We start from the raw sequence: 71,526 nt of genomic DNA on the forward strand, positions 1-71,526 counted from the left end.
TCCCGTCGATGGTCATCCAGAAGGATGACTACCAGCCTTGTGGTGGGGAGAAGCAAGCCGGGCTGCAGCCTCCCTCCTGCCCTCAGCTTCAAGGATGTTCATCATCCGTGCTGGGGAGGAGGGTGTGCTAAGTTGGGGCCCCACCTCCGCGTGGGTAGCGGCTCGCTTCTTCCCTCAATGTTCGGGGGAGAAGGGCGTTCGCTATTCATGCGGAGGAGGCGAACTTCGGGTACACGGGGCTGGCTGACTGCGGGTGTCGCCAGCCACCGCGTGCCCGATGCCTCGGCATGGATGGCTTCGGTGCTGCCTCCGACGCTGCCTTCTGCTGCTGGGTTGGGGCACGGCTGCCCGTTCACCGCACGGGCGATGGTCGCGCCATGTGCAGGTCCGCCACACCCACGGCTTCTCTCGCGTCGTCGGTCGTACTTGTGGGTCACACATGGCATCGTACGTTGAGGGAGCGGCGGCCGTGTTCTTGGATGTCCTCACTCCCTTAGCAAAGACGGGAGTGAGGACCTATAAGCACGCTGAGGCAGCCATCGCCCACCGGTACAGGGGTGGTTGTCGTCGCTGGTGAGGCCATCAGTGCTGCCTGTCGCTGGGCCTCCAACTCTTTGGCTTTAATGGCCTGTTGTCGCCCCCCGTAGGAAGATGGGGGCGAGGTCCTACCCGCAGTGGCGTACATGCTGAGATGATCGTCGTTGCTGGTGAGTCGTCGGTGCAGAGGCGGTCGTCACCGTCGGTGCTGATGCGGTCGCCTCCCCTGGCGAGCCGCTCGGGGCTTGTTATCCCGCGGCCCTTACTGGTGTGGAGGTAGTTCATTCATTCCTGCAGAAATGGAGCTAGGGTCCCGCTTGTAAGGTCATGTAATGACATTTGCTTGAGAGCAAAATGTAATAACATATGTACGCAGGATTTTAGCCTGGGAAGCCAAGTTGTGTGTCCGAACCCCCTAGATGGTGGCTTCAGGTACTAAAACACCTGCCGCAGGGCAGTGGAGTATGTAGGCTCACGGTACGGGACCAGGCTGAACGGCTACATGGTTTCCGGACCCCCCAGGAGACAAGTGCCCGTTCTTCAGAGCCGGACTTCCAGGTTGTTGGGCGCACAGGACTTTAGTTTTAAATACTAGGACACCCGCCATAGAGTGGTGGAGTGTGCAGGATTTTGGGTACGGAACCAGGCTAACCGGCCACACAGGCTCCGGACCACCCTATGGAACGGGCATCCGTTCTTTAGAACCGGCCCCCAGGCATTTCCCTGTTTTTGTAAAGAAATAAATATTGTCTTCTAAGCAGCATTTAACACTTATCTGTGTAACGCCAATTCCTGCTGTGTGCGATGTTGTTGACTCCTCCCTAGTACCTGGCCCCCCGCCTGGGATGCAGGCTTGATGTGTTGAGGTTGGATACCAGCGTTTCTGCAAAAGGTTGTCAACAATCCTCGGGAGGCAAACTCGCTGGGATCTAGATCTATACACAACTTTTAGCTAGAAAGCATTAGTAGTACACCTCATAGGGTTCTCCGTCTGACATTAGTCGCCCTTTGATACATGCTCCGGACCTACAGGTTCTAGTCCGGGTGGCCAAGTTGCGTGTCCGAACCCCCTTGGGTCGCGGTTCTAGATACTAGGACACTTGTCGCAGGGCGGTGGTGCGTGCAGGCCCACGGGACCAGGCTGAGCGGCTGCACGGGCTCCAGACCACCCCAGGAGACTAATGCCCGTTCTCTAGCTCCGGTTCTGAGGTTGTCGGGCTCGCAGGACTTATAACTCCAGATACTAAGTTCCCGTCACGGGGTGGAGGAGCATGCAGGCCCACGGTACAGGACCTGGCTGAGCGGCTACACGGGCTCCGGATCACCCTATGGAACGGGGTCCCATTCTCTAGAGCCGGCCCCCAGGCTGTCGGACCTCCCTACTTTCGTATCAGGGGCGCTAAACTGCAAGCCTGGCTGTTCAATTCAGATGTCGCCATGTCAGACAGATGGAAACCGTACGGGTGGGTTAGCTAAAAAGTATTATCTGAAAGACTGCAAGGTAGGACCATGGAGCAGTAAGGTGGAACTATCGCAAGAGCACAACTGAGAGGGGGTAGTTCCTTTTTATAACTTGTCGTGCATGTGTGCAGACCAATAGGCCGGGTTCATGGGGGCAGACCCCACCGGATTGTTGTACACGAATGCGTCTTCTAGTTACAAAAAAGGGAAACAGACTCGACCCCTTAGTCTTGCTCTATGGATAGAACTTACAGAGATGTTTGGCATCGGGGTAAGGTACTCCTCCAGTCGTAGCTAGATGGTTGCCCCTGGGTCGGTGCACTCCCGTTACTTCGAAGGGTCCTTCCCAGCTGGGGGAGAGTTGTGGAGCCCTCCTTGGTATGGTACTTGCCGTGGGGTTAGGTCCCGACCCAGGGTTCCCGTCTACATTTGACACGGGGAGCCCTCGTCTCTGGTTGTGGTCACTTCTGCACGTACCTGTCTGCAGCCCGGACCCGTGGAGGGTCCGGAAGGGCCTCCGGAGGAAGGCGTGCTTCAGCTTCGTAGACCGGGGAACACGGGGTCCCTCCGAGGTCCGTCTAGTTGTCTTCACTGGAGTAGGAGCCTCCGGCAAAGATATCCTTCAGGTCCCCCTCGGGCGACTGATAGCCGAGGTCCCGCTCAGCCGCAGCCACCTCGCCGTCGTCCACCTTTTCCTTGTCGGGGCGGCGGCGAGGCGGGGAGCCGTCTTTGGAAGACTGCTCGTGCCGCTCACTGACGCGTTTTGCGAGGTCAATGATCTTGCGGCACTCCGCGGTGCTGTGGCGACCGTTTGGGTGCACAGGGCATGAACCGCTGCTAACCCTCTGTGGCCGCGGGCATTTGTTGCAGTCGCCCTAGCCTCCGGTCGCGGCTGCGAACACTAGAGCGGTGGACCACGACTTTTGGTAGTCGCGGTCCTTCTTTTTCTTCTTCTTTCCGTCCCAGGGGACGGCCCCCAAGCCACCCGTCTGGGCAGCTCCAGTTTGTGGGGCCGAGTGCCATGCACGACCCTCGGCGGCTCTGGCACACTTGTCGGCCAGAGCGAAGAGCGTGGGGACAGTTTCCACGTCATATGTGGCCAACTTCTCCAACATTTTTTCATCACGTACTCCCTGTCTGAAGGCCGTGATGATAAAAGCATAAGAAATACGAGGTATCGTACCTCGCACCTTGGAGAAGCGGGAGATGAACTTCCGGAGGGTCTCCCCAGGCTCCTGCCTCACTACATGGAGGTGGGCCTCCACACCGTGTTGCTGGTAAGCACTAGCGAAGTTTTCCACGAACTGCGCACAGAGTTCTTCCTAGGAGTAGACTGATCCCGGGGTGAGGTTCATGAGCCAGGTCCGGATAGGCCCAGGCAAGGCCACATGAAAATATGTTGCCATCACAACGGTGTTTCCACCTGCTGCCGTGATGGCGGTAATGTACACCTGCAGGAACTCCAACGGGTTCGTCGTTCCGTCATATTTTTCCGGTAGGTGCGGCCGGAACTTGGGTGGCCAGGACGCCACACGGAGATGATCCGCAAGAGCGGCGCAGCCCACACTGGCCAAGGGGACACCAGTTTGGGACCGGGTGCCCATTGGTGTCTGTGGTGCAACCGCAGCGAAGTCTTGATCGAGGTCGCGACCATCGATGTTTTGGCGGCGCTCGCGCGCCCTTTCCAAGGATACCCGAGCGTCCTCTCCCGCACGCCTGTGGTTGAGCTCTGCCCAGAGGTCGTTGGTCTGTGCGCCCCTCACTGAGGGCGAGCGCACAGATGCTGATGCCTCGTGTTGGCACCGGGATGACCGCGTCTTCGACCTGGTCGAGGTAGAATGCGCCATACCGAGCAGTCGGTCGACGTCGACCCGCCATTGCTTCATGGCTCCTGGTGAGCCGTGGAGCTTGGAGGATGTCGCAACAACTCCCTGGCTGCTGACAATGCCCCCGGAGACGCCCTTGATGGAGTCCGGGACGTTTGCGCTACCGTGTGCTGTCGTGCGGCGTGCACAGCAGGAGTGACTTGTGCTGGGCGACTGGGAACCTGTGGTGTGGAGGAAGCAGCTTCTCCTTCCACCGCAAAGTCAACCGAAGTCTCGGTGCGGTGCTTAATGATCTACACCATCATGCTTGGCCAAGGGATCAAGCAAAAACCTAATGCCTAGGCCCCTACCTAGCGCGCCAAATGTCGGAGAGTAAATCTCCGGCCGGGTGGTGGAGTGCACCCGCCCTAAATCCTGAGATGAGGAGGGGCTTAGGCGTTTTGCTCGATTGTTGGAATGAACGGGAAGAACTCAAGAACACACAAGGATTTAGAGTGGTTCGGGCCACCGGAGCGTAATACCCAACTCCACTATGAGATGTATTGCTTGTGAGCTTGTATGAGTTCGCGAGTCTAAGGTATGACCTAAGATTGCGTGTGTGTGTGTGTAACGTCGCATGCCTCCCCTTTTATAGCTGAAGGGGGGCATGCACAAAGGGACTGGGCCCCGACATGTGGGCCTAGGGACATAAAGAATATAGTGCTTGGAGCCTAGTAATGTATGTTGCCGAGACAATCTTCTCGTGCCCTGACACCCGAGATCTGTGTATCCTCGGCATGCCGGGGAAGCTTCTTGTAGAAGGGAGGATGAGTATAGCGCGCCGCTCGGCACGGGCGCACTGTTTGCCAGCAGACCCAGCAGGCGTGCCGCCTGCTGGATGACCTTGACGCCGCCTGCCAGCGGATGGGACGAGACACATTAAATGCTAAGAGGGCACGTCACCCGTCAGCGTAGTGGCAGGCGACGCGTCCTTTCCTCAATAAATGCAGGGGCTGCATGGCTTCACGTCAGGTTCGGCCCGATAGCTTATGTCATGGGCCACAAGCAGCGGGTCTCCGCCTAGGCAGGACGTGAAGGGCAAGGCCTAGACACGTGTCAGCACCGGACCCCGGCTCATACCAGGGTCGTCCTCGTTTCGGGATCCTGCTGAGGTTCAGACCTGCCCGGAGGCCCCAGACTTATATGTATAGGGGTCCGGACTTACCGGGATGTGTTGTCTTTCCTTGCCACGTGGCGCCCTTTGGCCTGCCCATGCGGGGGGGAGGGTCAGGCGTTGTCCCCCGCGTGGCTATGAGACGTCGCATGGGTGCCGCGTCTTCATGCTGTAGAAGAGGGTACCCCTGATTTAGGGTACCGACAGTGTCGGTGGATTCTTTTGGGCCAATTGTGTAACCTTGGCATTTGGGAATAGAGATAAGAGAAGCAGTAGCATGAATGTATGCTCAATCAGGTGTTGTTTTGATCTTTTCTTATTATGGCCTCCCCCGATGCCTCTATGGAGAGGATGCATAAGTGTAACACCCTGATTTTGGGGGTATAAAATTTCTTTCTAATTACCACCCAAAATCATGTGTTACTCTTCCTTTTCTCACTCTAGGCTTTCTCTCTCTAAATTCTTTCTCTCTTTTTCCTTTTAATTAGAAATAGATTAAGCTAGTAGAGATTAATTATTTATTTTTGCCAAAACCTTATGAGTCATGACATGTTGCATCATGATAAGTTTAAATATTCTTTGAAGTGTTGCACAAGTTTGAATTTATTTGAATGTGAAACCTAGTTTGATTTTGAATTGAAAACCCTAAAAAAAATAAATAGAGAAGGCATTAGAAATTCCAGGAAAATAGGAAAAGCTAATTCGGCCCAAGGCAGCCCATTAAGCCTAGCCCGCGTGTGTCCGCGCCCACGCGCCCTCTCTTTCTGACAGGCAAACCCAACCTGTCGGCGCAACCCCGAGCGCCCACTCTCCCTCGCTCTCGCTGCCTAGTGGACCCAACCTGTCGACGCCAGTTACTTCGCCCGCTCGCTCTCCCTCTCTCTATCTCGCGGGCTCGGTTCACCAGCGCCGAGCCATTGCCCCCGCGCGTCCCCTTTTTTCTCTCTGCGCCGTGGACCCTCCCTGTCAGATCCGCCTTCCTCACGCCCGTCGTGGACCAGCGCGTGCGCACTCGCGCACGTCACTGGGTTTCTCGGCCACGACGCCCGCCCACATGCCCAACTCTCTTTTTAGAGCCCCGCGCACACCCCTCACCTCATTTCGCTCGGCTTCACCCTCTCTCGCGCTCTGCCCACGCCGCCAACCGCCGCCGGAGACCTGCGCCCGTGTTCCCGGCCATCCAGCTCGCCGGAGACCGCTCCAAGCCTCCTCGAGCTCCGCCCCGAGGTGAGACACTCGTCTCCGCGCCCAATTTCCCTTATTGTGCCCTGTGTTCGTCCAGTTTCGCCTTCGCCGGTGCTCGACCGCGGCGGTCCGCCGTGCTCGCGCGGTGGCCGGCTGATTTAGCCCAGTCTAGTTCACCGGAGTAGGTTCCTGTGTCGCCCCTGCCTCTGCTGAAGTTAGCCAAGGCCTTAGCGCGCCTTAAGTCCCCTCCATGTGGCCGGAATCGCTCATCAGAGTTTCTCCAACCCGCCCGAGACTGTCTCATCGTCGTTCTCCCCTCTTTGCCCGTGGATTCAAGGCCTCTTCCCTGCCATTGAGTTCGCCGTGGCGCCCTCTTCCTCTCTGCCCAACTCCAGCGACCCCGGAGCCACCCTAACCCGCGCCAGCCTCAACGCTGGCGACTTCACCGTCGCGGAGAGGAGCGGCGCCGCCCGCAACCGCCTGTTTCCTCTAGCTGTCGCCTAGTGCTCCAGCCGCCCTTGCCCTTGCCCCATAGTTCTCCAGTCGCCGGCATTGCCCCCTCAGTGCTCCAGTCGCCGCCAAGCAACCAGTGCTCCAGCCGAGCCGACGCTGCCCAGTGTGGTTGCAACAGTATAATGTATAATACCATTCTACTATGTGTGTTGCAGGAAGCCATGCATTGTCTGCCATTCTACTGATTTTGGGAGCATTTAGCTAAAGTGTGGCAGTGAATTTCAGTTTCAATGGCAACAAATAGTGAGGCATTGTCTGTCGATCAAAGTAATGACTCCTATGACCCACTCAAAGATCAGTCACGAAGGGCAAAGTCAAATGATCCAGGATGGAAATATGCATACTATGTTGAGGCGGGAAAGCGAGAGCTGATTCAATGTGCTTTGTGCCCCAAACAAATAAAAGGAGGTATCAAGAGGTTGAAACATCTAGCTGGTGGCTATGGAGATATTGTCACGTGTCCTAACACTACTAGAGAGATTTCTAAAGAGATGAATGAAGCTTTGAATAATGGGAAGCAGGCTAGGCCGTTGTACCTAGATGACGATGTAATGAAAGATGAAGCGGGACAAGAAGATGATGTCCAAGTTATGGGAAGCAGGTCAATGTCAGCATCATCCAAGGCTTCCTCGTGTACTGTGCCAAGTTCTGGAACAGCTGCCAAAAGAAACAAAGCAATTTTCCAATTGAAGCCCCACCCAATTGCAGCTCCAAAGAAGTCCATTGTATCTATGAATCGACGAACACCTCAAGAGGTTGTAGCAGAGAGACATGCAAAGGGACATGCTCAAACTACCATAAGTGCTACCATGAAGACTAAGGAAGAAAGAAATTATGTTTGTTTGGGGATAGCCAAGTCTTTATGAGAACCGAAGAGAGGCATTTGAAAATCCAATTGCTATAAAAAATGCACAAACAAGGAATCCACGTAAGTATTCTAAAATTGATAGCCTTCCATCCATTTTCAGCATGTAACATATAATCTTTGTCCTTGCCATTTTAGTTGATTGGTGGCTTGCATATGGTGGTCGTACTATTGAATTATATAAGTTTGCAAGACGGATTGTTAGTCTTTGTGCTTCATCATCCGGTTGTGAGCGGAATTGGAGTACATTTGAATTTGTAAGTGAGCTAGTCAAATTACTCAATTTCTATTCGCCACTACTTTTTATCCTCAGTTCTTCATTGGTTAAATGGTTACTTTTATTTGCACTTGTAGATGCATACCAAAAATAGGAATAGGTTAGAGCACAAAAGGTTGAATGACTTGGTATATGTTTCATACAACAAAATGGCTGATAGGTTTCAAAAAATACGTGAGGAAGGAAACAACTTTGATCCTTTGATTTTACAAGACTTTGATTGGGACAATGAATGGGTTGATCCATTAGCTAATTCTTCTCATGTTAGCAATGCTCTTGGAGATGATTTCAATTTATCATGCGACCAAGTTGATGAAGCTATTGATGCATCTGCACATCTCAGAGGTCGTAATTTTCCTAGGAGAGCTGCTGGTGGGTGTGTGAGAAGGAATGAAGACCTTGAGGAAGAGGTGACTAATTTAGCAAATGAAGATGACGAGGATGAGGAATATATTCTTGATGATCTTGATGTGGAAGATGAAATTGAAGGAAGCAATAGTGGAAACGATGGTGATGATCAAGGCGTGGATGCTCATGGTCTTAATATTGATGAGTTCGACGATGGTTACTAATCATGCATGAAAGTTGTAACTTGTGTTGTTGAACTTTATATGTTTCTTTTTGTGCTAATGCTATTTGGTTTGTGAACTCAACTTATGTATGAACTTATTCTATATTTGAAATTATATGTCAAGTTTGAAAAGACGTTTCAACGTTGGTTTAAACGTTTAAACGTTGAAAAGTTGGTTCATAACGTTTTAACGTTTTATCGCTTTAATAACCATGCCTCATAATGTGTCGAGCTAATAAAGCATGTCAGATTGAACTACCCTAACCTTGTGTTCTCTGGTTTGGTGACAATTGGGATCCTTGTATACTCCTCAACTCTAATAAGACATCGACATCTGCAACACGCTCTTTGTGCTAGCCAGCACCAGCTTCCTTGGGATGATCATGACGCTACTGCTACTAGAATCCAAGGGATTGTACTCACCCGTCATCGGCATCGCGCTGGACCCGCACAAGTCAGAGGTCGAGTACTCGCCCGCCATCAGCATTTGCAACACGCTCTTCGTGCTAGCCGGCGCCAACTTCCTTGGGACGGTCATTATTTTGCTATGTAAAATCTACCCTTTTCCATGGTTTGTTTTTATATTGCCTAAATAGTTTCATTGCATCTAGATTTTAGATTAATTAAGCATGACTGGTACATTTGTTTAAACTGAAATATTTATTTGCTATCCATATTTTTGGACAGGTCATTAAATGGCGATTTTTTGTTCTTGTAGTTGCAATACTCTGAAATAAGTGGCAGGCACATTACAAAATTGGTTTCCTACTGTGATTTTCACATGTACCATTTTCTTTCCAAGCATAGTATTTATTTTGTTGTTCTCAAATCATTTTAGTTCACGTGGTGCTTCTTTTTGTTGAGAAGATCTTGGAACGAAGTGCAGTTCTGTTATGTTGATTAGTCATTTGTAGAAATGGCGATATTACCCTGAAGTAGTCAAATATATATGGCTACCAACTGATATGCAATTGTGTGCTCATCTGTAGTACTTATGACCCAGACAAGGTGTTTTCTCTACCAATTTTTTTGCAAGCCATATTTCTTGGTCGATAACATGGTTCCTCGGATTACACGGTGGACAACACTTTGATAATTGAGCCCATGCTAACTTGATTATAATATCAATATTCCATATATATTTTTATCTTGTACTTCAAATTAGATCATCCTAATTTTTTTCTATCCGTATTTCTTGGTTGCCATACATATTATTGAAAATGTTTTAAACATGTTTCAACAACTATCTCATTTGAACAAAGTCTACCTATATAATATATAGGCACCGTAGCAAGGCACGAGAAAAAAAGAAACAAGATTGAAATAAATTTGTGGAGGGTACTCTTGGGATGGTAGGTGCCACTATGACTGTTATTGAGATTTGAAACTTATTGGCTTTAACAATGCAGGAAAACAATAAGGTTGAAATAAAAATATTGACAAGGAAAGATGCCACGATTTCATCGAGATGCTGAAAGTTTTTGTGGTAACGTAGGTAAGAGTTTTACGTGAGAAGCAAATAAAGCCCATTCAATATTGCATTGTACATTTGCTAACAAAAGGGAGAGGATCATGGCACCACTTTAGATTAATCATGGAATCGACGGTGATGTCCCTGATGCGTACTATGGCATTGGTTTTTCGGCTCAGTTCGATGATGTGTACGATAACCAAATGCAATTGTATACTATCGTAGCTAGATGTTTAGCTGGGTGTTAGCAAGCATGGGGAACTCATACAAAAAAATGTTCACTTATATACTGATACAAGCTTTGATTTGGGGTAAATAGCTTATTTAAGTTGAGATGATACAGATGGGAAATGGTTATATATTGATCTTCTCTTTTGTTTGTAGTACACTATTTTGTTCTGAGCTAGAGGTTTTCCCCTCCTCGTGTCCGGTTAAGGCATGAGAGCCCAGAACCACTTAGAGCAAATGATGACGATGAGGAAACAGAAACAACAAGTAGAATAGACAAAGACAAGTAAAACAAACTACAACACAAAAATGAAAATTTGTAGCACTGCTTATGGAGATAAGGTGCCACCAAAGGAGCATGGAAAGCTACGCCAAGCCTTGAAAACTGAAAGTCGCCTAGAGGGGGGTGAATAGGGCGAATCTGAAATTTACAAACTTAATCACAACTACAAGCCGGGTTAGCGTTAGAAATATAAACGAGTCCGAGAGAGAGGGCGCAAAACAAATCGTGAGCGAATAAAGAGTGAGACACGATGATTTGTTTTATCGAGGTTCGGTTCTTGCAAACCTACTCCCCGTTGAGGTGGTCACAAAGACCGGGTCTCTTTCAACCCTTTCCCTCTCTCAAACGGTCCCTCGGACCGAGTAAGCTTCTCTTCTCAATCAAACAGAACACGAAGTTACCGCAAGGACCACCACACAATTAGTGTCTCTTGCCTTGGTTACAATTGAGTTTTGATCACAAGAACGAATGAGAAAAAGAAGCAATCTAAGCGCAAGAGCTCAAATGAACACAACAAATCACTCTCACTAATCACTAAAGCTTTGTGTAGAGTTGGGAGATGATTTGATCTATTTGGTTGTGTCTAGAATTGAATGCTAGAGCTCTTGTAAGTAGTTGGAAGGTGGAAAACTTGGATGCCAATGAATGTGGGGTGGTTGGGGTATTTATAGCCCCAACCACCACAAAATGGCCGTTGGAAGTGTGTTGTCGCATGGCGCACCGGACAGTCCGGTGCGCCAGCCACGTCAGCAGACCGTTGGGGTTCGACCGTTGGAGCTCTGTCTTGTGGGCCCGCCTGGCTGTCCAGTGGTGCACCGGACAGGCCCTGTAGGCTGTCCGGTGTGCCACCCGCACGTGCACTGCTCCTCTGCGCGCGCTGGCGCGCATTTAATGCGTTGCAGTCGACCGTTGAGCGCGAAGTAGCCGTTGCTCCGCTGTCACACCGGACAGTCAGGTGTGCACCGGACAGTCCGGTGAATTATAGCGGAGCGGATTCCCGAAGCTGGCGAGTTCAGGGTCGCTCTCCCTTGGGGCACCGGACACTGTCCGGTGGTGCACCGGACAGTCCGGTGAATTATAGCGAAGCGCCTCTGAAAATTCCCGAAGGCGTTGAGTTCAGCTTGAACTCCCCTGGTGTACCGGACACTGTCCGATGGCACACCGGACAGTCCGGTGCGCCAGACCAGGGCACACTTCGGTTGTCCCTTGCTCTCTTTGTTTGAACCCTTTTTCTTGGTCTTTTTATTGGCTTATTGTGAACCTTTGGCACCTGTATAACTTATAGACTAGAGCAAATTAGTTAGTCCAATTATTTGTGTTGGACAATTCAACCACCAAAATCAATTAGGAAATAGGTGTAAGCCTAATTCCCTTTCAAAAACACTCTGAAAAATAGTTGAGGGTCTCTAATGACAAGATGACATGGCTTGCAGCTGCTCTTCTTTAGCTTGCACCTAATATTACCATAGCTCCAAGCAAGGTGTGGATCTTGATGTTACCTGTGGTGTGCACAACTAGTTGTTTACATATGATTCTATGATTTTTGCTTCAAAGTGTTTCCGAGTCTGACCAGCCAATATATGCAACTTCATGAATTGTGTTGTAACTGCGATGCGCTTACTGGTTTAATGGTCCATTTCCTACAGTTAACATGCTTGCTGAAGAGATTGTTAGCATCCAAGCAACCTCTCACTGATCACTTTTTCGATGTCCCTGTTCCACAAGATGATGCAAGCCGAGACACGCTTGATCAGAACTTACATCCTAAACAAGAAAACAGGGACCATGAAATGCTAGGAAACCTGATCAGAGTTCTTCAGACCAAAGACAACTCTGCACCGCTGTATGCTGAAGTTGGTGGCGATTTTGTGGACTCTTTCTTCGGCTTTTTGAGCATTCCACTAGGATCCACTATGAAGTCATTTGGCCAGTGCTCATCAAAAGGCTGCCTCGATAATCACTAATGACCTATGTGTTCTTCCACTATCCTTAGCATCCACTATTCATATTGTTAATGAGGTCAAAATTAAGATGTCTAATCTTACGGAGAAAGAAATCACACTAACAAAGTCCTAGGTATCTAGAGCTACGTAGTGTATTAGTAGTACAACATAACTCACATCCTTTGCTTTTTGCTAGACTATTCACTTGGCCTTATGTAACTGAATCTTGGAACAGGTTATGGAGCTACAATGGGCTGTCTTGCTGAGTCGCAACACACTTAGCTGCTTCGTGCTTAGTAAGAAGAACAAGAAGCTAGACTATTACCATCACATGCGTCGTAAGAAGAACAAGAGGCTGGTCCTTACCATTGCATGTATTAGTAGTCTGCTTTACTTAATACTTAGTTACACTGATAACTATATCTATCTATATGTGTATCCCCTGCTGAATTTTTAACTTATCGTGATTAAATAAATATCTTATTTAGGTCTATCATGGTATACAAATACCGTCGCAACACACGAGCACTTAACTATATATATAAAGCACCAGTTTTCACGATTCAATGGTTCCATGGTGGTAAGGTGTGTCGTCACAAAGCATAGGCACATACGTATATATTTTTAAGATATGCAAACCTCTTTAATATTTAAAAGATGGTAATAAAAGTATAGAATGAAAATTATTCATGTATATCTCAATATATCTTAATATAACATGTTGATCGAGATAATATTAATGAGTAGTGAATTTAATTTTAATGACAAGTTTGTAATAGGTGGGATAATAAGGGATATGTTACAGGTTGTTGGTTTCTTGGATGAAGCTGGTGTTGCATACGGTTTAGGCCTGAAAGGAGAAACAGAACAGGATTGATGTTTGTAGCTCTCCTCCCCTCGTCTCTCCATGGGATTGAAATATATATAATTTTGTGAGTTTACATGGAAAGCAGTAGTTATTTGTTTATTTCATCTCTTCTCTCCTCTCCTCTCCTCTCGATGTCATATTACTGCTTTTAAACTAAGGCAACACTACTAGAGGCACTTTTAGATGATAAGTTCATGTATTAAGAATCTGAGCTCTAGCCCATTGAAGATGATAATTGTTCGTTGTCTGAAATTCCTCTATTTGTCCTCTATATATGTCTGAAATTCCTAAACAACATTATGTCCATGTTTGTATGTTAATATTTTTTGGTCATTATGTCATGAGTTTCTGTTAATAGTCTGAGACTGTCTCCAGCAGCGTCCCCTAAATTCCATCCTCTAAAGGAATATTCTCTGTCCTTTACAGAACACTCTAAAAAATTTCACCCTCTAAATTTTCTTCATCTCCAGCAATGTTCTCTAAATTTCGTCCTCTATATCTACAGTATTAACAGAATCCATAAACTACAATATTTATTCAATGTTTTTTCTTTTATTTCACTAGGATTAATCGTACAAAGACATAATTAATTTTATTTTCTCAGTATCTACTCGAACCCACTAGAACGAGTGAGGACCATCATCTAACATCGTGCCAGAGAAGAAAAGGCGGATGAAAAAAGAACAGAGTAGTGCTACGCCGGCTTGAGCATATCGTCGAGCACCATCTGCGTGTCATCCTCGGCATCGCCTGCATTGCCTGCTACACGAGAGCTGATTCAAACTTCGGCTGCCACACGAGTTCGAGGATGGAGCAGGGGATGGAAGGTCCAGCATGACCTCAATGGCGAGCGGTGGTGCCTGCATGGCCTTGGCCATCCCCGGCGGCGCTGCGCCTGCGAGCAGGGAAGAGCAGCATGACGAGCGCGTTCCATACCGCCTTGAGCTCGTGTTCGGCAACTCGGCGAAGTGCACGGTCGCAGAGGAGACGGCCGACGAATGACAGTCGGTCGTCTTTCCTCCTCCACGACACGCAGCCACGTGCTCCTTCTCCCAGGCATCGGTCGTCTTTCCTCCTCCATGGCGCGAGCTGACTTGCTAGATGGCTGTCGCGATGTGTGTGGGCGCCAGATGACTTGCGACGACGCTGGCCTGCACGGTGATGGGGGATAGCATGGTCGAGGTGCTCTGTGCTGCCGCAGTCTCCAACGAAAGCTCCGAAGGCCATGGCGTGGTGGTGGCTGGCTGTGCGTCACAGTGTGTTGCAACTCCTCCTTGGACGATGCGAAGGACAGATAGCGGATGAACAACGATTCTCCACCTTTAGCGGCTGTCAGGGGGCTCCTCTAAATTAGCGAACCTCTTAGCGGACGTTGTTGGAGCGGATAGCGCATGTACCGAACGCTAAATTTAGCGTACAGATCGGTTTACCGGATATTGTTGGAGTCAGCCTGAATACTAAAGCAGGTGATAGGCATCATTATGTCTAAAATTCATATACACATTGCTTATGATTGTTTGAGTATTATACCTGTCATGAGTTTTTATATTAATAGTCTGTCATGAGTTTTTATATTAAAAGTCTGAATAGTAAGGCCCGTTGTACATTGTAACACCTGAGTTTAGTTGTTGACTCTAAACTTTGAACACATTTTTTTACCAAATACAATATCAAATGTAATTTTACTACTGTGATTAAGTTGCATCACATATTCACATCAGTATTATTGTGTTCTTCAAGAAAGTCAATCTCAGTGATCTTTTAGTCATAAATTTGCAGTAGTTTGGTTGATCTATTCTTTGGCTATGCGCCTTCAGGGATATTTTCTCCGTATTCTATCCAAATGTTCCTTTCTAATTTAATTTTATATGTCTATGCAACCAAAGTTGTCTTAAATTTATTGTATTTTAGTTTGTTAGGAATTTTTATATAGTTACAAAGCTGTTAATATTGTTTCCTCATGCTACCCGGTGTCTCGGAAACATTTGTCGTGGAAAACATAACTTTGAACATGTACGGAGGTTTTCTCTCTATGATGATGTACTAGCTATATATGTTGTTTAATGACTGATGGTTTGGTTGGTTTTGTGATCGAGCATGTCTGCAACCCAATATTTTAATTATGCTAGCTTTTCCTTTGCCGCTTCTTTCTGTCTTCATTACTTAATGGCCTCCAATCAGCTACTATCGAGATTAACACATCAAGCTTCAGCCCACGGTCCATTCATTCTTCGATAAAATGTACCTTAAGAAATGCTATAATGCATTAGTTAGATTGCTGCTAAAATAGACGTAAATTATATTGCTTAAACAAGATCTAACTATGTGATATATAAAAACCATAACAGTACAAGAGCAACTCACCTAGAAATGGATTACAACATCTTTTCTCGTAACATTATAACACGTACTGGTGTATTGTGTCAGCGGTGTAACGTACATGTATAAGGCTAGCTAAAGAGATTTAAGGTTTGTTTGGTTCGTGGCTAACCGTGTCACACTTTGTCTAAGGTTAGTCGTCCGAATTGAAGAACTAATCTTAGGCATAAAAGTTAAAATGTGACAATTTAGGCAGCAAATCAAACATGACACTGTGCGCACCAGGTACGTTTCCCTCTAACTTTTAAGAAAGAAACTACCAATATGAATGGAGTTTTTCTCCAACTTCTCGTCGGTCCGCTTCTTCTCATGGATCCGTCCGCCCAGGCCTCCGCCGCCTAGCCGCAGTCGGGCTCCTCCTCTGTTCCACCGCAAGCTCCTCGTCCACGCGCTCCATTCGTCCCGCCGTTTCTCCTCCCTGCGCCGACGCCGGGCCCACCTTCGCACGCGGCTGTGGGGCCCGCCTCCTCCAGCCACCGCCGTCGGGGTCGTCTTCCTCGCCATCAACTGCGCCGCGCCGGTCATCTCGTCTTGTTGCGTCTGGGTGTCGCGGCAGCTGCTGGACGGCGGCGGCTACCTCATCTTGGTCCTCGTCGTTCTCTTCTTCCTCAACGGGAAGGACAAAGCGGCGGCGGATTTGGGGTCTTGTCTCCCAAATTCAATTCCTCCCCGAATCTAACCGCCGACGTCGCTACCACGGTAAGTCTCCTCTTTTTCGCCGCTGTTTCACGCCCATTCCTGCGATTTAGGGTTCCTGATTGCGCATTTCCCCACCGCATTTGATTGAATATACAAGCTTGCCGTTTTCTCTGCAGGATCACCGTGGAACCCTGAGTCTGTCGCGGGTTTTGGCATGCTATAGCCGCCAGCCTGCAGCAGCGATCGTCTCGGTCTTGGGCCCCCGGGCTAGCCATGTCGTGGGGACGGTTCAGCTTCACTCCTCAGCAGGGGCCCACGCTGACGCGGCGAACGCGGGTGTTCCCTGCGCACAAGCCCGCACCTCGCAACGTGGTGGTCATCGATGAGGACGATGATGGTGATGTTATCATTATGGAGCGCGCAGCTGCGCGAGGTTCACCTTCTGCGGCGGCGGCACCAGGATCTGAAGCGAGGAAAGGGGGCGGCTTCTCTGGTGATGTGATCAACATAGATGATGATGAAGATGAGAAAGATGGTACCAGAGGGGATAAAGCAGGTCCTAGCATGTCCTGTGCCTCTGGGTCTCCAGTAGCGATGACCCCAGGCCGGGGTTCTCCCAGGAACCGATATGGGTTTGATTGCTCGTATGACAGCTCTGAGAGCAATTTGACCAAAGGATGGGACTCTGACACTGATGACGGCTCTGATTGTGAGATTTTGGATGACACGGCTGGTACAGCCCGTGAGATGTGGGAGACGGCTGCTTCCAGAAAAAAGCCACCTCATGGTGTCGACGAGTGTGAGGATGGTGGTGCTACTGCATTCGCGTCATGTGCTGGGTTGGAGACACAACCAGGTAAATACTCTGAGCATCTCTTTGGTGCTGAACGCCATCCAGACGAGAGTATGTCTTGGTTTTACAGTGCTGCAAGCAAGTATGGCTCTCAAAATAGTAGTGACAGTACAAAAGAAAGCCCTGGGCATGCTCAAAGCAGTTCTGGCACTGAAAAGGGTGTCCATGGCCCTTCTGTGCCAAATACTGAAGAATGCTCTAATGGAGATTTTTCCAGTATAAATGGTAGAGAAAGCGCACAAAATCGAAATGGCAGTGGAAAGGATATCCCTACTGAATGCCATCTCAATGATAACATATCTCAAAGTTTTAGCGATGCCCGTAAGGAAGGTCTTCAAAATAATACCGGCAGGTCAAAGGATCACCATGACCAGTTTTCAGCACCAAATGTCAAAGAATGTTCAATGGTTGGTTCTGAAAAAGCTTCAAGAGGGGTTCAATTACCTCGCCCTGATGAAAGCTCTGCCTATAACTTCGCTCCTGCAAATAGGTTTTTTTCTGGAATCTGGTCAGTGGATAGGAACGATGGAAGTCCTCCAATTTTTGTCAGTACTCCTGAAAAGGTTGATGAGACAATACCTGATGATGTATATTCACAAAAGTATCCATCACCACCTGAAGCTTCCTACAACACAATTTTTTATTCTGCTCAAGATAATGGTCTGGCCAAGGGTAAGGATTTGCTTCAGGATCCTGAGGAATTAGGGCGGTTTGCTTCAGTGATCGGTGAACGTGAAAAACACAAAGAATCTGTTGAGTACAAGCGAGCAGCAGAGGAGGAATGGGCTTCAAGACATCGGCAATTACAAATACAGGTACATTATTTTGCTACTTTGAATTGATGTTAAACTTTACTAGAAATGTGTTGCCATGCATGAGTCTGGGAACATAACATTCAACATGCTGTGTTCGATGTGATTTCAGCAGTAGCGGGCTCATGCCTGCCTAATTTTATTTTTTTTTAAAACATACTCCGTCTGTCCCAAACTAAATCAACTTCTAGAGATGTCCTAAGTCAAACTATTTGAAGTTTGACTAGTTTTTTTAGAACACAGCTTCAATATTTATGACACCAAATCAGTATCACTAGATGCATCATGAGGTATATTTTCATATATGACGTATTTGGTGTCAATGACACTGTCAACCTTTCCTATAAAGTTGATCAAATTTAAGGTAATTTGACTTAAGGTGATTCTAGGAAGTGGTTTATTTTGGGACTAAAGGAGTAATAATCAAAATAGCTAGCAGACAGACTACTGACATAAGTTTGGATCTGTCACAACTCAAGATGGTTGTTTGTTGAAAAACATCGTGTAGGCCGAGGAAGCAAAGAAATTGCGAAAGAGAAAGAAAGCTGAAGCTCAACGATTGCTTGACATGGAGAAGAGACAAAAGCAAAGATTGCAAGAAGTCCGTGAATCGCAGAGAAAGGTCTCTTGTTCTACCAGTCTTCAGTGTTATGCTAGCAGAATTCATTGTAAACTTTCATATTTCTTTGGCATTATATGGCTCTTACCTCTTTCTTCCTGTAGAATGAAGAAGCTATACAACTGAAGGAGCGGTATCGGGCAACGGTCGGAAAGGAGCTGGAAGATATAGAAAGGAGACATTGTGATATGACTTCAATACTGCATGCGCTAGGCATCTCAGTTGAAGGTGGTGAGGTATGCGCTGTTCTTATGGATACACTCAACCCGTCACTTGCTGATTGTAAAAAAACTATTTGCTGCTAGCTTTTTTTCATTCATATTGATTTTATATGTTTTGCCTAGTACAAACACTGTTGGCCCTTGTCTCTTTTAATCATAAAAAGTAAAACCCCCAGTGTTTTAGAGTTTTATGAACAGCTATGGGTAGCTTCTGCAATTGCATGCAGATGTGTACTCGAACTAGATTTTTTTGTGCGCCCTACCAGCCAAAATTTCGAGCGTTTTGTAGGATAGTGCCATCACATGTCACTTTTATGACTTTTCCAAATAAAAATTGATACACATTGCTCAAGTGAAATAAGAATTCTATGGTTATGTACACAATTGTCACTGTTTCGTTCAGCTGCAAATCATTTGCACAAAGAGTACAGCAGAGATAGGGGGTGACAATGATACAGCGATGTGAGTATGGAGATAAAAAAGGCTTTTCTACCTTAGATTGTCTGTAAATATGTTGAACCTCAAAACGGTCAAATGAGTCACTGCAAAATTTAGTCTTTGATCATAATTAGATTTTTAATCCCATGTCAAACAGATCAACAAGTTTAGGTACAGGGTGTAAACAGTAAAAAAAGTTATATATCGCTCAAGAAAAGCTTACCCAGTAATGAAAACAACATATGCAGCTTTAGCTCTAGTAATGATCTCCAAGGGTCTCCAAAACTGTAAATATCCAACCAGGCTGCTGTGGATGCGCTCAAAGCAATCTTTGGTATGATACATCCTAAAGTCCAAATGCTATTGCATTAAGATCATCCTCAGTTGGAACAACTCTAGCGGACCTGAAATGTGAGATCATTTGGCTTAAAGTCCCTGATTAACAAAATATTGTGTATCATTATATGATGTCCTCATGGATCTTTGGTCGATTTGCATGATTTGAAGCCCCTGTGGATCCTAGGTCGATTGAATCGGAGGTGGAGTTCCTCCAGATCCTTACACCGTTGCAATTTTCATTCAATATACCACTCTACATTTGGAGCACACTCTTACGACAAAGTTGCTAAACACATCCACCTTTTTCTTTTGATATGCACTACATCCACATGTTCACACAATACATAACACAACATATTTTCAGTTTTATTCGTAGAGCTACATTTTTTCTAAGCAAGCAAACACGGTTCTATTTTAAGGGGCTTGCATTATACTTAGCAGTTAGCACTACAGCTAGAAATCAAAATTGACCTCACAAGCGAACTCTGCACAAGGAAGAACAAAAGGTATATATGATGAGGAATCAAGTGGTTTAAAATTTTGGAATTGTCTCTATATTGCCCATGAGTTTATGAGGCAAACAAAGCAACCAAGAAATGAAGGAACTGATTGCTTACATTAAAGAAGTTAGACAATGGAAGAGACCACCGAGATGCCTAAAATGTCCATTTATCAATATATATGCACTATCTTGTCCCATTTTATTTTCAAAAAAGTTGTGTGTACAAAGACGTTTTTATCTATGTATCGGCACTGTCAAACAAAACATCAGAATAGCTAGATGCTGTTAAATCCTGATTAATCAAATGCAGCATTACTTATTGAACCATAGGTACATGTGTTCTGCTTTGATAAATCTATGTTTATATGTTACAAAGTATAGACACTACTGAATGTAAACTTCTACTTGCCGGCATGCCTTGCTAGAGACGAAGAAGATGATCCCTGGACCACTCAAACACACAGAACTCAACACAAACTAGACTAGGACACCAAACTGCACCCCTGTGATAGGTGTATTCTATTGATATGTTTGTGTACATAATTACAAATGCTTAGAAGAAAACTAGCCAATCTGCTATCAATTAGCTAAGAAAGGGAACTAATCAATCAGCTATCAATTAGCTAAGAAAATAAGCTAACCAATCAGCTAGCAAAATTAGCTAAGAGAGAAAAATAATGAATCAACTAAGAAGGAAACAAATAAACCGAGCTGGATTATGCACACAAAATATATTTTTCTGTCGTAACTGACCTAGTTCAGATGGAAATAGGGTGTGTTTGGTTTGGCTTTTGGCTTTGGCTTTTGCCCCCTAAAAGCCAAAAGCCAAACCAAAGGGCTGAAGCAGCTTTTTCTAAAAGCCGACTTCCTCGCAGTGCAAAATTGAAAGCACCCCTCGACCTGCTTTTAGTGGCTTCCGGATGGAACTGTGAAAACATATATCGAAGAACTTTTAACGACTTTTAGTGGTTTCGACCAAACAGTTTTTAGTTTTTTAACAGCTCACAGCCCACAACAGCTTTTTTCACAGCTCACATCCCACAACAACTTTTTTCACAGCCACAACCTAACCAAACAGACCCATAGTCTATGCATAAAAAATAAGGTGATCTTCAGAAAAATCAAAATATATTAAAACATTGACCAGCCTGTACTCCTGCAGAACATTCATAGCTTATCTCTGAGAGGCAGCATCCTGCTCTGCTAAAATGCAAGCCTCCTATGCAGTTTACAGTTCTTATTCTACATGCATTGACCTTTAAGACTGCAGAAACAGAAACTGTACCAGAAATATTGCTTGTCCCTTCCTGCTTTTATGGCAGAAATATTTTCGGACCAGAAACATTGCATGCATTCTTGGTTCATATTTTTTCCCCAAATGTTCATCCTGAAACAAAGGAACACAAACATTTTCGTAGGTTTTTTTCTCTTGCTTCAAGAGAAACTTCAAGATCTGTAAAGAACATCAAGTCATCAAGCACTAAACCAATAATGCATGCAACCCATGGTTATTAAAGTGGTAAAACGTTATAAACCAACTTTTTAACTTTTAAACGTTTAAACGAATGTTGAAACGTCTTTTCAGACTTGACATAGAAATTCAAATATAGAATAAGTTCACACATAAGTTGAGTTCACACATAAGCCTTCGTGACTGATCTTTGAGCTGGTCTTGCGGAGTGGCCGCAGAGGTGAGCGCAGCGCAGAGGCCGACGGTCTACGACGCAGTGGGAAGTGGCTGGGACCCCTCACTCCCAGTCCCAGCCGCAGAGGTGATTCACTGTGAGGGGCAGCGAGGGCAGCGAATGGATCTGGGCCGCTGAGGGCAGCGGCAGCAAGTGGATGCGGCGGCGCACTGGAGCTTGGCCGGGCAAGTGGATGCAGCGGCAGCAAGTGGGCACTGGAGCATGGCCGGGCAAGTGGATGCAGCGGCAGCAAGTGGGCACTAGGCAGTGGCACGGCGGCGCACTAGCCTGTGGGCGGACTGGCGGAGGGAGGAGGGGGGCCGGCGGCGTACCTGGGGGCAGGAGGGCGGTCGCACTGTCATAGGCGCGGCTGGACGGCCGGTCGGCAGATCTCCAGCGCTGCGCTGGCTGAGGAGTGAGGAGGCGCGGTCTGCAGTCGCAGCCGTGGCTGGGCAGCCTCCAGTGCTGGTTCGAAGAGAAAGCGAGTAGCCGAGTACCTAAAGCCCAGGAAGGCCCACTAGTAACTAGAACGTCCTCAGAACATCTAAAACGACATAAAACGTGTTTCAGACGTTTAAACGACGATTAAACGTCCAAAACGGATGTTCTACGCTGTTTTGTTAGAACGTTTTAATTTCTAATCACGTTTTACCGCTTAAACGACGCTTAAACGTCGTTTAAGCGACGTTTTAATAACCATGATGCAACCACAGTTCACTGCTTGCACATGAGTGTTTTTTTTAAAAAAACTCGATAGGGCAGTCCCCGGGCATTATATTAAGAAAAAGACCTCACGCAGGTCGAGACAACCCCCGAACCCCTGCCCCACCCATACACAGCGGCACCGTAGCCCATGTGAGAACACGATCGCGACCGGGACTGGGCCTTAGACCTGTGCTTTGGCATGAGATAGACAAGGAGATTTTTTTAACCACAGCCTGAAATTCACTCCACGGGAGTCGAACCCAGGACATGAGGAGTGCTACTCAGGCCACCTAACCAACTCGGTTTAGAAACAGCCAATTCTTGGAACACAAGACATGAAGACAGTGTAGCTCAAAATTTTGCCAACGCCATAGGCAGCAGGTATAGTGAGCAATGAAATATCCATGTATAACTCAATATTGAGCAAGCTTACCTGCAAATAAAGCTCGACACTAACACACGAACACATCTGTTCAACTTCTATTATAATTAGCACAAAGCTGAAAACAGTGGCAGTCCAGGAAAGATGGTGAACTCCGCACACCTATGAAGATCTCACCACCACCACCACCACAGCTTGTTAGTACCAAGCAAGTTGGGGTAGGGTATAGTTGAAACCCGACAGAAACCACAAGTTAAGTTTCAGGCACATGGATAGTTGTTCTTCATGCACTCCAATTCAAGGCTAAATCTTTGGGTATATTCTATTCTTTTAAGTCTCCTTTTATTGCATCTTCCCATGTCAAATTCGGTCTTTGCCTGCCTCTCTTTCCATTGCTATCGCTCCTTAGGATCCCACTATGCACAACATTTGGAATTCTCTGTTAGACCTGTCCAAACCATCTCAGCTGGTGTTAGACAAGCTTGGTGCCGCCCTAGCCTATAACATCTATCATAGTTCCTGGCTCGATCCCTTCTTGTATAGCCACAAATCCAACACAACATATACTTGTCTGCCGAACCAACATTCTGTATCATGTAACATAGCGGGTCTAATCGCTGTCCTATAAAACTTGCATTTTAGTTCCGTGGTACCCTTTTGTCACATAGAATGCTAGATACTTGATGCCACTTTATGCACCATGCTTTGATTCTATGGTTAACATCTTCATCAATATTCTCGTTTCTCCGTAGCATTGATCCTAAATACCGAAAGACGTCCTTTTGGATACTACTTGACCTTCCAAACTAACATCTCCTAATTCATCTGTAGTGCTGAAGTCACATCATCTCATATTCGTTTTTAGTTGTATTGAGTCAAAAACCTTTGGACTCTATAGTCTCCCGCCACAACACCATTTTCCTATTTACTCGCACTGCATCGTTCGCAAAAAGCATACACCAAGAGATATCCCCTTTATATGCCCCTTATGACCTCATCTATTACCAATGCAAAAAGGTGAAGGGTTCAATGCTGGCCCTTGATATTCTGATTAGGAAGTCATCACTAGTCACAACATTGTTGTACAGGTCCACAACATTGTTGTACATGTCCTTAATGAGTCTAGCGTACTTCATTGGAGTCTAGCATACTTCGTTGGAACTTTATGATTGTTCAAAGCCACCATATAACATTTCTTGCTATTATGTCATGAGCATGTTAGTGAAAAGTGAAAACCATGTGTAGGTCCTTCTTCCTATACTGCTCCATCACTTGTCTTATTAAGAAAACGACTTCCATGGTTGATCTTTTGAGCATGAAACCAAATTTATTCATAGAGATCCTTGTTATTTCTCTTAGAAGATGTTCGATAACTCGTCCACATAGCTTCATAGTATGGCTCATCAACTTAATTCCCTGGTAATTAGTACAACTTTGAATATATCCCTTATACTTGTCCACTCACCCGACATTTTATTTTGTTCGACCAAAAGATATGGTTGAAACAACTTGGTTAGCCATAGCTATGTTCCCAAGGCTCCATGCCTCAATTGGGATACCATCAGGTCCCATCGTCATACCTATTTTATCAATTCCAATGCCTCTCTAAATGTAGATTCTTGGATACTATGCACAAAATTCATATTGGTCTCATCAAAATTGTCTATGTTTGATCTCATTCTCCTTCACTAAGAGATTTCCCATTTCATATTTAACACACTTAACTTAGCTGAAGTTCCTTGTTTTTCTCTCACGGACCCTACCCATCCTACATATGTCCTCCTCTCTTTCCTTCGTACTCAAACGTTGGTAAAGATCCTCATACACCCTACCCTTTGCCACAAGCTCGCTTTGTGGTCTTCTTTGCTATCTTGTACTTCTCTAAGTTGTCCACACTCATGTCATGGTACAAATGTCTATAGCATTTTTTTCTTCTTAATAGCCCTTTGAACTTCCTCATTCCACCACTAAGTATCTTTAGCTTGGTCCTCGTTTCCCTTGGTTTTGCTATACACATTTGAGGCCAGCTTTCGAATGCAGGATGACATCTTCTCCCACATGCTGCCTGTGTCATCTTCCTTCCAAGTGCCCTCTTTGATGGTTCTTTCCTTGAAGACTTCTGATGTTTTCTCTTTCAGTTTTCACCACTGTTTTTTTCTCGAATGCGAAGGAGAACTGCACTCCATTATATATTAAGCTGAAAAAGGGTAGGTCTTAAGAAGACCAATACAAGAGGTTTCCCTACGAAGGCCAGTAGCAAGCATACATAAAAAAAGTCCATCAAAAAAGGACAGCAACCAAAGGAAAACCAAAAAGTCCTTAATTCTCAGCTAATGGTGCTGCCAAATGGGAAAGACCCTTGGCACCAGCAATCTCCCATTTTTTCCTTTCCTCATCAACAACTCTAAGACTCATGTTAACATTCGTAACGACTCCTATGCAAGCAGTCCTTATGTGCAAGCGTGCAAGCAAACCATCTGATCCATTAGATTACGATCCAACCATAAATACGACCATGGTTTGTTAGAGGTTTTTTTATAAAGATTATTGAGCTGGTGGTGGAAGGATTTAAGTGTTAAATGTGACCTACGGTTGGATCACAATCTAATGGATCAGATTGTTTGCTTGCACGCTTGCACGCTTGCACAGTAGTCGTTGCCGTTAACATTAGGGTTGCAGCCACCAAAGACACATTTATTTCTACGGTTTTCACTACTTTGTTCTCACAATATTGGATTGTTTATCCCTATGGGCACGCACCTGAAAACGAAAGACCGCCAGTCCGCCACCACAAACTTATGTTGAGAGACAACACCCTCCTCGATATCACCTTGCAATTCAAGCATGCTTGGCCACTATTATAATCACTAAATGGGATTCTCTCTTTCTAAAGGAAGTGTTGGCTAAAAGCTATTGCAAAGTCCAAGACTTCCTCTCCCTCCTGATTTCTACACTATACCTAAAACCTCCACAAACAGCCTCAAAACCTGCACTTGTTATATCTACATGTCCATTGAGATCTCTCCCTATAAAGAGTTTCTCACTAAGTATAACTCTAACGGTCTAACCATGTCATCTAAGTCTTTCTAGAAAGTTTCTTACCACTCTCATCGTGGCGACTTTGGGGGCATACACACTAATTACATTCAAGACCAAATCACCCAAGACAAGCTTGACTAAGATAAACCTATCTCCTTGTCTTCTCACCTGCAACATATCGTTTTTAAGTCTTTTATCAATCAAAACTCCTACTCCATTTTTATTTGCAATTGTGGCTATGTACCAAAGTTTGAGGCCATTGTTGTCCTTCGTATTGTGATCCTTTCATTTAGTCTTGTTGTCCACCACCTTTGTCTTTTAACCCTTCTATTTGGTCTCTTTGGTGCATAAGATATTTATATGTCTCCTATTCGTTGTCTCAACTAACACTCTTAACTTACATGTAACGATCCTACATTTTAACTATCTAAACGAATCTTAGTTGGTTCAACTAGCTTTTTACCCTTCACACCTTTGATGATGGGAAGATCCTTGCATATTTTTTCACTACACCCGGATGCCGCCGCAACGTTACTAAGAAAGCAGCAATCCAGCCTCGCTCGCTTGATATCATGCCCAGATCACGACACGGCACATCATCGAGGGGTGCCGATCTGGCCCTTTCCCATTTAACAACATACTCAAGTTCTGATATTGTGCATCCCTAAAAGGGTTAGGCTATCTCAAGCAGCCTTACCTATCCCACCTATTTCAAACCGCAGTTTATGCCGCCTACAATGCAAAACGGCCATATACACAGTCTGCTGGACACAACCGTACACACCTCAACGGATTTTTTTCCGGGTTTTGTCTCCATTAGAATTGTTAGGTTTAATGTTGGCTCATCAAACCTATCACCGGCATAGGTGGAGTTAGCTATGGATCTCTCACCATGAAGAACAAATTGGGTAGTGCAACAGATTGTTGGGCTAAATTTATTCAATGAACTCAACTTTTGGGTAGTGAAGATCAGTGGCTACCTGTACCTTATAAACCCGTGTTCTGGTTCAATGAACTCAATTTTTTTTCCAGAGACTAATTTATAAGCTTTCTGCTCGGCACATAGAAGAGATTTAGGAATGCCTGTAACATAATACTCCTCTGTCCCAAATTAAAATTCGTTTTAGGAGTTTTGTATGTGTCTAGATTCATCTTCATCCATATGAATATAGACATAAAACCAAGAGTTAAAACAAATACTAATTTGAGATAGAGGGAGTAGTTAATTTGATGACATTACTTATCTTTTTCAGGTTAAAGCCTTCAAGCAAGCTCTTCTGAAATTCCATCCCGACAGGGTATCAAGGAATGATATTTATCAACAAGTAAAAGCAGAGGAGACATTTAAGTTCATTTCGCGGCTGAAGGAGAAGCTACCTCGGCTATCCTAATAGCCATCCCACTCTTTTTTCCACATGCCTTGGCGCATCCTCCATTCACCTGTAGGGTCAAGGTACAGAATTCAGAGGATGTTTATTGGCGTTATTTACAAGTAACTAGGGCTTTAGCTTGTTAAATGTGTTTTTGTGTGTGTGTGTGTGTGTTGGGGGTTGGGTTGGGTAGGCATTCGTGTCAGCTATGACATGGGATGGTAACCACTTCGATTTGTGATGGCGAAATGGTTGTACATCACCGATGGCAGAAAGATCATTTTTTAAGACCATCTTTATTAGTTTATTCGACAGAATACCACGGTGTCGTCCTCTGGTTTTCATACATCTGCATTTTGTACTAAAAGGTGTCTAGGAGACATCAGAACATCGCAATTAAATCAGATGTAGCCCTTTCTCTATTGATGTTACATATGCAGCTGCATCTTTAATCTGTACGTATTTTTGAACGGCCATGAAGATATAGAAGTTGCTGCATGAAGAAATAGAACTTTGATGTGAAGAACCGAGACCACTGGGATATGAATGTGTACCCATTATGTGAGACATGAAACTACCACAAACCGGCACATGCTATGGTAGTGAAAGTGATTTGATGAAGCACATATATTACATGCGTAAAGTACCGTGCGGCCGCCCCAGCAGGAACGGTGAACAAAATATACACATTGCAGATATGCTACTTATACACAGTGGTAAAAAATACGGCAAACCGCTGCTGCTGCTTCTCGCGATCACGACGATACTGCACCAGGCGGAGAAGCGGGGACAGTCCGGGGTCCGGGGAAGACTTGCTGGATTTTGGGCTATCACATCGCGACGGTGAGGGCAAACCTTCAGCAGCTCAGATGGCTAAGCATCCATGGTGGCAGTCCAACGCGAGCCTGCGGCTGCGCTGCTGCCCCTTCCACCACCCTCCCGCCTGCTGCCACAGGGAAGATGCTGCAAAAACCGGACACAAACGGTCATTTTTCAGCCAGTTGCTTCCTGACATGTCAGCAGTGCGTCTGCAGGAAATTTACCTGGCTGAGCACAGGCGTGCGGCTACTGTTTTGGAAATTTACAAGATAAAAACCGCAAGCTCAAAAAAAAACCCGTACATCTAGAGGGATGACACGAAAATTTGTAGAAAAAAATGACCACATACCTTATGTGAAGAAAAAAACTAACCTATCATTTCCTGAAGATTTTTTTTTCTTTTTCTTTGTGGCTCTTTAACGATCCAAGTTTTTTTGAAGGAACATTGTGGGTCAACTGCCAACATTGCTCATGCTGGTCTACAAGAGTATATTTTGAAAATGCACAAGTGTATTTTTGAAATGGGATTCAGCTAAGCCCAAGCACACTCAAATCTTTACCCGAAAATGAGGTCACATCACTATTTGGGATTGTAGCACGATGTGAATGTAATCTGTTATCTACCTGACATTTGTTGTTGGGGCAGCTTCCCTTAACATGAAGGACGTGGAAGACGAACTGGTCTGCTGTTGAGTTTGGTCCCGTTGCACTTGCTGCCGCTGGTCTTTCTGCTTCTCCGCGAGCTGCATGCAGGAGTAACGCTTTCTGTAAATTTGATTTGGTTCATGAGAAAACAGAGGGCCAGTTGAGCATGGATGAGGCGACGTTGAGTTGCAGCAGCGTCTGCCTACCTCCTTCTGCAGAACCTTGTTCTCCTCCTGCAGTGACTTCTCCTGCGGTAACAATGCATCGCAGCACAGCGCAAGAGCAGAGATATTTTGTGGATGTAACAAGGCAACCAAAGTAGTTAACACTTGCAATAAACCATGCCCATCTAATGGCCAGCTAAAGAAATCATACAATTCTTAAAAGAGGAAGTTCGAACAGCCAACTTTAGCAAGCTCAACAATTTACCTTCCGTTGGAGCGCTGAAATTGACTCGACCATAAGCTGGCTCTGCGCATGCGGTGAATATTTACTTGTTAGTTTTCCAACATGCAGAGCGCATGGCTGTCAGTGGTGTAGTAGGCATCACGTAAGTAATGCACTGCAGTCTAATATATAGATCATACTACCTTCCTTGTTCTGATATGTTTCAGTGAACTCTCCAGCTGCTGCTCTAGTTGCTGAAGCTCTTTGAGATTCAAAGTTTCAAGATCCTCTCCCATGAGGTGCCTGCAGGACACACAAGGCTTGGTCATATTTATCTTCAACAGGGCATATTACATATTTTCAGCAACTAATCACTACAAATTACTTTTGACATTTCTGTATTGTCTCGACCTTCGCCTTTAGTTTTCTATATTCATGGCACCAATTGCCCTACACAAAGCAAAGAACATTTACATTATTTAATATGGGTCAACATCATGAAAAGGAACTCAACATAATAGGATAATTAAGTGAACCATGGACTGCCTTGCAGCACAGTATTCTTTGTACTCCTTCCATTTCATACCGTAAGTCGTTCTAACTTTTCTAGATACATAGTTTTTACAATATATCTAGACATAACATATATCAAGGTGTGTAGCAAAAGCTATCTCTAAAAAAGCTTGAACGACTTACAATTTTGGAATGGAGTACTAATCTGAAACCGAATTTATTACATAACTATTACTAGCGCTATATTTAGTAAAAGAATATGACAAAGCTCCATGGATTATTATAAACGGTTGACAACATATAATACGTTTGGATTTATTAGTGCTTCTAGAAACTGCCCTAAACTCCTTTACACACTGGTATCACATATTATTGGTATTCAGGGTCTATATATGCATGTTCCTCAATAAAAAGAACCGGTGGGACTCGATGACCATACAGATGCACATGAAAACAGTTAATGAATAAACATGTAGGTTAATATAGATATATAATACTTCTTTATAAATGAGAGTACTCTAATATATCAATATCTTGTCTTAGTTTCTGTTTTACACCCATGTTTTCTTTTAACTGTCGACCGTGTATCAGCGCTTATGTCTTGCGATTGCCATTTCTACCAAACATACAAGAGAAGAAATTTTTGAAGTGAATCAAATGGTGGAAATAACCCATGCCATTCCCCCCTTCCATATTTTGGGGTATGCCAATTTACACTGGCCAGAGGTCAATCACAACTATTTGACATGGTCAGTGCATATTAATCCAGGATGCTCAAAGGGGTCTCATGGGGGAAACTCACCTCTGGCGCATGGCTGATGCCAGAGGTCTCACTGGTCTAGGTCTTAGATAAGCTTTTGCATAGGATGTTGTCTTGCTCATGTTTTTCCTTTCCCATCAGTGATTGGTTATTTGTTCTATTTGCATCCTACTCTGGCCTCAACTTTTGAGGTATTGCAGATTCTGTAATCAGATGGTTGTATTCTTTTTTCTCTTAATACCAAGCGCATATCAAACATACAATCCAGTGGCGAAGCTAGAGCAAACATGAAGGGGTGCACCTCTCTTGTGGATGCATAAGGATGAGATGTGAGTGATGCATATATGGTGAAAAATTGAACACTATAACTGACTTTTAAAATTTTAGGGGGTGCATTTGCACCCACTGGCTACATAGTAGCTTCGCCCCTGATACAATCCCTACTTTTACAAACCATTAAATTGCTTTCACCTCAAACATTACAATATGAACAAAATAAAAAACTCGGCCATGGAGAGAAAGACCACCCTCCTGGTATTATATTAATAAGAGACCGAAACATAGTCTCATCCAAGAAAAATCTCCGAACATTGGCCCCCATCACTAGCAGGCTGTCACCGTCCACCCTACAATGGTCCAACCGAAGGGTGGCGTGCAGGACGTAACCTGGGAGCGGGTGGGGCACAATAAGTTTTTTTAACTAAACCCGAAATTCGCATCCGAGGTGATCGAACCCGGGACCTAAAGGTGCTACTCGAAAGCCTTAACCATTACGCTAGAGGCTCTTTCGTAATATGAACAAAATAATACTAGGATATTCTTTGGACTGCCTGATACACCTCATGAATGACATTTTGGGATGTCCAATTGTTGGGCCATGTGTCTAGTGTTGGCCCATTAACGTGTACACATATACTAGAAGTGTGTGTGGTGTAGAGAGAGTGCTGTATGTTTTCCACATTCCAGAAAAATCCACATGGTACCGGAGCCAGGCTCAACGGCGATGGCGTCGCGGTGACGAGTGTCTTCGGCCTCGACGGAGAAGACCACCGAGAAGGAGATCAGCGACGGCCGAAGGAGGCCGCCGAGGCACACGAGCGATCGAGGGAGGCGAGGGACGTGACCAGGCAGAAGACGGGCGAGTACACCGACGCCAGCAGGGAGGCCGCGCAGGAGGCCAGGGACAGGTCCCGAGCCACAGCACAGGAGGGACGCCACCGCCGACAAGGCGAGGGCGGCCAAGGACGTGGACGCGGGCACTCGTCGGCGACAAGGATCTGGAGATAGGGGTGCTTGGGGAGGCTCTCCAGCTGCCGCAGCTCGTCCAACCCTTGAGGAAGCTGCCGGCACACAGGTGCTGCTGCTCCCCCCTGCTGCCCGCGTCCTGTGACTGAGATCCATCCAGCTCGGAGGAGGAGGAAGAGGAGGCGCTCCTGGTCCTGGCTTCTAGACGTTGTGACCCAGATCTTGACGCAGCTGCCCAAGTAGTTTCCTAGTTATTATTACATATATATTATGGGGGAAAATCAAGGAATTGAGCAGGTTCTTGGTAAATTGGTCGAATTACTGTCAGCAAAAAGGGATGAGGCTCCATCATCAATTAAAGACAATGTTGCTCATATAGAACCAGTTCAGAAGATAGACCTAATGCCAAATGAGATTAAGTTAGAAGGGGTGAAAAATTATTTGGCATGGTCTAGAAGAGCATTGCGATTATTGAAGGCAAAGAGACTCGAGGGCTATGTTAAAGGAGATGTCGTTGAGCCCAAGGATAAGTTAAGTGATGAATGGAAAGACTGGGATGCTATAAACTCTTTAGTGGCAGCGTGGATGTTGAGTTCTATGATTCCAGCAATTGCTAGCACTGTTGATACAATCATAAGTGCTGCAGAAATGTGGAAAGCACTTGAAGAAATGTACTCGGGAGCTGGAAATGTTATGTTGATGGTGGAGACTGAAGATCGCCTCCATAATATCAAACAGGGGGAGCGATCTGTGGCGGAGTACGTTCAGGAGTTACAATGTTTATGGGCTGATGTTGATCATTATGATCCTATTGAGCTACCACACTCAGAGTGTGTTGCTTGGGCGAAGAAATGGGTGGAAAAAAGACGTGTACTTCAATTGCTAAGGGGGCTAAACTCAGAGTTCGAGGGAAGACGTGCCTCCATGTTTCATCAATCCACTCTTCCTAGCCTACAAGAAGCCATAGCTGCCATATCCCAGGAGGAGTCAAGACTCAAAGTGATGAGAGAAAGTTCTCAAACGCCGCCTCATCCTGTGTTTTCAGCTATGAGAACCAAAGATACTAGAGAATGTTACAATTGTGGTAATGTTGGACATATTGCACGTAATTGTTCTAAGCCTTCCAAAGTTAATCGTGGGAGAGGAAGAGGGGCTCCTAGAGGCGGCAGAGGTCGTGGAGGCAGGAGTTGGGCAAGGGCGAATGCAGCAACTACACAAGAAGAACTTGAAACATTTATGGAACACGAAGATGAAACAAAGTTGAGGAAGAAAAATCAAATCTCTGGAGATAAAGATCAGGAGTCTCACACAGGGGATTTTGTCCACTTCGCCTACACTGATGAAGGTAATTATGCTCATGCTTTTGTACCCACACAGGTCACACAGTTAAAATGGATTTTAGACTCAGGAGCATCAAAGCATGTCACAGGCACGTCCAGTGAATTTACATCATATATAAGATATCCCCCCACACGTAAAGAAATTATACAAACTGCTGATGGTACACCACAACCCATCAAGGGTGTTGGCACAGTGCAATGCACTCCATCTATTAAGTTGTCATCAGTTTTGTATGTGCCAACCTTTCCTGTCAACTTGATATCACTAAGTGCCTTGGTTGATCAATTGGATTGTCGTATTATTCTTGATCGAGATAATTGTTTAATTCAGGAGAGGGAAACAGGGAAGAGACTTGGGACAGCTACCAGGCGTAATGGATTGTGGTATATGGATCATGAGGGGACTAATGGTACAATATGCACTATGCTGGCAACAAGAATGGAAGAGAAGGAGGTTGCAGTGATGCTCTTGCATTGTAGATTAGGGCATCTTTCTTTTGATAAGATATGCAAAGCTTTTCCTGATGTAATGAGTGGGGTGGATAAAAGCAAGCTATTGTGTGATGCCTGTGAGTTTGCAAAACACACAAGGACATCTTATATTAGTCGAGGTATCAGGAGTATATCTCCTTTTGTGCTAGTTCATTCTGATGTTTGGACATGTCCTGTGACTTCTATTAATGGGATGAAGTACTTTGTTACTTTTATCGATTGTTTTTCTCGGATGACTTGGGTCTATGTGATGAAGCATAAAGATGAAGTATTGAAGTGTTTTCAAAATTTTTGTGCACTAGTTGAGAATCAATTCAATACTCAAGTCAAAATCCTAAGAACAGACAATGGAACCGAGTATGTAAACAAGGGATTTAATGCATTTCTGTCAAGAAATGGTATATTACATCAGACATCCTGTCCTGATACACCTCCACAAAATGGTGTGGCTGAAAGGAAGAATCGTCACATTTTGGAAGTTGCTCGTTCGCTGATGTTTACAATGAATGTTCCGAAGTTCCTATGGAGTGAAGCTGTATTGACTGCCACATATCTTATTAATCGCACTCCTTCAAAAATACTTGCAATGAAGACTCCATGTGAGATTCTTCTCGGTGAGAATAAGTTTGTGGTTCCACCTAAAATTTTTGGATGTACATGTTTTGTCAGAGATCATAGACCTCAGGTGGGGAAGTTGGATCCTCGTGCTGTGAAGTGCATTTTTGTTGGATATCCTGCAGGGCAAAAGGGATACAAGTGTTGGAGTCCTAGTGAACGACGTTTGTTTGTAAGCATGGATGTTACATTTAGAGAGACTGTGCCTTTCTATGGTGAGAAGACAGATCTAAATTTTTTTCTTGATTCTGTCTCTACTAGCACAGATGAAGCTAGTCGAGAGGGGGAGAACAGAATGGTTGATTCAATGGAACAACAACCAAATAAAATGGAAGTGGTGATTGGTGCTTCTCAAAAGATGCAAGTAATGCCAAGTGAATTGGAGACACATCCTAGTCACGAGAATAATAAATCTTGTGGAGACGACTTACGATATAAGGGCGAAGTATATACAAGAAGAAAGTCCCATGTGCAACCTCAGGCTCCTGAAACCAATTCAGCATCAAGTACTGAGCAGTTCTCTCCAAACACATTAGAGGCTATAAATGTACCTTTGACGTCTCATGGAGAAACTGAAGATTATGACACTTATGATTTGCCCATTGCAATACGAAAAGGAGCGCGTGCTAAAGCTGGAGTCCCCCCAACAAGGTATGGATATGAACATGACATTAGCAATTATGTCTCATATGCGTCTTTGTCACCATCATATAGAGCATTTGTTGCATCATTGCATTCCGTAGCAATTCCAAGAGATTGGAAAGAAGCACAATGTAATTCTAACTGGCGTGAGGCAATGTTGGAGGAGCTTAAAGCTCTAGAAAAAAATCAAACTTGGGAATTTGAGAAACTACCTAAAGGAAAGAAGGCAGTTAGTTGTAAATGGGTATTCACTGTGAAGCAAAACCCAGAAGGAAGGGTAGAACGATATAAAGCAAGATTGGTTGCAAGAGGGTATAGTCAAACATATGGAATTGATTATGATGAGACATTTGCACCAGTGGCAAAAATGAGTACTGTAAGGACATTGATCTCTTGTGCTGCAAATTTTGGATGGCCCTTGTATCAACTAGATGTTAAGAATGCTTTCTTACATGGTGATTTGCAAGAGGAGGTCTATATGGAGATCCCTCCTGGATTGTCAAAGCCTGAGACAATTGGGAAAGTTTGTCGATTGAAAAAATCATTGTATGGTCTCAAGCAGTCCCCAAGAGCATGGTTTGACAGATTTAGACGTGCAATATGTAGCATGGGATATAAACAATGCAACGGAGATCACACTGTTTTTTATCAACACTTTGGACGACGAATTGCAATTCTAGCTGTGTATGTGGATGATATTATTATTACAGGTGATGCCGATCTTGAGATTGCATGTCTAAAGAAGAATCTAAGTAAGGAATTTGAGGTTAAAGATCTTGGTCATCTCAAATACTTTCTTGGTATTGAGATTGCTCGATCTCCAAAAGGAATAGTTCTCTCCCAAAGGAAATATGTTTTAGATCTACTTGATGAAACAGGTATGTTGGGGTGTCGGCCTGTAGCAACACCTATCGACTTGAATCATAAATTATGTGCTGAATCTGGTGATCCTGTGAATAAAGAAAGGTATCAAAGACTTGTTGGACGGCTCATCTACTTGTGCCATACAAGACCTGATATCACATATGCAGTCAGTGTGGTGAGTCGATATATGCATGACCCCAGAAGTGGACATCTTGATGCAGTGTATCGTATACTGCGATACTTGAAGACTTGTCCTGGAAAGGGAATAATCTTTAAAGGTCATGGTCATCTAAAGGTGGAAGGTTACTCTGATGCAGACTGGGGTAGTTGCCTTGATGATAGAAGGTCAACTTCAGGATATTGTGTGTTTGTTGGAGGAAATTTAGTATCATGGAGAAGCAAGAAACAATCTGTGGTATCCCGTTCCACCGCCGAAGCAGAATACCGAGCTATGGCCCTTGCGATATGTGAGATGCTATGGATAAAGGGTCTCTTATCAGAGTTGAATGTATTAAGAAAAGACTCCCTGAAGTTATGGTGTGATAATAAGTCAGCCATGAATATAGCTAACAATCCAGTTCAACATGATAGAACAAAACATGTGGAAATTGATCGATTCTTCATCAAAGAGAAGTTAGATAATGGTACTTTAGAGTTGAATCATGTAAACTCAAAAGGTCAAATAGCAGATTGCTTGACTAAGGGTATAGGAGTAAAAGAGTGTGATGTGTTATGTAGCAAGATGGGGATGATTGATATCTATCGCCCATCTTGAGGGGGAGTGTTGGACCATGTGTCTAGTGTTGGCCCATTAACGTGTACACATATACTAGAAGTGTGTGTGGTGTAGAGAGAGTGCTGTATGTTTTCCACATTCCAGAAAAATCCACACCAATATTCTCAATAGAAAAATTCTGTTAATTTATGGGTTATACAGCCTTACCATCTAATGTTGTTAAATCGTCTAATCGATCCTAGCCGTCATGTCACTAATCAGTCCGACTAATTGGCAATCACCATGGCACCCATTATCCCGACTGATCGCTATTAGTTGGATGACTTGATAACACTGTTACCATCATGTATTGATTTTACTAGAAATAGACCTAAAGTCTGTAGTAGAGTTTTTGACCCACAACCTGTATTAATAGTTAATGTCGTTTTCAAAGATAGCTTTAGTTTCTGGCAACCAAGTTAACAACAGTAGTATTGAGGCCAGTTAGTTGATACGACATATGAGTATATGTGGGGAAGATGATTGGGGATGGGAGGAGGAAGAGCAGTGTTCCACAAAATTTTTTTTGGACGCTCAATCAAAATATTCAGGAGGTCTGACAGGCTTAAATGTCAAAAACATATCAAGTTGCTAAATTTATTAATTGTATTAGAAATGTGGCTAGCAGTGAAGTTTATTATCCAAAAATCACATTGTAGGCTTTGTGGTTTCAAAAGTCCAATATACACCATGTATGGCCGGCTAAAATTGCAATTCTTTCTGGTTACTAATAAATGATGATGTTAGAACAAAATTAGTACAAATTTGACTAATTTGGTTGTCTTAACGTTGTACTAATTTTGCCCAAACGTCATGTATTAGACTATTAGAGACAGGAGGGATTTGGTGCACTAAACAATCATAACATATTTTGTGCAACAATGTTTTTTATTGCATACTTCAACCGGTTTACCTTTTTAGTAATTATTCTAAGAATTGAAAGTTGCAAATGAATGGACAATTCCAATACAAGTTAACTAAACTTGATTAATTTAACTTTCAATCTATGCAAATATAGTTATATTCTTGTTGCGCCTTCTATATGTTTCTCTTCACTACAAAACACCTTGCCATCATGTGCTCCGGTTACATATGGCATCTAAAATGCTAATACACATTAGCTGACTTGGCCTTCATCTTGTTTCATCACATTTGAATTTATTGTGTGAATGGTGCATTTATATAAAGGATAGATCCATTGTTAGCGGCTATCGTATGAGCGGGGTCTAGGAAAGAAATAATCGAGACAAACCTTATCCGTGCATTTTATATAGATGCTACGTCGAACACAATATTTTTGGCTCAGTGAAAAGGCTCATTACTGCTCCTTTATGGAGTATATATAATTGTTTGGTAAAAGAAGTAATGAAGCGCTAGGGATAATTTTTTTCTTTCTCTAAAGCTATCTCTAATATCATACCCATCATCTCTTATTTCAAACTCCACTATATAAACAGTGCAGCATATAGTGTAAAACAATGTTTTATACGGCCATATACACGATCTACTGGCCATAGCCTAATACAGAAGAGTTGCGTATCTTTTATATTAAGAAGAGGAGGAGGGTAAAGACTCATATAATACACCCACATCAACACCTGTAGGTGCTGACCGTTAGATTCATGCCCTTTTAACTCAAGAAACAATCTTACCAACAAAAACACTTACTAAAAATCATCCTGTGCAAGACCGCACAAATACGTTTGTTCAGTACAACTTGATCAACACGAAAAATCATACTTCTGATCCAAATCTTTTTTCCTGGAATACGCAGGAGAACTGCGCATCAATAATATTAAGCAGGAGAAAATAGAGGTCCAAAATGGACCAAGTACAAGAAAACCTCCTCACGGAGGCCAGAATTTAGAATACAAAAACACACACACACATCGGAGAAGGATTCTACAGACAACTCAGCACTAGCTAGGCCTAAAACTCTACCACACAGCTAGACTCGGAGCTCATCAATCCGAAGGAAAGACAAAGCTTTGATCTCAGATAGAGTCCAAAGGATAGCCTCCTCCTTAGCAGCCTGAAAGGCCGCAACCAGACTCGAGCTGCAGCCATCGAACACACACCTGTTCCTATGCTTCCAGATAATCCAAGCTCCTAAAATAACCAAAGAGTTGAAGTCTTTCCTTGCCGCCGCCTCAACCACTCTGGAATTGTAACTCATCCACCATGACTCGAAAGAAGACAAAGGCCTTGCCAGCATCCAATCTTCAATAATTCAAACCAAAACTGTTTGGCAAATATGCATCCAACTAGCAAATGATTGATTGATTCAGCTGCTTGATCACACAGCAAGCACCTCTCCGAATGGTCGAGACCTCGCTTGGCAAGTCTATCAGTTATCCAACATTTGTCATGCTGAACTAATTAAATGAAAAATTAACCCTAAACCCCCAGAGGCACCGATGCATAGAGGCGTCATAAGACGGGACAATAATGTGAGGTAGAGGTCGACCAAACTTGACATGGGAGGAGGCAATCAAAAGGGACTTGAAGGAATGGAATATCCCCATGGAGTTGTGTTTGGATAGAAGTGCTTGGAAAGAAGCTATCCACGTGCCTGAACCGTGATTAGGCCTTTTTCCTTTTAGTGCTCTCAAAAGCTTTTCCCCTCCCCTTTCTCTCTCTTTCTCCTTTTGGTGACATCTTGTTGGGTTTCAACTCTAGCCTACCCCCAACTTGCTTGGGACTAAAAAGCTATGTTGATGTTGATGCACTTTCTAGGAGCCCATGACTTCCATACCCTATCAGCCGATCCAAACTCCACAGAACTTGAAAGAGAGCCATATAAGCTGAATTTGAGAAGGAACCTGAAACCGGCAAACTTCCAGATATGTTGGTCTTGAACCCCCGGTTGTAGCACCATACCTTCTAAAGCTTCACAAAGGTCAAGAAACTCAGCAATAACTCTTACAGAAAGTGCACCTCTCAAGCTTGCCATCCACTGAAAACCTGGGAGAGCATCTTGGACCTTCAAGGAATCAACCAGACGTCTAGGAACCAGCCCCAATAACGCAGGTGCAAAGTCTTGGTGTTAGAGTATATGGATTAGGCCCATGAGGCTAAGCCCATGTGGCCCATGTACAAACTCTATATAGCCACCCTCTAGGGTTGGCCCTGATAATCCAATGATTATTACCCTAACATGGTATCAGATTAGGGTTTCGCTCCTCCCTCACCCCACAGCCGCCGCCGGCTAGGGTTTCCTTCCCTGCCCTCCAGGCGCCGCCGCCTCTCTACCGCCCGCCACCACGCCGCCAGGCCCATGAGGCTAAGCCCATGTGGCCCATGTATAAACTCTATATAGCCACCCTCTAGGGTTGGCCCTGATAATCCAATGATTATTACCCTAACATGGTATCAGATTAGGGTTTCGCTCCTCCCTCACCCCACAGCCGCCGCCGGCTAGGGTTTCCTTCCCTGCCCTCCAGGCGCCGCTGCCTCTCTACCGCCCGTCGCCACGCCGCCAGGCGCCCTGCCCGCGACCCTGAGCCGGCTGAGCCGCGTCGCCAACGCCTCCAGCTCGCGCCAACGCCTCCAGCTCGCGCCCGCCGCGCCACCGCGCCGCCAGACGCCCTGCCCGCGACCCCGTCCCCCCATGGCTGACGAGCAACCACCTCCTCCTTCCCCCTCCTACTTCCACGTCTTCCCTCCCCTCTCCTCCTCTTGGGCCCGCGCCGCCGCCGCTGCTCCACCCTGTGACGGTTCTCCCGAACGCGTGGGCACTGGAGCCACCGCCGCCGTTGCCGATGGGAGGGCCGCCCCCTACGTCGCGCGCGCCCCCGCTCTCCCCTGCGCTTGGGCCGGAGTGGGGGGCAGGGCCTAGCGCCACCGGTGGGGCCCTCACCGCCGCGAGCACCACCTCTGCCCTTGCTGCTGTGGCGAATGCAGTTCCCGCGGGGTTGCAGGTCCGGAGGACCCTCCCCCTCCGACCCCCCTCCGCTGGTTGTCGGTCCGCCTCCTGTCATCGATCAGCCGCCTCCTCCACCGGTCTCCCACTAGGGATACACCGTTGCTGCCCTCACCGCTGCCCGCGCGGAGCACGCGGCGCGACAGGCCCGTCTGCGAGAAGCGGTCCTCATGTGGGAGTGCGAGCGCGAGGCCGCTGACGCTATCGCTGCTCAGATTGCCGCGGCGGAACAACTCCTTGCCTCGCCTGTGGCCCACGACGGCGGGCCACCTCCTCTAACACCATGGGCGTCGTGTACGGCGTCCCGATCGTTGGAACCGGGCACCGCACCACCACCACGGTGCTCTGGCATGACCCGGCTGACCCGCTCGTGGCTCAGCTCCACCTTCAGGCTGGGAGTGTCCAAAACATTCGCCTCATGGTCCCTGTCGTCCTGGAGCCCGAGTCGCTGTCCTACGCACGCTGGCGAGACCTACTCCTCCTCACCCTTCGCCGCTACGCCCTGGATGACCACGTCCTCTGCGACCCCACCGGCTTGGCGCCGACTGCCGCGTGGGTGCGCCTCGACAACATCGTGCTCACCTGGATCGTGGGGACGATCTTCGTCGACCTCCACAGCCTCCTTCGAAACCTTCCTCACGCTCGGGCTGCTTGGCTGGCCATCGAGGGCCAGTTCCTGGGCAACGCCGAGGCCCAGGCTCTCCGCCTCGACGCGACCTTCCGCACCTTCGTCTAGGGGGACCTCAGCGTCAGTGAGTACTGCCGCAAGATGAAGACCATGTAGGACTTACTTGGCGATCTGGGCTGCCCCGTGGAGGACAGCATCCTCGTCCTCAACGTCCTCCGCGGCCTCAGCGATCGCTACACCCACCTCCAGTCGTTGATCATGCGCTAGCGCCCCTTCCCTACCTTCCTCCAGGTCCGCGACGACCTTGCCCTGGAGGAGATCACTCTAGGTGCTCAGGCTGCATCGATCTCCGGCCCGGGTCCTCGTCTTCCTCGACAGCACTGGCGGCTACCACCCCGACCCGTCCACCTACTCCATCACAGTCTGCCCTTGGCCCTCGTCCATCCGGGCAAAGCGAGGGCGGCGGGGGCCAAGGTGGCGGAGGCGGGGGCGGTGGTGGCCGTCGCCGCCGTGGTGGCAGCGATGGTGGTGGCGGTTCCGGCGGCGGTGCCCGTGGCAACGCACCGACGCCGGGACCCCAGTAGGGTGCCCCTTGGCCCACCTTCTACCACCCGTGGTCAGGGCGCATCTCCATGTGGCCGTTACAGGGGCCAGGTTCTGAGGCTCGTCCCCCGGCGGCCATGTTCGCCGGGGTTCACCTCGCCGCCAGGGTTCACCTTTGCCTCTCCGTCGCCCTGGACCTCGACACCTGCCGCTACGTCGTGGCCCACGCCGCCGGCTGCTCCACCGTCTGGGCCAGTTGGTTGGGACACGGCCGCCCTTGCTGCCTTCTAGACTCCTACTCTGACTCCGCTGATGGGTCCCGAGTGGATCGCGGACACTGGTGCTACCTACCACACCACTCCCAACCCTGGTATACTCACCTCTGTTCGCCCTCCTTCCTCTCTTTCTTCGTCCATCATGGTGGCGAATGGCTCGTGTCTTCCTATCACATCCGTGGGTGCCGCCGGCGCTCCCGGCTATTTTCGCATTCCCGATGTTCTTGTCGCTCCTTCTTTGGTCCACAATCTTCTCTCTATTCGCCGTTTTACCGCTGATAATTCTTGTTCTGTCGAGTTTGACTCTTCTGGTCTTACTGTGAAGGACTCGGTAACTCGGCGCCCCCTCCTCAGATGTGACAGCACCGGCCCCTTCTACACCCTTTGGCTCCCGCATGCCACCTCTTCTTCGTCTTCGTCGCCTGACACAACTGCTGTTTTTGCCACCTGCCACATCTTCTACTACCTGGCATCGTCGCCTTGGTCACCCTGGACGTGATGCCTTGATGCAGCTTACTCGTAGTGCCACCATCCCATGTACTAGATCACCTGATGAGCATCTTTGTCATGCGTGCCAATTAGGCCGCCATGTTCGTTTTTCTTTTTCTTCTTCCTCGCATGCTACTCATGCATTTGATCTTGTACACTGCGATTTGTGGACTTCACCTATTACCAGTATGTCGGGCTACAAATACTATCTTGTGGTGCTTGATGAGTTTTCTCATTATGTGTGGACTTTTCCGTTGCGTGCCAAGTCTGAGACTTTCCCCACCCTCCGCCACTTCTTCGCCTGGGTGTCCACTCAGTTCGGCCTCACCATTAAGGTCGTTCAATGTGACAACGGTCGGGAGTTCGATAACTCCACCTCCCGTGACTTCTTTCTCTCCCACGGGATATAGTTACGGATGTCTTGCCCGTATACCTCCTCCCAGAACGGCAAGGCTGAGCGCATGATCCGCACGACCAACGACACCATCCGCACTCTTCTTCTCTAGGCACACCTACCGGCACGCTTCTGGGCCGAGGGCCTCCACACCTCTACCTACCTCCTCAATCGTCTCCCTTCCACTGCGTGCCCGGCCCCCACTCCTCACCAGGCACTCTTCGGTACCCCTCCGCGCTATGACCATGTTAGTACTGCTACTGGTATGGCAATTTAATCTTTGTGCTGATTTGCGTGGAGTTGTAAATGGGCTGTTAAGCCAGGATTTGGGGTGTCAATGTGGCTAATTAGCCTTGTAATAGTGGGCCGGCCTTATTAGCTTGACTATAAAAGCTGTAATCTGGTGTGGATCTGGGGCCTTAAGTATGAATTGCAGGATGTGGTGCAGGTTCAAACACCTTCTACGGTGGACCGTGCTATTCATTTGGCTCAGCTTCAACAGGAGGTGTTGGAGCGCAATAAATTTCGGGGACAACGGTCAGGGTTGTCTATGCATGTGAAACAACCTGTGGCTGGCCAGAAAACAGATGACCAAGGACTCGGGGCAGATCTCACAAGAGCACGACAACTTAGGGATTTCAGGAGACTTAATGGGTTATGTTATGCTTGTGGGGAAAAGTTTGAGCCTGGTCATATTGCCAAATGTGCAAAGCGTGGAGCACTGCAGTTAAATGTAGTGGCTACTGAGGATATGTCTGAGATACTGACTGATGATACATTACAGCAGTTGGCACAAGAAGATGAAGTTAAGGAGTTGTGTTGTCGTTTATCTGTGCAGGCTCTAGCTGGTACAGGCAGTATTAACAGTATGAGGATTCGAGCGGTAGTGCAGAAACAGTTGATGTTGATGTTGGTGGACTCAGGCAGTTCGACCAGTTTTGTGAGTAGTCATGTGGTGCATCAGTTGGGATTGACTGTGCAAGTTTGTCCAGCTGTGACAGTCAAAGTGGCAAATGGAGAGACTATGGTCAGTAATACTATGGTGAAAGGATTGGAATGGTGGGCTGGTGCACAATTGTTTCATACGGATATGAGGGTTTTAACTTTGAGTGCTTTTGATGCTATTTTGGGGTATGATTGGTTGAGATACCATAGCCCTATGGAATGTGACTGGGAACAAAAGTTTTTGAAGTTTACAATAGGGGGCAAAGAGGTAGTGTTGCAGGGTGATGAGGAGGCTGGGGATGCGAAGGTGAAGCCTGTGACAGGTTCCCAGTTGCACAAATGGGTGAAGGGGCATGATATTTGGGCTTTAGTGGTGTTGGAAGAAGTGTCTGAATATCAGGGAGTACAGCAGCAGGGGGATCTTCAGCAGTTACTTCAGGAGTTTGGAGATGTGTTTGAAGTGCCTTCTCAGTTACCTCCTGCTAGGGTGTATGATCATCATATTCCTTTGGTTCCTGGAGCAGTACCAGTGAATTCCAGACCTTATAGGTATTCTCCTCTTCACAAGGATGAAATTGAGAAGCAAGTGGCTGCTTTGTTGAAGGCTGGTCTTATTGTTCCTAGTGTAAGCCCGTTTGCTTCTCCGGTATTGTTGGTTAAGAAGAAAGATAGCACTTGGAGGTTTTGTGTGGACTACAGGAAATTAAATTCTTTGACCATTAAGAACAGATTTCCTATGCCTCTTGTTGAAGAGATTCTGGATGAACTGGCTGGTACTAAATATTTTTCTAGTCTGGATCTTACTGCTGGGTATCACCAGATTAGAATGGGGGAAGGTGATGAGCATAAAACAGCCTTTAAAACCCATCAGGGTCATTACCAGTTCAGGGTCATGCCTTTTGGGTTAACCAATGCTCCTGCAACCTTTCAATGTGCGATGAATTCTGTTTTGGCTCCTTTTCTTCGGAAATTTGTCATGGTTTTCATTGATGACATTTTGGTTTATAGTGATACATGGGAGACACACTTGGCTCATATTAAGATGGTGCTGCAGACTTTGAGAGAGCACCAGTTTTATCTGAAGAGGAGCAAATGTGTGTTTGGGAGGAATGAGCTCATTTATTTGGGACATATTATTTCTCACACAGGGGTGGCCACTGATCCTGCTAAGACAGCAGCCATGGAGAAATGGCCTGTTCCTCAGTCAGTAACTGAGTTGAGGGGGTTTTTGGGTCTCACTGGGTACTATAGGAGATTTGTGAGACATTATGGGATTATTGCAAAACCCCTTACTAATCTGTTGAAGCATAAGGCTTTTCAGTGGAGTCCTGAGGCTGATCAGGCTTTTCAAGCGTTGAAGAAGGCTATGCTTACTACTCCTGTGTTGGCCCTACCCAGGTTTGATGAGTTATTTGTTGTGGAGACTGATGCTTGTGATGATGGGATAGGTGCTGTTTTGATGCAATGTGATAGACCAGTGGCATATCTAAGTAAAGCATTGGGTGCTAAGAATAAGATGCTCTCCATTTATGAAAAAGAGTTTTTGGCTCTAATCATTGCAGTGGACAGGTGGAGGCAATATTTGCAGAGGGCTGAATTTGTGATTAAGACTGATCATCAGGCTTTGAGTTTTCTGGATGATCAGATTTTGCAATCTGATATGCAGAGGAAGGCTATGGCTAAGTTGATGGGGCTTCATTTCAGAATTGTTTACAAAAAAGGCAAGGACAATGTGCCTGCCGATGCTCTATCCAGGATTGGTCATGTGATGCAGATTCACACGGTGACTGAGGTGAAACCAGCTTGGGTGCAAGAACTCCTGAATGCTTATGTGACAGATAAAGAGGCTCAAGATCTATTGGCTCAATTGGCCCTGGCCAGTCCTAATGAGCAAGGTTTTTCTTTACATCAAGGTATTATTAGAAAAGGGGATCAAATCTGGATAGCTAACAATTCTGCCCTTCAAACTAAGTTGATTTCAGCCCTGCATGATAGTGTGGTGGGAGGACATTCTGGTGGTGAGGCCACTTACCAAAGGATCAAGAGGTTGTTCTGGTGGAAAGGGCTCAAGTCAGCCGTGTTTCAGTTTGTGCAGCAATGTGAGGTGTGTCAGCATGCTAAGCATGAAAGGGTGCATTATCCGGGTCTCCTACAACCTTTACCAGTGCCTCAAGGGGCTTGGCAGGATCTTACATTGGATTTCATTGAAGGTCTCCCTAGATCTGAGGGATATGATACAATTTTGGTCGTGGTGGATAGATATTCCAAATATGCTCATTTTTTCCCCCTCAAGCATCCTTTCACTGCTGTTGGAGTGGCACAGGTGTTTCTTGACAATGTTATCAAGTTGCATGGGACACCAAAGTCTTTGGTTTCCGATAGAGACAAAGTGTTCACTAGTTTATTTTGGAAATCTTTGTTTCAGGCTTTGGGGATCAAATTGGCTCTTACTACTGCATATCACCCTCAAACTGATGGGCAATCAGAGCGAGTGAATCAGTGTTTGGAAATGTATCTTCGCTGTTCTATTCATGAGGCACCTAATACTTGGAAGAAATGGTTGGCCCTTGCTGAGTTTTGGTACAATACTTCATATCACACAGCTTTGGGGTGTTCTCCATTCAAGGCCTTGTATGGTTATGACCCTGTGTTTGCTGCTGCTCCTATGCTTTCTGGGGTTGCTCCTAGTTCTGTGACTGAGGTGTTGGCGGACAGACAGTTACATGCTACCATGCTGAAGGAGAAGTTGGCAGCTGCTCAAAATAGGATGAAACTCCAGGCTGATAAGCATAGATCTGACAGAGAGTTTCAGATTGGAGATAGCGTTTTGGTAAAGCTTCAGCCTTATGTGCAGAAGTCGGTGGTTAGTCGACCCTGTCCTAAATTGGCTTATAAGTTCTATGGTCCTTTTAAGGTGTTACAGAAGATTGGGGTGGTTGCTTATAAGCTGGATTTACCAGTTACATCTTTGATTCATCCAGTATTCCATGTATCTCAGCTGAAGGCTTTTACTCCCAATTATTCTCCGGTGTTTTCTGATTTACCACAACTTGTTGATCTGTCTGTTAAAGAGGTTAAGCCATTGGCTGTGGTGGAAAGGAGGATGGTGAACAAGGGTAATCATCCTGTGGTGCAAGTAAGGGTGACTTGGTCCAATATGCCAGCTGAGGTTACCACTTGGGAGGACTATGAAGTGTTGAAGAACCGGTTTCCTACAGCTCTTGATTGGGGACAATCAAGCTCTTCTGGGGGGGGCAAGTGTTAGTACTGCTACTGGTATGGCAATTTAATCTTTGTGCTGATTTGCGTGGAGTTGTAAATGGGCTGTTAAGCCAGGATTTGGGGTGTCAATGTGGCTAATTAGCCTTGTAATAGTGGGCCGGCCTTATTAGCTTGACTATAAAAGCTGTAATCTGGTGTGGATCTGGGGATAAGAAAGAAATAGAAACAGAATCCCAACAAACTTATCTGAGTTTGAGCGCTTCTCTTCTGTTCCTCTCCTTTGCTGGATTTGGCGCGGCTCACGTCACCGAAGTTGCGCATCGGCGGCCACGGGCGGTGTCAGACCACCTCCGTGTCTTCGGGTGTGCTTGCTACCCAAACACCGCTGCCACTGCTCCTCACAAGCTAGCACCCTGTTCCACCCTCTGTGTGTTTCTCGGATACTCCCCGAATCACAAGGGCTACCGCTGCTTTGACCTCTCCTCTCGCCGGGTCCTCATCTCTCGCCATGTGGTGTTTGATGAGTCCGTTTTTTTCCTTACTCCACCACACCCACACCACCTTCCCCCGACCCCGACCTTGATCTTTCACTCCCTTTCCGACTGACACGGTGGTCGAGCCACCTATACTTCCTCTTGCTGCAGGTACTCGCTCGCCGCCTGTCGCTACTACTCCCAGCCCGGTGCCTTGCCCGGGTCCGGTGGTGTCGCCTACGGTGGTGTCGGCACCGGCCCCCGGTGACCACGTCGCCGGCCGTGGGACCGCCGCCGTTGGTCCCTCCGGCACGCTTTGCCCAGCCGATACGCGTCTACCAGCGCAGGCTGCCACTGCCAGGGTTCGCACCGCTGTCGCCCCCACCGTCGTCGTCCCCACCGGTGACCTCTTCTCCGGCGGCGCCGCTGGTGGCCCAGTCCCCACCAGGGACACCTACACCTCCGTCGCGGCCACCCGCGGCACGTGTCCAGACGCCGGTGTACCACCCACCGCTCCTTCACCGAGACCCGCCGCACGTCCACCCGATGGTGACGCGGCACGCGGCTAGTACCCTGCCGCCCCGGGTTCTGGCGGCCACGCCCGGGGACTCACAGGTCTCTCTGGTACCCTCCTCCGTCCGCACCGCCCTGCTGGACCCCCACTGGCATCGGGCGATGGAAGAGGAGTACACGGCGCTCGTCGCCAACCAGACGTGAGATCTGGTGCCCCGTCCGCCCGACGCCAACATTGTCACCGGCAAGTGGATCTGGACGCACAAGCAGCGGGCCGATGATACCCTAGAACGATACAAGGCTCGCTGGGTTATTCGGGGCTTCACTCAGTGCCCCGAAGTCGACTACGACGACACCTTCAGCCTGGTTGTGAAGCCGGCCATCGTCCGCATGGTGCTCTCGCTGGCCCTCGCTCGCTCTTGGCCAGTTCACCAACTCGATGTCAAGAACGCCTTCCTGCATGACGCCCTCACCGAGACCGCCTACTACTGTCAGCCGGCAGGGTTCGTGGACTCCTCTCGCCCTGACATGGTCTGTCGGCTCAATAGGTCTCTCTATGGCCTCAAGCAGCCCCCCTGGGCGTGGCACTCCAGATTGGCTACGTTCCTTGTGACACTGGGCTTCGTGGAGGCCAAGTCAGACACGTCTTTGTTCATCCACCATCATGGAGCAAAGACTGCCTACTTGCTTCTCTACGTGGATGACATTGTCCTCACCGCCTCCAGTCAGTCACTTCTCCGCCGCCTCGTCGACACGCTTCAGCAGGAGTTTCCGGTCAAGGATCTGGGCGTGCTTCACCATTTCCTGGGGGTCACTGCTGAGCCTCGCCCCTCAGGACTCCTACTTCACCAGCGGCAGTACACTATTGACATTCTGGAGCGGGTCAAGATGATTGACTGCAAGCCCTGCTCTACCCCAGTCGACACGCAGGCGAAGCTCTCTGAGGCCAAGGGTGACCTAGTCGAGGACCCCACTAGGTACAGGAGTCTTGCCGGTGCCCTTCAGTACCTCACCTTCACCAGGCCGGACATCTCCTACGCCGTGCAGCAGGTCTGCCTCCATATGCACGACCCCCGGGAGCCCCACCTCGCGGCTCTCAAGCGCCTCCTCCGCTACCTCCGAGGCACCGTCGACTACGAGCTGCTTCTTCACCGGTCTACCTCCTCCGAGCTGGTCGTCTACACCGACACTGACTGGGTCGGGTGCCCGGACACTCGACGCTCCACCTCCGGCTACGCCGTCTTCTTAGGCGGTAACCTGGTGTCCTAGTCGTCGAAGCGCCAGCCGGTCGTCTCCCGCTCGAACGCCGAGGCAGAATACCGTGTCGTGGCCAACGGCGTGGCGGAGGCTGCGTGGCTCCGGCAGCTCCTCGCCGAGCTCCACAGTCCCCTCTCCAGGAGCATGTTGGTCTACTGCGACAACGTCAGCGCCGTCTACCTCTCCACCAACCCGGTGCAGCACCAGCGGACCAAGCATGTGGAGATCGATCTACACTTCGTCCGAGATCGGATCGCCGTCGGTGATGTTCGGGTCCTCCACGTCTCGACCACCTCTCAGTTTGCCGACATCTTCACCAAGGGTCTTCTATCCTCGACCTTCGTCGAGTTTCGCTCCAGCCTCAACATCAGTAGTGGCTAGTTGAGTCTGTGGGGGGATCCTATGGTGTGATGTACTTCTTTTCGAGTCCAGTCTGTGAACTCCGCTGCGACGGAAGTTCAGACTGCGAGGGGTGTTAGAGTATATGGATTAGGCCCATGAGGCTAAGCCCATGTGGCCCATGTATAAACTCTATATAGCCACCCTCTAGGGTTGGCCCTGATAATCCAATGATTATTACCCTAACACTTGGATATAGTTGCCATTCAACCAGTGATCCTTCCAAAAAAGAGTGTTAGAGCCATCCCCAAGATGTGTCGCAACTACTACTCCCACAAGAGATCGCACTTCCGGACACATGAATGGGGAAAGAAGACCATGGTCTACTAGGATCAGTTTTTTGTAACCATGTCCATCGTGCTTACAAAACCCAGTAAGGTTCCGAAGGTCACTGACCCCAAGTCCACCTAGATCTTTGGGTTTAGTAACCTTCAGCAAGGCTAGAAGACAATGGCTAGCCTTGGCCTCCTTCCTCTCCAAAGGAATCCTTTTCGCAACTTGTCAATCGCCTTAATGGCCTAAGCTGGGAGATCTAATGCCAAAGATGCATAAATCAATTTTGTTGTCATCACAAACTGCACACAAGTTGCTCTACCTGCCCTTATCATCAACTCTGCCTTCCAACCTCGCAAAAGACTAGCCACCCCGGTCCACTATAGGTTGAAAATGTACCCTTGATAGCTTTCTCACCGACAGAGGTAGTCCAAGGTACTTACATGGAAATACCGAGATAGGGCAAGGGAGCAGATTCTGCACACAATTCAAATCATCATCGCCAGAACAAATAGGATAAACATTACTTTTTTGGACATTTGTCCTTAAGCCTAAAGCCTGACCACACAGTTTGATGATATCGAGGACCAAATTTATATCAGAAGCAATATGCTTTAGGAACATAACGACGTCATCAACATACAAAGAAATCCTGTGCTGGAGAGATCATGATGATAGGGGTTGCAGCAGCCCCTCCGACGAAGCTCTCTGAATTAGCAAACTCAGCACGTCCATGACAAGAATAAAGAGCATAGGGGAAAGGGGATCACCTTGCCTCAAGCCCCTCTAATGTCTAAGACCCTCACATGGCAGACCATTTATGAGAATCTTTGTTGAAGAGGTTGTCAACAACCCACTAATTATGTCACACCATTTCTGACCAAAACCCAATTTCCTCAAAACTTCAAGAAGGTAGGCCCAAGACACAGAGTCAAACACCTTAGAAATGTTTAATTTGAAGAGAATATGGGCCTCACGCTGCTGGTGCAGGAATTTGGTCATCTGTTGAACTAGCATGAAGTTGTCAAGTATGAATCGTTTTTTAATGAACGCAGACTGGTTGGGGGAGACCATAGATTATAACCGGCTTGCCAGCCTATTAGCTAACAAACAATCTTGGCAAAACTATGCAAAACATTGATAGGTCGAAAATCCTTCACATAGGATTATAGGAAGCATTCTCCACTTTTGGCAGCAGAGTAATATAGGCGTAATATAGGCTGAATTAAGTAAACCCATGTTCCTAAACTTCTGATCCAACTTGATAGGACATGAAGAATTTTTTTGATGAACAAAAGCCAAAAAGCTATAGTAATGAATCAAATAGAGCCTGTTATATTGAATGAAGTTATAAAACAATTAAAAACAGCTTCATATGTTCCTAAAGGAAATTGAATTTACCTGAGTTTCATATTCTGCGGAAATGAGAACCTTTTCTGCATAGGAGTAGCGCTCATACCGTTCAAGAATTTTGTCCATACTGTGAAAAGGTGGAAATGACAAGTTAAAACTGGAAGTGAATCACTGTAAGCATGAATAACTAAACAATATGCACAACATGACAACAATATATAATTATGGTAGAGAATGGTAGGATTATATTCATTGATGTAACATTTACCATAGCACCTTTATGTCCTACAAGACTTAAACCATAATATAATATTTATATATGATATATAAAATATATATATGCATAGACTAACTAAAGATTGTTCCTTTTTCTACATGTGAGTGTACTTGGTTCAACAGGTCAACTAATAATCAGAAGTAGGATACAACATTAATTTTGAACGCATTCACAACAACGTCAAGAACAACCGTTAAGAAGACAACGATACATAAAAAGTAAATTAAGTCAAATAAAGTTATGAACCTTTCTGACTGCATTATATTGTATCTAGCTCTTTCAATCAGTTCTGGTATGTGGAAGTTCCCCACATATATACTAGTCTGTGTAGATAAAACTGAAGCATGTTAAGCAATCTTGATGTAAAATAAAAAATTCTCCAAACAACAGAAATTGCTATGGTGAACATCCCTATATAATTTATTTTATGTTTTTGAATGAATATTTTGTATTAATGTTCCAAAACTATCGTTTGCTGTTTGTAGTGACTTAATTTCCATGGAACAGTGTATGAACTAAAATTAAATTATACGATTAGTTAGCAAATCTCAAAAGCTTATTAATATTGACATCATCATATACAAACTGAAGTTTCTCTCATCTCCTACGCAGTTAACATATTTGTATATCGACTGAATAGACTATATCTTCTTAAAACTTTGAAGGATATTACTATAAAATTATCTTATACAAACTTGTGATAGTTAGCAGGGAACACATTCATAAAAAAGATCAGGTAGGGATGTTTCCACCTTTACCATTGTTTGTTTTTGTTAAATTAAATCTATGAAGCTGATAAAGCCATACTACAAAGATATTTAAAGTTGTACCAATTACAGGAGAATTAAGTTGATGAGCCACACTACAAAGGTATGTGAAAGAGTTGTCGAGCATTGTCTGAGAGAAATAATGATGATCTCCATGAACCAATTTGGTTTCATATCCAGAAGATCAACTATATACATAAAGGATCGTGCATATGCCCTATATACATGTCCTTTCAGTAAACGAGTACCCAAATATACACCATCATGACTATGTCTACATACATTAATATGAAGTTACCAACATACAACAGATGACCTAGCGCCACTATGAGGATAACAATGACGACAAAAAGGCTATATCAGAAAGATAGAGTTATTTTCCTCGGGTTACAGTAAGAACATGGTTCCCATTTTATTGTCAAATCATGAAGCATACATGCACAAACCATTAAATTTTATACAAAAAGTAACAATGATTTGCTGAGCTTCAGGCCTTGAAAAGGCCACTTTAGATAAAAATATATACTAAAACTAAACGAAAAGCATTTGGGGTTTCCCAAGCAATAGCTAAGCTCCTGCAAGAAGTTGATAAAGAAAGCCACTATAGAACACCAGAATTAGTGCAAAAAAAACATCTGGGGTTGAAAGTTGGCTGCAAGATAAGTTTGGGCGAACTCGTACAAGTATAGGAGTATAGGACCATGTCAACAATAAGAAAAACTGCAACTGAAAATTCTGATCAACGTAATCCAGAACAAAGGGGTGCACTATCATACACGAACATTTATACGGTGAATGTTCTACCTTCAGTATAGGTACTCAATGGCAAACAGTAGAAATAAAATCGCACATGTGATATTGAGATGCATACATGTAATTAGCATTCATTATCTGTTATATTTTTCATTTGAAACTGCGAAGATTTGAAATTTTCAAGATATGTGCAAATGGGATCAAAATAGATAGGAAAACATAACTGAGGTTCTGGTAGAGAAGGTGCTACTATTCGTTGTCGAGCTAGAGGTGCTAGGATGAATGCATATTGGGTAAGCATCAGTTTCTCGGATACAGTTTCACCTAACTGAAAGATGATCCTCTTGCATTATGCATTTTTTTTTTAAGAACGGTTAAAAAGTTTTCATTGTCAGGGGGCTACAGCCCCTGCTAGCCTCGCCCTGTTCCGTCCGTGACTCTGAGAAAGAATTAGCATCGCAGCACAAGGCACCAAGCCGCCAAATACATACTTCCTTTTCTGAAGATTATGTTCACAAAAAAATCAGTTAATAAAGATGAAAGAACGGTTAGGTCCAGGCGTCCAGCTAATTTCCATGCCAATCTTTGTGTCTTCAAAATGAAACATAGCAAACCCTTTTATGCGTAGCATAAATACACGGCCCTGAGCCCCTGAGTTGCTCCCACCATGCTGGCATGCTGCTGTTGGAGGCCGTCGGCATGGCCATGCAGCTAGCCGGGATGGCGGCGGGGCTCTTCCTCGTGTTTTTGTGGTGCAGGCGGTAGGGGGGCGACGGGTCGTGCTCTCGCGTCATCTGCGTGGGGCTCAGCGGGGTCGTCTGCTTGGGCGGCAGCAGCGACGGCCAATGCCCATGCTTAGGGCTTAGGCAAGGAGATAGCGGGAGAGCTCCTTCATCTTGCTTCTTCCTCCACATCCATGACGGCGGCAGCGGTGCCAGCCTGGGCCGCTGGATCCGGTGCCCTGGGGACCGTATCCGACACCCCAGGGGGCAACGGACGGCGCTTGCAATTGTGGCCAGGCCATAGTGGGGGCAGCGGCGCTGGCGCCGGCCAGGAGCATCCAGATAAGTGCTCTGGCGATCGGACACGACTAAAGATGGCAATGAGGGATTTTCGTCGGGTTTTAGCCTCTCATCTCTGTCCTCGCGGTAAAAAAATTTCTCCGCTGGAATCTACTGAACGCTTACGCTGGAATCATCCTCGTTTCTCGTAGAGATAAATTCCCGTCGAGATCTGATCTCCGCTTAAATTATAACTAGAACGTATTTCATATGTTATTAATATAAAATATTGTCACTTATACTCATTGTTAGATATAAGAAATCATTATATGTACATCAAAATAAACATATTTATACAATAAGTGATCTCTTCACAAGTTAATTATTTACTTTTATCATTAACTATTGCATGAAAACGTATCACATATAATTTTAACGGGTCCCCACGGGGAACAGTTACGAGGAATGTTTCCTCGTCTCCATTTACCCGTCGAAGATTTTTTTTCCCATTTACATTATGTGGGAGAAGAAACTTTCTGATTCTCTAATGGAAGAATTCTCCGTGGAGATTCGGAATCAGATCCCCCATTCCCATCTTTAGACCCAACGCCTACAGGGCAGGGATAGCGCCTGACAGGGCACGCGCTTGGCGGCGGCTAGAGGGCCGGCGGTGAGGGTATGTTTGGATTGAGGCTAAAGCTACCTGTGCTCATGATTGGCCAGCCAAATTTTGGCTGCTGCCACCAAGTTTTGGCATACAAAAATAGCTAAGAAGATGGGCTTGTCTTTTTGGCCCGCCAATAATCTGCTTGCATCCAAACATATACGCTGCCAACGATCAACGACCTTTCTTTGGTTTGGCTGCACAGGGAAGCAATCCAAACACGCCCTGAGTGCCAAACTGCCAATGCCGGCGATGACTTTGGCATGCGAAGGTGTTACGTGTGCGGCAGAATCAATTCCGTGCGATGTCTGGTCGGAATCGGAAGGGGTGGCAGCCTACACAGCTATGCGACTGATGCATGCAGTAGGTGTGTCGATGCCCCTCTCAAGAGGCTTGTTGTCACGATTGTATATCTATGATATAGACTCACGTAAGGCGGTGCCGTGAGATTAGAAGAGATTATAAGGGATTAAAGAGGGATTAGAGTGTTGAGGGATTAGAGTGTTGAGTTGTAATCACCTGATTAATGGGCCAGCTCACTTATGAGCACTATAAATCTAAGAGATTGTAAGGAGGCATGAAATGAATAAACCAAACAACAATCCACATACATGATTGTTGAGTTCCAGCTCCTAACGGACTAACCGACAGAAGGAGATCCTCATGCCCAGGCGAACCCTAGGGGCCAAGGGGATCTTACACTTGTGTGGACTGGTAGGACAAGAACAACGATGGTGATGGAAGAGAAGGGATTTGGCATTTTGGCCCAACGTTTGCACTAGGGCTACTTTGGGCGAAAACCTTAGTGATGGTCAGGAGCGGATCTATAGAGGAGGCGAAGTGGATCATGCCCCTCTCAATTTTGTAAAATCTTCTATACCTAATGTTCATTTAGAATTAAGTATAGAAAAAATAAAGTTTTAGGTGGAGAAAATCAGTAAATGAAGTTTTAGGTGGAGTAAACCAGCCTTGTCCTGCATCTTCTCGTCGGATAGGTCACTCCTTCCGACTTCCGTCATCCTCCATTCCTTCTTGGTCGAGTCCTCGCTCTATCTGTTTGGCCCTATTCTATCTGACATCGCTCGAGCCAGTCCACCACAACCGCCTCCTTCCCGATATGCGATGCAGCCCGACCCCAACCCCTTCCCAACACCCTCATCCTGCTCGTCGTCGTCGTCGCAACGCTAGCCTGCCCATCAAGCCCGATCTTGCTTGTTGCAACGATTCGACCCACGGCGAGCTTGGTGAACCAGCGAGCTATGCCTTTCTGCCGAAGAGTTCACTTGACACTGTCCCCTTCCCGATGCCCCTGCCCGAGGAGATCGACATTCGACAAGGTATAGATGGCTTGAATTCGGACAACAAGAATTTAGCAACATGTTTGCTTCTTTTGTTTATATAGTTTTCTTCTTTGAACTTGTATCTATTGATATAAAACTTAAATTCTATAAAACACCTGTAGGGTCTTGCTTGATTTTATCACGTGATTTTCTTGACCCCTGTGAATTGTCGTTCTGCATCTGCCACTTTGGATGGTGATGTCTGTGCACACTACCTTCATTGTTGAGTGTTGACGGCACTTCGGTTTATGGTAGCACACCTATTAAATTTTAGTTCTGAATCTAGATAAGTTATTTATTGTATAAATTTTAACTAGGTAGAAATTAAAGAACATAGTTAGAAGTAGTTTTTAATTTATCCAATTTAATTTTTTCTAGGCAGGTCCCCTTTAGTTAATAAATAAAGAAAGTAGGAATCCGCGTGCGTGTGCCTATCTGTTCATTCAAGAAAATCATGGCAACCTAACAGTGATATGTAGCACATAACAATATCAAATGAACAAAGTCTACGTACAAACTTAAGTGCAGCATGGGCTTTCGATATGAGCGTGTCCTACCAGGGTTCAGACTCAGCATCGTCAGTCATCAGCAAAGAGTAAAGACAAGCTAGCATAGTTGCTTGTGGCAGTTGACGATTCCATGTATCTCCATACCATGGGGAGCGCCCACAAGTAGCGCCAATCAGAAAAGGGGCACAGAAAGAAGAAAAAATGTAAGAACGAAGAAATAGTCACACAAATTAAGTAGCACTTCGGCGAAGAAACGAGGCAGCAGCAACCTAAATAATACTGATGCTGCCAGGCCTGGATGAGAAAAATCCAAATTACAGAAACTATACTCCTCTCCATATAATCCCCACTTCCCCAGTCGCAGATTAAGGGTGCTGAGTACAAGATGAGATGTGCAGAATAAGGGCGAGATGAGATGTATAGTATTGGTGTTCTGCGGAGAAGTCAAGTTAGTCAAGCAATTAGCACATGCAGCATGGCAGCAAAAATTTCCCCCAAACAGAGCAGTACCAACGCCATACCAGCGAAAGCGGAGCATAAAATTACCCCGTATATATATAGCGCGCGCACGAACGGGACACGCTACACGCCTCTTCGATTCATCTACACATAACCAGAGCTGTACGTCTGTCTACCCAATAACCATAATTCCAAAAATTCTCAACAAATTCGAACAGAGATAATTACGCATCACCTCAATTCATAGTTTCAAACAGCTTGGAAATGGGGCAGCACGCAGCGGGCAGTGTCGAAACGTAAGCAACGGAGGGGGCCGAGAGCGTACCATGAATCGGTAGAGTACTCGTAGAGCTTGCCCTTGGTGGAGAAGATGATGAGCGCGACCTCGGCGTCGCAGAGCACGGAGATCTCGTGCGCCTTCTTGAGTAGCCCCGAGCGGCGCTTGGAGAATGTCACCTGGCGGTTGATCTTGTTCTCGATCCGCTTCAGCTGCACCTTCCCGCGCCCCATCGCCGCCGCCTTCTCCCTCTCCTGATCTCAACCTAAATCCTAGCTCAGGCACGTCGCTTCAGCCGCCGCCGCCGACAGCAGCTATAAAACTAGCTAGCTTCCTTCCTTGTTGCTTGCGAGAGGCTTGCTTGACACAGGATAGGTAAGCCTACGGCTGGCTAATTGTAGATAGTATGCGGTGGCGGTGGCGCCGGCGAGTGCATGACGTCGCAGCTAGCTGCGGCGGTGGAGAGATAGGGGGAGGGAGGTGAGGGGACAGGCCGGGAGGAGGGAGACGCTGGGAGGAGGCGGATTTAAAGCGGTGATGAGCGCTGCCGCGACGGATCGGAGGGGGAGGGGGTATAGCGAAACCGGGATGGTTTCCCCGCCGCCGCTGTCGAACTGGCATTGGCCGATGCGGCGTGCCCGGGCCCACCTGGCCCCACGGCATCTCTCATCGCAAGGGCCCGCTGCCAGGGTCTTTCCTCGTACGGTCGAAACCGGCTTCTCTCACACACCTTGCCTGGCATGAAGTAATGACGACAAGATGCTGGCAGGCAGCAGCTATTATCTGTTTTTGTTTCTATCTACTCCACTCGACTACTGGTAGCTATAATGAATATCGCTATAACATTTATTTTCGACCAAAGTATTAGCAGTAGTATCTTCGAATAAATTTATTACACAAAAAAACCAACGCTCCATCTATTAATTCTATTTATATATTAAAACTATTAGTGTTATTTTTATATGTTTTATTAAAAATAAAAACGTTTGACTCTAACATATGAGAACAAGACTTGTTTTAGGGGGTGTTTAGTCTCTATGGGTGTTTGGGTTCTATTTTAGTTATCGTATTTATTAGTTTAGGGTCTAAAATAAAATAAAATGGATGGATTAAAAAATAGTTAGAAACCAAACAATCCTTAAGCTTTGTTTGGATACTCTAGTATTGACCATAATCCATATGTGTTGAGGTGGATTATATGTAAATTAGTTTAAGTTATACTGCAAACCACCTTAATACATATGGATTAGGATCAATACTAGATTACTCAAAGTAGGCATTAGGATGGTAGTGGAGTAGTATACTTTCTTAGTTCTTTTTTATTTGTCGCGCGCGTTAAAAACTGAACTAGTGGACGATAAATATTCGAGAATGGAGGTATTGTTTTAAATAGATCTAACTAGATTCGTTGTTGTCATTTTTTGTATCGGAATGTTTTGCTTTCAAATTAATTTGCACGGCCGTGCTGGTGCCACGTGCAGCGGTGCCCAAGCATTAAAGATATCAGATTGTTTGGAGTATGCGGCTCGTCGGGGTTTTTATTTTTATTTTGCTTTTTTAAGCGCACCGTACGCCGTGCACGTGATGAAGTCTGCGGGGTAATGTTTGGGCAAAACGGGGAAGGGGCAGCAACTGGTCGCCTGGTTTCCCGGCTCGGTCACTTTTCGCAGTCCGGAGAGGCGGACAACGCGTGGGGCGGGCTGACGCAGCAAGGGGCCGCCCACTTTTGGGCCGGTCCGACGGCAGCGGCCAGGCCACGACGGGGACGGGCCAATGCGGGACACCTGTGTCTCCTGCAGTCCTGCTGCTGCTGCACGAGCACGATGCGGCGGCTACAGGTCTACAGCAACAGTGCTATCAGAGCCGTTCGCTGCTACGGGCCTACGGCCTACCTCACCCAGGCCCAATCCACCCATGACCGTGATTGGCCGCGACCTGACTGCTTGTTTGATAGAGGTTCGTTAGCTTTGAATTATTAATTTCTAATAGAAAAAAGGAATATTGTTGGAGACTTGTTCTCAAATGCTATGAGTTAAGAACAAGGCAACACAGAAAATGTTAAACATTAAGGTCCTTCGTCCTTTGAAGCATTATTTCCCTTAGGATATAACGATCTCCGGACGAAGGTCATGAAGGACTAACCTTCATCAATACAGCATACATTAGTAAAAGACGAGGCATATGAAACATAAAAGATAGCATAAATAATCATATAACATTATTCATCTAACTTTATTAACTCATCATAGAGAAATAGAGACAATATTGAATTATAGATGTACCTTCGGCTTGGAAGGAGATGAAAATACAAGTGTGACGCAAAAGCAAATGCCAAGTCAACGTGAACAGTACGGGAGTACTGTTCACCTATTTATAGGCACGGGGTACATCCCATACAAAATTACATACATGCCCTTTACATTTGGTGATAATTCCATAGCAATCTATCGAGGTCTAAATGGCCTTTTCATCTTTAAGTCGGTTCCCTCTTCTGCGAACATGCCGAAGCTTTACTGCTTCACAGCTTCGGCGCTGTGTCAACCTTCGTATCTTTTGAGCTTCTCCCTTTCTGATACGAGTCCGAAGATACCTGTTCAGACATTTATACTCCAGAAACATTGTTAAATTATGTTTTTGAGGACCTTCGGACGCCGAAGGTCCCCAACAGTAGCCCCTCGCAATATTAATTTGTTAGAAATAATAAATTTAGATTGCGATATGGACGAAGGCTTTACGCCGAAGGTCCGAAAAAACACCTTCCCTATGCTAGAATAGCAACATTCAATGACAAGTGGGGTCTTTCAACTTTCAACGCACCGAGCGTATAAATACGGCCATACCGCAAACTCATTTTGCACGCTTTCTGGCCAACCACTCCCGCTTACTCAGTTTTTAGCTCTTGTGCACTGTGTTTTGCTAAGCTTTTTAGCTTTGAAGCTTCGGAATTGAAAACAGTTTTTTAGTGCTTCCGAAGATGTCTGAAGCTGCTAAGAAGGCTGCTGCTGAGATGAAGCTGACTCTTGATGAAGAGAAGAATTTAGGATTTCTTATAGCGATGTCAAAGACCAACACAGAAAAAATCACCAATGAGATTCTGGAAGGACTGTCTGAAGATACTGGTGACAGTGAAAGTTATGATGTAGACAGTGGTGGCGAAGACTCCGAAGATCGCCCCTGGCGACCAAGCCATTCAGTTTATGGTAAATCAACTATCAAAGAGAATCATCTTGTTAATATGAGAGGAAGGTATTTCCGGGATTTGTCCATTGTGAGGGCCGACGAAGGGGAGAAGACTTGTCCACACCCTGAGGAAAATGAAGTCGTAGTATTCCGAAGCTTTTTGAAGGCTGGGCTGCGATTGCCCTTGAGCAGCTTCGTCGTGGAAGTGTTGAAGATTTTTGAAGTCTATCTTCACCAACTTACCCCCGAGGCTATCATAAGGCTGAACATCTTCGTGTGGGCCGTGCGAAGCCAAGGTCTAAAGCCTGATGCAAAAAGTTTCTGCAATATGCACGAATTATCATACGAGACAATACCTTGGGGTAAAGAACAGTATCACAACAACTTTGGCTGCTACAGTTTTGTTTCTCGGTCTGAGTCAAGCTGTCCCGTGCCAACTTTTCGGAAGAGGTGGCCTAGCGGCTGGATGACAGAATGGTTTTATATAAAAAATGATTTGAAAGCACGGGAAGACATCAAAGGTATAATCATGCGACCTATTTGGCAAAGCTTCGGCCTTCGAAGGCCGAAGGTGGAAATGAATGAAGCTGCCGAAGAATGCCAGAGGGCCTTCGGCGTTGTCTGCTCTTTTATAGGAACAAGGGACTTAGTACAAGAGCATATCGCCTTCAGGGTGTGGCCGCTTGCTGAGAAATGGGAAATGCCACAAGAAACCATAAAAGAGGCCGACGAAGGTGGGCTTGTGAGACTGAAGTACACCTTCAAATTTGGAGATAAATTTATTGAGCCAGATGATGAGTGGTTGAAAAGCATTGACAATTTAAGTGATGAGCTGCTCGGAACCTACTCGAAGGCTGAAGATAATGCAATGTCAGCAGCCTTCGGAGGCCGAAAAAAGAAGAGACTGAATCGGGTATTTGATGCCATTGGGTTTGTCTACCCTGATTATTGCTATCCCATTCGGAGGCAGAAGAGAAAAAACACAACCTCTGCAAAAGAAGAAGCTGCAGCTGCTCCTAGCGAACCAGAACCGAAAAGGAAAAAGATAAAGGTTCTTACGCATCAGCCGCGTTATATTGAACCAGCTTCGGTGCCGGAGTTTACCGGGAAAACTTCTTCAGCCACCGAAGCTGAAAAACCAATCGAGCCAGCCTTGTTGCCAGAGATCGCAGAAACGGCCGAAGTGCCACCAAAGATAGAATCAGAACAATCAAACATTTTGTTGTCAGAAACAAAAGAGAAAACCGAAGCGCCGCTCACAGAAAAAATTGAAGAGGTAAAAGAAGCAACTGAGGGCTCCAAAACATCAGAAGTTTTGAGTCCTACAGCAATCATTGGGACAGCAAAAAATGAAAAAGTGCCAGCTGCAACTCCGAAGAGAAAGAGAATGGCTAATGTGCTAGATGTATTGGAAACGATCAAATCTTCGAGCACACCTCCGAAGAAAGCTGCTGTTACTCCTGAAACAACAGTTGAAATTTCTGGTTCTACAGCTCCAGAGCAAGAGATTGAAGCCGAAGCTGGGCCCTCAGAGCCCGCAAAAACTTTGGAAAGTGAGGCAGAGAAAATAACAAAGCCAACTTTTGAAGAAACTAGTGTTGTTGCCCCCGAAGCATCCCCCAAAATTCGTGATTATATTTTTCGTCATGCTTCGGGGAAAAAATTATCAGAAAAAGAAGAACAAGAGGCCCAGCATTATGCCCAAAAACTGAAATATCCAAAGGGGGCGTTAATATTTAATGGCAGTGGAGAAGAAGACTTCTTGTACTGTCTCCCCGACAACAAGGAAATTTCTGTCTGTCGGGAGATAAGCAGAAGCTTCGGATTCCCAACTTTAGAAGACGGACTTTCGGTGCTGTCAAAAAACGATCTGGCTGACAGCCTAGCTTATAACAGTTTAAAGGTACGATAAATGAAATCCTTGTATTTTTCCGTTCATTTAAACCCACTGACACACACACATATTCCTTTTTGCAGGGCTTGATACTTAGCAATGCTCTCAGAGCACAGAAAGATACTGAAGACGAAGGGTGTACAATAGCCCTGAGCAACCTTCGTTCCGAAGTAATTGAACTGAGGAACGAAGGTCTCGAAAAAGACAAAATATTATACTCATTAATAAATAAAGTAAAAGAGGACGAAGCTGCTTTTAAAATTCAAGCTGAAGCTCAAAAACGTGAAATTGAAGACCTTCGGAAACAGCTGGCCAGAGCCAAGGAAGAACGCATACTCGAAGAAACAAAGCGTGAACTCAGCGATCAATGGGCAGATCACTTAGAAGTGACTGTTGAAGAGCTTCGTTCGTCCAAAAAGAGATGCTACAACAAATCTATAGATTGTGTTAAGAAATTAAAAGCTAGCTTTGCCAAGGTCGGAGCATTCTCAAGTGAGGAAAATTTTTCCAGAGGCAATCCCGAAGGTGTTATTGAATGGATTGGCCGCGAAGCTGAAGCCTTCGAAGAAATTTTAAATAGCCGAGGTGATATATGCGCCTTCTCTGGCGCCAGAGGGATTGCCACCATCTTAGAAAAGAAGGGCTGCGAACACGTAAAGATTTTGGCACAGTCCGAAGCCTCCTTGTCCTTTGAAGATACAAGAGATCCTTCGGCCGAAGCAAGCATAATTGGTGGAAAATTTTTTACTGATATCTGGGATAACGGTGGCCGAGAAATGGCAGGAGAAATTATTCAGAGAAGTGAAAAGGGCATCCACAATGCTAGAGAAGTGGCTAAGGCTGCTGAAAAGAGCACAGAGCCCGAAGGTCAACTAGGTATTAACTAATAATTTGTATTGTGTTGTAATTTTTAGTTTTAAACCTCAATTTCCGTTTGTAATAGCAGCATAGCCGTGTCCTGTCCTTCAGATACGACTAAAGCACCTTCGGACCCTCAGCCGAAGGGGGACGACGAAATTAAAAAGATGGCCGAAGATATTATGGACGAAGTCGTGAATCGGCTCCTGAATGAGGCTGCAGAAGTCGTTTTGAGAGAGGATTAAACATTTTTGTAAAAAACTTCTGAAATGTAACATTTTGTAATCGTGAACGTAATATATCTATTTTTGTTATTCAATTCTTTACGATGCATGAAACTTTACATACGTACCGTTTTTGAGTCTTTGGCGAAAAAACACCTTCCCTTCTTTTCATGCTTCGTGAAGAAGAATTACCATTTATCACAACAATATCCGAAATATCCTGGAAAAGTGCTGAAGCTTCGTAGAAACAATCTTCAAGGCTATACTTCAGAAATCAATATTGTTTCTCCTTGTGACTTGGCATGATTTGCCCCTTTTTCAAAGCGTTTTTCCGAAGATTAATGTCATATCTCTTTCTTGTGCCACATGCATTATGATGTATGATGCTTATGTTATGCAAGGATGATGTGATGATGTTATGCTATGTAAGGTGATATTCCGAAGATACACGCATATTTGCGATAAAACACATAATCTTTTTGTGAATCAGCATTGACTTTTCGCTATAAGCCTCCCTTAGGAGCTTCTTCGCCTTTTACTTCAGCGGAATCAGCGTTGACTTTTCGCTGTAAGCTCTGCATTCCCTTAGGAACGTCTTTGGAGCTTCTTCGCCTTTTACTTAGGCGGTATAAGCTCTGCATTCCCTTAGGAACGTCTTTGGAGCTTCTTCGCCTTTTACTTAGGCGGTATAAGCTCTGCATTCCCTTAGGAACGTCTTTGGAGCTTCTTCGCCTTTTACTTAGGCGGTATCAGCGTTGACTTTTCGCTGTATGCTCTGCATTCCTTTTGGAACGACTTTGGAGCAGAAAACTTACACTGCGCTCCCTTCGGAACGTCTTTTTGTGACTTCGTCAAACTTACTCTGCGTTCCTTAGAACGACTTTTTGTTGCTTCGAAGAATTTTCGATAGTCCGAAGGTCCTTTTATTATCACAAGCCTGTGAAGAAAACATATTTTTCTTGTAGGAATCAACGAAACTAGTTACATGACACCTAAACAATGTCCTTTATTACAAAAAATAAAACTGAATGAAAAACATTGCTATTAAGGTAGGATATTTGTCAATAGATGTGCTTTGATTCTGGCACAGTGCTGTTGACCGTGCGAGCTTCGGACTGTTCTCTGAAGTCCCTTTGATGCGGAGCATATTGGCTCCCTTCTGGCTGCTGGCCTTGTTGCAACGGAGGTGGAGGTGGAGGCTGTTGCCAGGAAGCTTGAGGCTGACTCGCCGAAGCAGCAGAGACTGCAGGATGGTTGCCCACATATTCTGGGATGTAGGGCGAATGATACGAAGCTGTATGCATGACCTGCTTCGGCTGGGCTTGTTGTGCTGCGGCTTCAGCTATTTCCTTTTGCTTCTGTATAGTAACATGGCACATCCTGGTAGTATGACCTTTGTTCTCACCGCAGAATAAGCAAAAGATTCTTCTCGGTTGATCGCCAAATCTTCCTCCGAAGCCCCTGGCGCCTCTGCCTCTTGGAGCTGGTGGCTGGAAGGAGCTTTGCTGTTGTCCAGAGGCCTGTGAGGAGTTTTGTGGCCTTTGCTGTTGGCTTCCTCTGTCATCATTTTGTGTAGAATTGTGAATTGATCTCACATGCCTCGGGTAAAACCTCCCTCCGAAGCCCCTGGTCATTTCAGAAAACCTGAAAGCCTCCTCCCTTCTTTGGCGAAAATCATTGTCGGCCCGAATGTATTCATCCATTTTCTGGAGAAGCTTCTCCAAAGTTTGAGGAGGCTTCCTGGCGAAGTACTGAGCTGACGGACCTGGCCGAAGCCCCTTGATCATGGCCTCGATGACAATTTCATTGGGCACCGTTGGTGCCTGTGCCCTCAGACGCAAGAACCTTCGGACATATGCCTGAAGGTATTCTTCGTGGTCCTGATTGCACTGGAACAGAGCCTGAGCAGTGACCGGCTTAGTCTGAAATCCTTGAAAACTGGTTAACAACAAATCCTTCAACTTCTGCCATGAAGTGATCGTTCCTGGTCGAAGGGAGGAATACCAGGTTTGAGCAACACTTCTAACAGCCATAACAAAAGATTTGGCCATGACTGAAGCATTGCCACCATACGAAGACACTGTTGCTTCGTAGCTCATCAAAAACTGCTTCGGGTCTGAGTGGCCATCGAATACAGGGAGCTGAGGCGGCTTGTATGACGGGGGCCAAGGTGTAGCCTGCAACTCAGCGGACAGAGGAGAAGCATCATCAAAAACAAAATTCCCATGATGGAAATTGTCATACCAATCATCTTCGTTGGGAAAACCCTCCTGATGAAGGTCTTGATGCTGAGGCCTTCGGTGTTGCTCGTCCTGAGCAAGATGACGAACTTCTTCAGAGGCTTCGTCTATCTGCCTCTGCAGCTCAGCTACTCTGGCCATCTTTTCCTTCTTGCGTTGAACCTGCTGCTGAAGGATTTCCAAGTTTTGAATCTCCTGATCTAGATCATCCTCCGGAGGTGTTGGACTGGTAGCCTTCCTCTTCTGGCTTCGTGCCTCCCTAAGAGAAAGGACGTCTTGATTGGGGTCGAGCGGCTGCAGCGTGCCAGCCCCTGGTGCTGAAGCCTTCTTCGGCGGCATGACGAAGGTGATGCTTGCCGAAGGTGTTGAAAAGCTCAAGGAGTGGAAGTGAGTTCACCGGAGGTGAGCGCCAATGTTGGAGACTTGTTCTCAAATGCTATGAGTTAAGAACAAGGCAACACAGAAAATGTTAAACATTAAGGTCCTTCGTCCTTTGAAGCATTATTTCCCTTAGGATATAACGATCTCCGGACGAAGGTCATGAAGGACTAACCTTCATCAATACAGCATACATTAGTAAAAGACGAGGCATATGAAACATAAAAGATAGCATAAATAATCATATAACATTATTCATCTAACTTTATTAACTCATCATAGAGAAATAGAGACAATATTGAATTATAGATGTACCTTCGGCTTGGAAGGAGATGAAAATACAAGTGTGACGCAAAAGCAAATGCCAAGTCAACGTGAACAGTACGGGAGTACTGTTCACCTATTTATAGGCACGGGGTACATCCCATACAAAATTACATACATGCCCTTTACATTTGGTGATAATTCCATAGCAATCTATCGAGGTCTAAATGGCCTTTTCATCTTTAAGTCGGTTCCCTCTTCTGCGAACATGCCGAAGCTTTACTGCTTCACAGCTTCGGCGCTGTGTCAACCTTCGTATCTTTTGAGCTTCTCCCTTTCTGATACGAGTCCGAAGATACCTGTTCAGACATTTATACTCCAGAAACATTGTTAAATTATGTTTTTGAGGACCTTCGGACGCCGAAGGTCCCCAACAAATATTTATGTTTTCATTTAGTGATAAAAATAAATTAAAGATTTTTTTAATAAATAAAGTTTTATCAAGTCTATGATGCATTTATACCAAAGCATATATTTTGTTTGATTTCAATTTCAAAATCCAATTCTTGGATTTAATTGTGTGAGAAAGATCTCATTTAATAAAATAATAATAATTTATTGAAATATTATTGGACTATGTGTGTTATTAACTTTTGTTTGAAATTATTTTTCAATAATCTCATTTTATGTACTGATATCTATTTTTAAAACTCACTTTACCTAATTATTGGAATTGTCCTAGAATAATGTCAGTACCCTCAATCAGGGGTACCTTCTGCTACTGCATAAAGGCGTCGCACCCGTGCAACGCCTCAAAACCACGTGGAGAATGATGCCCAATGGGCAGGTCCAGGAGCGCCGCGTGGCAAGGAAAGGGAGTACATCTCGGTATTCGTCGCTAGGACCGGACCCCCGCAGGAAGACACCGAACCCCTATACATACTAGTCCGGGACCCCAAGAAGGTATGCCAGATCCCTTAGAAGACCTCAGCATTGGCAGGGTCCCGGGACGGGGAGGACCCCGACGAAGGAAGGGGTCCGGTGCTGGCACGTGTCCAGACCTTGTCCTACACTGCCCACTGCTGTCGCGTGGCTTGTGGCCCGACACTTAAACCATTGGGCCAAGTCTGGCATAAAGCCCACCCAGCCGAGCGGCCTCTGCATTTATTGCTGAAAGGACGCGCCGCCTGCCACCACGCCAGCGGGCGACGCGCCCTCCCAGTAATAAATGTGTCCTGTCCAATCCAATGGCAGGCGGCGTCAGGGTCATCCAGCAGGCAGCGCGTCTGACCGGTCAGCTGGCAAACAGTGCGCCCGTGCCGAGCGGTGCACCGTACTCATCATCCCTTCTACAAGAAGCCTCCCCTGCACGCCGAGGATATGAAGATCTCGGGTGTCAGAGCGCTAGAAGATCGCCTCAGCAGCACATGCTCATGGCTCCAAGTACAATATTCGTTAAGCCCCTGGGCCCACATGCCGGGGCTCAGTACCTTTGTGCATGCCCCCCTTCGACTATAAAAGGGAAGGCATGCGACGTTACAAGACAGGTTCACTCACACCTAGTCTTAGGCAGACACTCACAAGTTCATACGAGCTTCCAAAGCAATACATCACACAGTGGAGTAGGGTATTACGCTCCTGCGATCCGAACCACTCTAAACCCTCGCGTGCTCCCGTGTGTTGATCCACCAGTCTTGTAACAAGCAAAATGCTTAGGCCCCTCTTTTTAGGATTTAGGGCGGGTGCAATCCGCCACCCAGCCGGAGAGATTTTCCCCTCCGACATTTGGCGCGCCAGGTAGGGGGCTAGGCTTGAAGTTTTTGCTTGTTTCCTCACTCAGCATGATGGTGCGGATCATCGAGCACCACGTCGAAACTTCGAAAGATTTGGTGATGGAGCAAGAAGTTGCATCCTTCGCGCCATGAATACCCGACCACCCTGACTCTGGGACTGCTGTTGTACACGCCGTGCAGCAGCGCACGCCAGCACAAGCTTCCTGGACTCCGTCAAGGGTAGCGCCTACGGCGTTGTCTGCAGCCAGGGAGTTGCTACGCCACCCCTAGCTCCACGGCCTCGCCGGGGGCCATGAAGCAGTGGCGTGACGACGTCGACCGGCTACTCGGCATGGCGCATTCCACTTCGACCAGGTCTAGGCCTCGGTCATCCCGACGCCAACGCGAAGCGACGGCGTCTGTGCGCTCGCCCTCCGTAAGGGGAGCACAGACCGACGACCTCCGGGCAGAGCTCAACCGTAGGCGTACGGGAGAGGATGCCCGGATCTCTTTGGAAAGGGCGCGGGAGCGTCGACAAAACATCGAGGGCCGCAACCTCGACTGAGATTTCGCTGCGGAAGCACCGCAGACACCAATGAGCGCCCGGTCCCAAACGGGTGTCCCCTTGGCCGGCGTGGGCTGCGCCGCCCTTGCAGACCATCTACGCGCGGCGTCATGGCCGCCCAAGTTCCGGCTGCACCTGCCGGAAAAATACGATGGGACATCAAACCCGTCGGAGTTCCTGCAGGTGTACGTCACCGCCATCATGGCAGCAGGTGGAAACACCGCTGTGATGGCAACGTATTTTCATGTCGCCCTGTCTGGGCCTGCCCGGACTTGGCTCATGAACCTCGCCCCAGGGTCAATCTACACCTGGGAAGAGCTCTACGCACGGTTCGTTGCGAACTTCACCAGTGCTTACCAGCAGCATGGCATGGAGGCCCACCTACACGCAGTGAGACAGGAGCCCGGAGAGACCCTCCGGACGTTTATCTCCTGCTTCACCAAGGTACGAGGTACTATACCTCGTATTTCCGATGCCTCCATCATCACAGTCTTCCGACAGGGGGTACGTGATAAGAAAATGTTAGAGAAGCTGGCCACACATAACGTGGAGACTGTCCCCATGCTCTTCGCTCTGGCTGACAAGTGCACCAGAGCCGCCGAGGGCCGTGCATGGCACTCGGCCCCACAAACCGGAGTTACCCAGACACGTGGCTCGGGCGCTGCCCCCCAGGACGGCAAAAAGAAAAAGAAGGACTGCGACTACGAAAGGCCACAGTCAGCCGCACTGGTCGTTGCAGCTGCGACCGAGGGCCGGGGCGACCGCAACAAGCGCCCACGGCCACAAAGGGGTAGCAGCGGCTCGTGCCCTGTACACCCCAACGGTCGCCACAGTGCCGCGGAGTGTCGCGAGATCATTGATCTCGCAAAGCGCGTCAGCGAGCGCGTCAGCAAGCGGCGTGAGCAGTCTTCCAAGGATGGCTCCTCGCCTCATTGCCGTCCTGGCAAGGAAAAGGTTGACGACGACGAGGTAGCCGCGGCTGAGCGAGACCTCGGGTACCAGTCGCCCGAGGGGGACCTAAAGGACGTCTTCGCAAAAGACTCCCACTCTGATGGCGACGACTAAACGGACCATCGACGGGGCCCCATGTCCCCAGCCTACAGAGCTAAAGCCCGCCTTCCTCCGAAACCCATCTGGACTCCCCACGGGTCCAGGTTTCTGACAGGTTCATCCAGGAATGACCACAGCTAGAGGCGGGACCTCCTTCGTCAAACGCAGATGGGGAGCCAGGGTTGGGACCTAAGCTTATGGAAGTACCAGACCAAATTAGGGCTCTGTAACACTCCCCCAGCTGGGAAGGACGCTTCATGGTAATGGGAATCCCCCAACCCGAGGGCAACTATCTAGCTACGACTGAAGGAGTGCCTCCCCCGGTGCCAGAATATCTCTGTAAGTTTTATCTATAGAGCAAGTCTGAGGGGTCGAATTTTTTCCCTTTTGTAACTAGGTAGCGCATACGTGCACGCCAACCTGGTGGGATCTGTCCCCATAAACCCGGCCTGTTGGTCCGCACCCATGCATGATAAGTTATAAAAGAAGACTACCCTCTCAGATGTACCTCTATGATAATATTATCCTACTGCCCCAAGGTCTTCTCCTGCAGTTTCCGGATTATATTTTAGCTAACCCACCCGACCAGTTCCCATCCTATCAGACATGATGACATCTGAATTGAACAGCCAGGCTTGCGGCTTAGGACCTCTGTGCGAAAGCAGGAGGGCCCGACAGCCTGGGGGCCGGCTCTAAAGAACGGGAGCTCGTTCCATGGGGTGGTCCGGAGCCTGTGTGGCCGGTTAGCCTGGTTCCGTACCCAAAACCCTGCGCACTCCACCACTCCGTGACGGGAACTTTAGTACTTAGAGCTATAAGTCCTGTGCGACCGACAGCTTGGGGTCCGGAACTAGGAAAAAAGATACTTGCCTCCTAGGGTGGTCTGGAGCCATGTAGCCGCTCAGCCTGGTCCCGTACCATGGGCCTACACACTCCACCGCCTTGTGGCAGGTGTCCTAGTACCTAGAACCACCATCCAGGGGGTCCGGACACACAACTTGGCTCCCTCAGGCTAGACCCTGCAAGTCCCGAGCATGTATTAAAGGATTGCTAGTGTCAGATGGCAGGTCCTACAGGTGTACTACTAACACGACTTAGCTAAAGCTGTGTACAGATCTAGGTCTCGGCGAGGCTGCCTCCCGAAGGCCGTTGACAACCCTTTCAGACGCTCTAGAATCCAATCTCGACACGTCAAGCCTGCATCCCAGGCGGGGGGCCAGATACCAAGGGGAGTCAACAGCAGCAGGAACGAGCGATGCACAGATAAGTGTTAAACACTGTTTTATAAATAATACTCAAAAGTACCTTACAAAAACAGGAAAAAGCCTAGGGGCCGGTTCTAAAGAACAGATGCCCGTTTCATGGGGTGGTCCGGAGCCTATGTGGTCGGTTAGCCTGGTTCCGTACCCGAAATCCTGCACACTCCATCACTCCATGACGGGTGCCCTAGTATTTGGAACTATAAGTCCTATGCGTCCGACAGCTTGGGGTCCGAAACTAGAGAAGCGATGCTTGTCTCCTGGGGTAGTCCGGAGCCGTGTAGCCGCTTAGCCTGGTCCCGTACCGTGGGCCTGCACACTCCACCACCCTGCGGCAGGTGTCCTAGTACCTAGAACCACTATCCAGGAGGTCCAGACACACAACTTGGCTTCCCAGACCAAGATCTTGCACGCATATGTTATTACATTTTGCTTCCAAGCAAGCATATGTTATTGCATTCCCTTACAAGCGGGGCCCTAGCTCCATTTTTTCAGGAATGAACTACACTGAACTAGCGGGAGTCGCGCTGGAAGCTGGCTCCGGACAGCCCCACCAACGGCGGCGACCACCACACAGGGGGCCTGCAACCGCCCCGGGGTTATGCGCCCCTTCACTTTCGAAGCAACCAGCGGTCGGGAAGGTGAACCGCCGCACAAGAGGCATGCAACCGTCCCGCGGTTAGGCGCCCCCTCATTTTTCGCCAAAACCGGCGGTCAAGAAGGCGAACCGACACGCGGGAGGCGAGCAGCCGCCCCACGGTTGCGTGCCCCCTCGGCTTCGCCGCAATCAACGGTCCAACATGCGGATCCAGGCCCACACGTCATGCAGCCGACGCGATCGGCTACTA

At 46.6% G+C, this 71,526-nt stretch overlaps 3 protein-coding genes across 8 annotated transcripts; 2 read left to right on the plus strand and 1 right to left on the minus strand.

The window, feature by feature from the left end:
• Window positions 1-15,614: 15,614 nt before the first annotated feature.
• On the plus strand, window positions 15,615-27,618 carry LOC103644017 (uncharacterized). Its single transcript, XM_008667207.3, has 5 exons — window positions 15,615-16,259; window positions 16,376-17,867; window positions 18,373-18,486; window positions 18,588-18,719; window positions 27,048-27,618. Exons 2-5 carry the CDS (start codon window positions 16,473-16,475, stop codon window positions 27,183-27,185), a joined length of 1,779 nt encoding a protein of 592 aa, XP_008665429.1. The 5' UTR covers window positions 15,615-16,259; window positions 16,376-16,472; the 3' UTR covers window positions 27,186-27,618.
• Window positions 27,619-27,683: 65 nt separating this feature from the next.
• LOC542041 (m4 protein) lies at window positions 27,684-57,629 on the minus strand. 6 transcript variants are annotated; one of them, XM_020540359.1, is made up of 9 exons: window positions 57,043-57,531; window positions 56,307-56,394; window positions 50,996-51,074; window positions 29,401-29,465; window positions 29,219-29,318; window positions 29,058-29,099; window positions 28,835-28,876; window positions 28,608-28,726; window positions 27,684-28,127 (listed from the first exon to the last, which is right to left on the minus strand). In XM_020540359.1, the coding sequence occupies exons 2-9, from the start codon at window positions 56,360-56,362 to the stop codon at window positions 28,022-28,024; spliced, it is 609 nt and encodes a 202-aa protein (XP_020395948.1). In that variant the 5' UTR covers window positions 56,363-56,394; window positions 57,043-57,531; the 3' UTR covers window positions 27,684-28,021. The 6 variants fall into 6 exon arrangements, with proteins under 6 accessions (XP_020395948.1, XP_020395946.1, XP_035816856.1 ...); XM_020540357.1 differs by having other exon boundaries at window positions 28,608-28,748; XM_035960963.1 differs by lacking the exon at window positions 56,307-56,394 and adding an exon at window positions 51,471-51,547 and having other exon boundaries at window positions 57,043-57,529.
• Window positions 29,472-33,598, plus strand: LOC109943549 (uncharacterized). The gene is made up of 2 exons (XM_020546942.1): window positions 29,472-32,878; window positions 33,205-33,598. The coding sequence occupies exons 1-2, from the start codon at window positions 31,804-31,806 to the stop codon at window positions 33,246-33,248; spliced, it is 1,119 nt and encodes a 372-aa protein (XP_020402531.1). The 5' UTR covers window positions 29,472-31,803; the 3' UTR covers window positions 33,249-33,598.
• Window positions 57,630-71,526: the final 13,897 nt, after the last annotated feature.

The sequence above is a fragment of the Zea mays genome, chromosome 1 (assembly GCF_902167145.1).
Source record: "Zea mays cultivar B73 chromosome 1, Zm-B73-REFERENCE-NAM-5.0, whole genome shotgun sequence".
In the NCBI taxonomy this organism is placed as follows: domain Eukaryota; kingdom Viridiplantae; phylum Streptophyta; class Magnoliopsida; order Poales; family Poaceae; genus Zea; species Zea mays.

Bases quoted from the DNA above. Each gene is read 5' to 3' on its own strand.
- LOC103644017 (XM_008667207.3), top strand. From the start codon at position 16,473: ATGTCGTGGGGACGGTTCAGCTTCACTCCTCAGCAGGGGCCCACGCTG. The intron at 17,868-18,372 runs GTACATTATTTT...AACATCGTGTAG, and splicing joins ATCGGCAATTACAAATACAG to GCCGAGGAAGCAAAGAAATT. The intron at 18,720-27,047 runs GTATGCGCTGTT...TATCTTTTTCAG, and splicing joins TCTCAGTTGAAGGTGGTGAG to GTTAAAGCCTTCAAGCAAGC.
- LOC109943549 (XM_020546942.1), top strand. From the start codon at position 31,804: ATGGGGGAAAATCAAGGAATTGAGCAGGTTCTTGGTAAATTGGTCGAA. The intron at 32,879-33,204 runs GTAATTATGCTC...TGTTTAATTCAG, and splicing joins CTTCGCCTACACTGATGAAG to GAGAGGGAAACAGGGAAGAG.
- LOC542041 (XM_008650160.3), bottom strand. From the start codon at position 57,227: ATGGGGCGCGGGAAGGTGCAGCTGAAGCGGATCGAGAACAAGATCAAC. The intron at 29,319-29,400 runs GTAATTTGTAGT...TGTGTCCTGCAG, and splicing joins ACAATACAGAAATGTCAAAA to GCACCTCATGGGAGAGGATC. The intron at 29,100-29,218 runs GTAGTATGATCT...CCGCATGCGCAG, and splicing joins AACATATCAGAACAAGGAAG to AGCCAGCTTATGGTCGAGTC.